Raw genomic sequence first — 72,089 nt, forward strand, 5'->3', positions numbered from 1 at the left:
GAGCTAGTCAACTAGAGGCTTACTAGGGACAGTGTTTTGTCTATGTATCCACACAAGTATTGTGTTTCCAATCAATACAATTATAGCATGGATAATAAACGATTATCATGAACTAAGAAATATAATAATAACTAATTTATTATTGCCTCTAGGGCACATTTCCAACAGTCTCCCACTTGCACTAGAGTAAATAATCTAGTTCACATCACCATGTGATTCCAATGAATCCAACACCCATATAGTTATGGGGTCTGATCACGTCTTGCTCGTGAGAGAGGTTTTAGTCAACGGTTCTGAAACTTTCAGATCCGTGCGTTCTTTACAAATCTTTATGTCATCTTATAGACGGTGCTACTACGTGCTATTCGGAAATGCTCCAAATATCTACTCTACTATACGAATCCGTTTCACTACTCATAGTTATTCGGATTAGTGTCAAAGCTTGCATCGACGTAACCCTTTACGACGAACTCTTTAACCACCTCCATAATCGAGAAAAATTCCTTAGTCTATTTAGTTACTAAGGATAAATTTCGACCACTGCTAGTGATTCAATCATGGATCACTCTCTGTACCTCTCAACATACTTTGAGTCAAGGCACACATCAGGTGCGGTACACAGCATGGCATACTTTAGTTTCTACGGCTAAGGCATAGAAGACGACCTTCGTCTATTCTCTTTATTCTGCCGGGGTCGGGTCTTGAGTCTTACTCAAATTTACACCTTACAACGCAACCAAGAACTCCTTCTTTACTGATCTCTTTTGAACTCCTTCAAAAACTTGTCAAGGCGTGCATCTTGTTGAAACTTCTATTAAGCGCTTTCGATCTATCTCCATAGATCTTTGATGCTCAACGTTCAAGTAGCGCAATCTAGGTATTCCTTTGAAAAACTCCTTTCAAACAACCTTGTATGCTTTACAAAAATTCTACATTACTCCTGATCCACAATATGTCAACCACATATACTTATCAGAAATTCTATAGTGCTCCCACTCACTTCTTTGGAAATACAAGTTTCTCATAAACCTTGTACAAACCCAAAATCTTTGATCATCTCATCAAAGTATATATATTCCAACTCCGAGATGCTTGCACCAGTCCATTGAAGGATCGCTGGAGCTTGCATACTTGCTAGTATCTTTAGGATCGACAAAACCTTCTGGTTGTATCACATACAATGTTTGCTCAAAGAAACCGTTGAGAAAACAATGTTTTGACATCCTATGTGCAATATTTCATAAATAATGCATCAACAACTAACATAATTCTAACAGACCTTTAGCATCGCTATGAGTGAGAAAGACTCATCATAGTCAACAGTTTGATCTTGTCGGAAACATCTTTGCGACAAGTCGAGCTTTTCTTAATAGTGATTTATCACCATCATCGTCTGTCTTTCTTTTAAAGATCCATTTGTTCTGAATGGCCTTGCGGCCCTCAGGCAGTACCTCCAAAGTCCACACTTTGTTCTCATACATGGATCCTATCTCGGACTTCATGGCTTCCAGCCATTTGTCGGAATCTGGGCCCACCATCGCTTTCTCCATAACTCGTAGGTTCACTGTTGCTCAACAACATGACCTCCAAGACATGGTTACCGTACCACTCTGTAGTAGTACGCGACCTTGTAAACCTACGAGGCTTGTAGTAACTTGATCCGATGCTTGATGATCACCATCATCATCTTCCACTTCAATTGGTGTAGGCGCCACAGGAACAACTTCCTGCGCCCTGCTACACACCGGTTGAAGTGATGGTTCAATAACCTCATCAAGTTCTACCACTCTCCCACTCAATTCTTTCGAGAGAAACCTTTCCTCGAGAAAGGATCCGTTTCTAGAAACAAACACTTTGCTTTCGGATCTGAGATAGGAGATGTACCCAACTGTTTTGGATATCCTATGAAGATGCATTTATCCGCTTTGGGTTCGAGCTTATCAGACTGAAACTTTTTCACATAAGTGTCGAAGCCCCAAACTTTCAAGAAACGACAGTTTAGATTTCTCTAAACCTCAGTCTATACTGTGTCATCTCAACGGAAATACGCGGTGCCCTATTTAAAGTGAGTGCGGTTGTCTCTAATGCATAACCCATAAACGATAGTGGTAATTCGATAAGAGACATCATAGTATGGAGCATACCAAATAGTGCGTGGCTATGACGTTCAGACACATCATCACACTATGATGTTCCAGGTGGCATGAACTGCGAAACAATTTCCACATTGTCTTAACTGCGTACCAAAACTCGTAACTCAGATATTCATTTCTATGATCATATCCTAGACAGTTTATCCTCTTGTTACGACGAACTTCACTCCGAAACAGAATTGAACTTTTCAATATTTCAGACTTGTGATTCATTAAGTAAATACTCTAGTATCTACTCAAATCGTCAGTGAAGTAAGAACATAATGATATCCACTGCGTGCCTCAGCACCCATTGGACTGCATACATCAAAATGTATCACTTCCAACAAGTTACTATCTTATTTCATCTCAATGAAAACAAGGCCTTGCTCATGTGGTATGATTTGCATGTCACTAGTGATTCGAAATCAGGTGAGTACAAAGATCCATCAGCATGGAGCCTCTTCATGCAATTTATACTAACATGACTCAAGCGGCAATGCCACAAGTAAGTGGTACTATCATCATCAACTCGTATCTTTTGGCACCAATATCATGAACATGTGTAACACTACGATCGAGATTCAATAAACCATTGAAGGTGATTATTCTAGAAAACAGAGTAACCATTATTCTCTTTAAATGAATAATCGTATTGCAATAAACACGATCCAATCATGTTCATGCTTAACGCAAGCACCAAATAACAATTATTTAGGTTTAATACCAATCCCGATGGTAGAGGGAGCGTGCGACGTTTGATCATATCAACCTTGGAAACACTTCCAACACGTATCGTCACCTCGCCTTTAGCTAGTCTCCGCTTATGCCGTAGCTTTCATTTCGTGTTACTAATCACTTAGCAACCGAACCGGTATCCAATACCCTCATGCTACTAGGAGTACTAGTAAAGTACACATCAACATCATGTATATCAAATACACTTCTTTCGACTTTTGCCAGCCTTCTTATCTACCAAGTATCTAGAGTTGCTCCGCCTCAGTGACTGTTCCCCTCATTACAGAAGCACTTAGTCTCGCGTTTGGGTTTAATCTTGGGTCTCTTCATTAGTGCAGCAACTGTTTTGCCGTTTCACGAAGTATCCCTTCTAGCCCTTGCCTTTCTTGAAACTTAGTGGTTTTACAAACCATCAACTATTGACGCTCCTTCTTGATTTCTACTTTCGCAGTGTCGAACATCGCGAATTGCTCAAGGATCATTGTATCTATCCTTGATATGTTATAGTTCATCACGAAGCTCTCACAGCTTGGTGGCAGTGACTTTGGAGAACCATCACTATCTCATCTGGAAGATTAACTCCCACTTGATTCAAGTGATTGTCGTACTCAGACAATCTGAGCACATGCTCAATGATTGAGCTTTTCTCCTTCACTTTGTGGACAAAGAATCTTGTTGGAGGTCTCGTACCTCTTAACAAGGGCACAAGCATGAAATCACAATTTCATCTCTTTAGAACATCACTTATGTTCCGTGACGTTTTAAAACGTCTTCGGCGCCTTGCTTCTAAGCCATTTAAGTATTTGCACTGAACTATCATGTAGTCATCAGAAACGTGTATGTCGGATGTTCACAGCATCCACAGACGACGCTCGAGGTGCAGCACACCGAGTGTTGCATTAAGGACATAAGCCTTCTGCGCAGCAACGAGGACAATCCTCGGTTTTACAGACTCAGTCTGCAAAGTTTGCTACTATCAACTTTCAACTAAATTTTCTCTAGGAACATATAAAAACAGTAGAGCTATAGCACAAGCTACATCGTAATTCGCTAAGACCATTAGACTATGTTCATGACAATTAGTTCAATTAATCATATTACTTAAGAACTCCCACTCAAAAAGTACATCTCTCTAGTCATTTGAGTGGTACATGATCCAAATCCACTATCTCAAGTCCGATCATCACGTGAGTCGAGAATAGTTTCAGTGGTAAGCATCTCTATGCTAATCATATCAACTATACGATTCATGCTCGACCTTTCGGTCTCATGTGTTCCGAGGCCATGTCTGCACATGCTAGGCTCGTCAAGCTTAACCTGAGTGTTCCACGTGCGCAACTGTTTTGCACCCGTTGTATGTGAACGTTGAGTCTATCACACCCGATCATCACGTGGTGTCTCAAAACGACGAACTGTAGCAACGGTGCACAGTCGGGGAGAACACAGTTTCGTCTTGAAATTTTAGTGAGAGATCACCTCATAATGCTACCGTCGTTCTAAGAAAAATAAGGTGCATAAAAGGATTAACATCACATGCAATTCATAAGTGACATGATATGGCCATCATCACGTGCTTCTTGATCTCCATCACCAAAGCACCGGCACGATCTTCTTGTCACCGGCACCACACCATGATCATCCATCAACGTGTTGCCATCGGGGTTGTCGTGCTACTCATGCTATTACTACTAAAGCTACATCCTAGCAAAATAGTAAACGCATCTGCAAGCACAAACGTTAGTATAAAGACAACCCTATGGCTCCTGCCGGTTGCCGTACCATCGACGTGCAAGTCGATATTTCTATTACAACATGATCATCTCATACATCCAATATATCACATCACATCGTTGGCCATATCACATCACAATCATACCCTGCAAAAACAAGTTAGACGTCCTCTAATTTTGTTGTTGCATGTTTTACGTGGTGACCATGGGTATCTAGTAGGATCGCATCTTACTTACGCAAACACCACAACGGAGATATATGAGTTGCTATTTAACCTCATCCAAGGACCTCCTCGGTCAAATCCGATTCAACTAAAGTTGGAGAAACCGACACTTGCCAGTCATCTTTGAGCAAAGGGGGTTACTCGTAACGATGAAACCAGTCTCTCGTAAGCGTACGAGTAATGTCGGTCCAAGCCGCTTCAATCCAACAATACCGCGGAATCAAGAAAAGACTAAGGAGGGCAGAAAAACGCACATCACCGCCCACAAAAACTTTTGTGTTCTACTCGAGAAGACATCTACGCATGAACCTAGCTCATGATGCCACTGTTGGGTAACGTCGCATGGGAAACAAAAAAATTCCTACGCGCACGAAGACCTATCATGGTGATGTCCATCTACGAGAGGGGATGAGTGATCTACGTACCCTTGTAGATCGTACAGCAGAAGCGTTAGAGAATGCGGTTGATGTAGTGGAACGTCCTCACGTCCCTCGATCCGCCCCGCGAACAATCCCGCGATCAGTCCCACGATCTAGTACCGAACGGACGGCACCTCCGCGTTCAGCACACGTACAGCTCGACGATGATCTCGGCCTTCTTGATCCAGCAAGAGAGACGGAGAGGTAGAAGAGTTCTCCGGCAGCGTGACGGCGCTCCGGAGGTTGGTGATGACCTTGTCTCAGCAGGGCTCTGCCCGAGCTCCGCAGAAACGCGATCTAGAGGAAAAACCGTGGAGGTATGTGGTCGGGCTGCCGTGGAAAAGTCGTCTCAAATCAGCCCTAAAACCTTCGTATATATAGGTGGGAGGGAGGGGACCTTGCCTTGGGGCTCAAGGAGCCCCAAGGGGGTCGGCCGAGTCCAAGGGGGAGGACTCCCCCCCCCAAACCGAGTTGGACTTGGTTTGGTGGGAGGGAGTCCCCCTTCCTTCCCACCTCCTCCTTTTTTTTCTCTCTTGATTTTCTTCTCCTTGGCGCATAGAGCCTTTTGGGCTGTCCCAGCAGCCCACTAAGGGCTGGTGTGTCACCCCCAAGGCCTATGGGCTTCCTCGGGGTGGGTTGCCCCCCCCCCCCCCGGTGAACTCCCGGAACCCATTCGTCATTCCCGGTACATTCCCGGTAACTCCGAAAACCTTCCGGTAATCAAATGAGGTCATCCTATATATCAATCTTCATTTCCGGACCATTTCGGAAACCCTCGTGACGTCCGTGATCTCATCCGGGACTCCGAACAACATTCGGTAACCAACCATATAACTCAAATACGCATAAAACAACATCGAACCTCAAGTGTGCAGACCCTGCGGGTTCGAGAACTATGTAGACATGACCCGAGAGACTCCTCGGTCAATATCCAATAGCGGGACCTCGATGCCCATATTGGATCCTACATATTCTACGAAGATCTTATCGTTTGAACCTCAGTGCCAAGGATTCGTATAATCCCGTATGTCATTCCCTTTGTCCTTCGGTATGTTACTTGCCCGAGATTTGATCGTCGGTATCCGCATACCTATTTCAATCTTGTTTACCGGCAAGTCTCTTTACTCGTTCCGTAATACAAGATCCCGCAACTTACACTAAGTTACATTGCTTGCAAGGCTTGTGTGTGATGTTGTATTACCGAGTGGGCCCCGAGATACCTCTTCGTCATACGGAGTGACAAATCCCAGTCTTGATCCATACTAACTCAACTAACACCTTCGGAGATACCTGTAGAGCATCTTTATAGTCACCCAGTTACGTTGCGACGTTTGATACACACAAAGCATTCCTCCGGTGTCCGTGAGTTATATGATCTCATGGTCATAGGAACAAATACTTGACACGCAGAAAACAGTAGCAACAAAATGACACGATCAACATGCTACGTCTATTAGTTTGGGTCTAGTCCATCACATGATTCTCCTAATGATGTGATCCCGTTATCAAGTGACAACACTTGCCTATGGCCAGGAAACCTTGACCATCTTTGATCAACGAGCTAGTCAACTAGAGGCTTACTAGGGACAGTGTTTTGTCTATGTATCCACACAAGTATTGTGTTTCCAATCAATACAATTATAGCATGGATAATAAACGATTATCATGAACTAAGAAATATAATAATAACTAATTTATTATTGCCTCTAGGGCACATTTCCAACAGTACTCGATATTGTTTCTTTGGAAAGTGCACCGTAATCTCATTACCGTTGACATGGAAAGTGACGTTGCCTTTGTTGCAATCTATAGCAGGATGCCTTTGTTGCAATCTATAGCAGCCCCTGCACTGTTTAAAAAGGGTCTTCCAAGGATGACCGCCATGACATCGTCCTCGGGAATATCCAGAATAACAAAGTCTGTTAAGATAGTGACATTAGCAACCACGACAGGCACATCCTCGCAAATGCCGATAGGGAAAGCAGTTGATTTGTCGGCCATTTGCAGAGTGATTTCAGTGGGTGTCAACTTATCCAGTTCAAGTCTATGATAAAGAGAGAGAGGCATAACACTAACACCGGCTCCAAGGTCGCATAACGCAGTTCTAATGTAGTTGCCTTTAATGGAGCAAGGTATAGTGGGCACACCGGGATCACCTAGTTTCTTAGGAGTTCCACCCTTGAAGGTATAATTAGCGAGCATGGTGGAAATTTCAACCTCAGGCATCCTCCTCTTATTAGTCACAATATCCTTCATGTACTTAGCATACGGAGACATTTTGAGCATATCTGTCAAACGCATTTGTAGAAAGACAGGTCTGATCATTTCAACGAATCGCTCAGAATCCTCATCATCCTTTTTCTTGGATGGTTTCGGAGGAAAGGGCATGGGTTTCTGAACCCATGGTTCCCTTTCTCTACCATGCTTCCTAACAGCGAAGTCATTCTTATCGTATCTTCTATTCTTGGGCTGTGGGTTATCAAGATCAACTGGTTCAATCTCCACATCCTTATCATTGCTAGGTTGAGCATCATCATGAACATCACTATTGTTATTATCATTAGGTTCATGTTCATCACCAGATTGTGTTTCAGCATCACAGACAGAGACATCGTTAGGATTCTCAGGTGTATCAGCAACAGGGTTGCTAGTGTGCAGGTTCCTATCATCTTTCTTCTTCTTTCTAGGATGACTAGGTGCATCAGTGCCAACTCCTTGAGAATCTTGTTCAATTCTCTTCGGATGACCCTTAGGATACAAAGGTTCCTGGGTCATTCTACCGCCTCTAGTGACGACACTGACAGAATTGTCATTCAACTCACTAAGCAAGTCATTCTGAGCTTTAAGTACTTGTTCTACTTGAGTAGTAACCATAGAGGCATGTTTACTCATAAGTTTAAGATCATTGACATTTCTGTCCACACAAGCACTTAAATGACTAAGCGTACGAGCATTCTGTTCCAATTGTCTGCTAACATAATCATTGAAACTCTGTTGTTTGGCAACAAAGTTATCAAATTCATCCAAGCATAGGCTAGCATGTTTATCAAAAGGAATATCACTCTCATAAAACCTACGCAGAGAATTTACTTCTACTACCTGTATCGGGTTATCAAGACCATGGATCTCTTCGATAGGTGGTAGATTTTTGACATCTTCAGATTTAATGCATTTCTCTCGCATAGATTTCTTAGCTTCTTGCATATCTTCAGGACTGAGGAATAGAATACCTATTTTCTTCGGAGTTGGCTTAGGAGGTGGTTCGGGAATAGTCCAAGCATTCTCATTGCACAATATGTTATTCAATAGAATCTGAGCTTGTTCTACGGTTCGTTCCCTAAAAACACAACCAACACAACTATCTAGGTGGTCTTTAGAAGCGTCGGTAAGTCCATTATAGAAGATATCAAGTATTTCGTTCTTCTCAAGAGGGTGATCAGGCAAAGCATTCAGTAGCTGGATAAGCCTCCCCAAGCTTGTGGGAGACTCTCTTCTTCGGCTTGAGCAAAGTTGTATATTTCCTACAAGGCAGCTTGCTCCTTATGGGCACGGAAATATTTTTCAGAGAAGTAGTAGACCATATCCTGGGGGCTACGCACACAACCAGGAGCAAGAGAAGTGAACCAAGTCTTAGCATCATCCTTTAGCGAGAAAGGAAACAGCTTGAGGATATAGTAGTGGCGGATCTTTTCCTCACTAGTGAATAGGGTGGCTATATCGTGCAGTTTGGTAAGACGGGCTACAACCGTTTCAGACTCATAACCGTGAAAAGGATCAGATTCGACCAGAGTGATTAACTCAGGGTCGACAAAGAATTCATAATCCTTATCGGTCACAAAGATAGGCGAAGTGGCAAACTTCGGGTCGTATTTCATCCTAGCGTTCAGAGATTTTTCTTTCCACTTGCGCAGTAATTTCTCAACATCATAGCTATCCTTACACGCAAGAAAATCCTTAGCTATCTCTCCCTCCATAACATAACGCTCAGGCATAAGAGGCAATTCAGTTCTAGGAGAGCTAGTTCTAGCAGGCAAAATAGCAGGTTCTACTTCAATATTATCAGCAGTTTCAGAAGTATCATCATATCTAGCAGCAACTCTAGCAATTTGTGCATCAAGGAATGCACCTAGTGGCAAAGCAGTATCAAGCATAGTATCATCAGGGAAAGCAGTATCAAGCATAGCATCATCATAAGCATCATGGGCAGCAGAAGTAGCATCATCAAGCACAAGCGACATATCAAGATTTCTAGCAGGAGGTGATGTCGCAAACTTACTCATAACTGAAGGTGAATCAAATGCAGAGCCAGATGGCACTTCCTTACCTGTCCTCGTAGTTGAGGGCAAGACTTTAGTTCTTGGATCTATCGGATTCCTCATAGCGACCAACAGACGTAAATCCCAAGTGACTCAGAGAATCTAGATGTGCATCCCCGGCAACGGCGCCAGAAAATAGTCTTGATAACCCACAAGTATAGGGGATCGCAACAGTTTTCGAGGGTAGAGTATTCAACCAAAATTTATTGATTCGACTCAAGGGGAAGCAAAAGAATATTCTCAAGTATTAGCAGCTGAGTTGTCAATTCAACCACACCTGAAAGATTTAGTATCTGCACCAAAGTATCAGTAGCAAAGTAGGTGATAGTAGCAGTAGCAACAGTAACCAGTAGCAACAAAGTGACAGCAGTAGAAACAGAGTAACAGTAGCAACAGTCACAGCAGTAGCAGCAAAGTAACGTAGCAAGGACCAGTAGTAAAAGACTTGTTGGCATTGGATCGGTGGTGGATGATTATGCCGGATATGATTCATCATGCAACAGTTATAACATGGAGAGATAAGTAACTAGCTCCGGTTCGTCAATCTAATGTAGGCATGTATTCCGTATATAGTCATACGTGCTTAGGGAAAAGAACTTGCATGACATCTATTGTCCATCCCTCCCGTTGCAGCAGGGTCCTAATGGAAACTACGGGATATTAAGGTTCTCCTTTTAATAAAGAATCGGACCAACGCATTAACACTTGGTGAATACATGAACTCCTCATACTATGGTCATCTCCGGGAGTGGTTTCGGCTATTGTCACTCCGGGGTTGCCGGGTCATAACACATAGTAGGTGACTACAACTTGCAAGATAGGATCTAAAACACACATATATTGGCGACAACATAATATGTTCAGATCTGAAATCAAGGCACTCGGGCCCTAGTGACAAGCATTAAGCATGGCAAAGTAGTAGCAACATCAATCTCAGAACATAGTGGATACTAGGGATCAATCCATGTCAAAACTAACTCGATTACATGATAGATCTTATCCAACTCATCACCGTCCAGCAAGCCTACGATGAGATTACTCACGAACGGTGAAGAACATCATGGAATTGGCGATGAAGGAAGGTTGATGATGACGATGGCGACGATCTCCTCTCTCCGGAGCCCAGAACGGACTCCAGATCTGCCCTCCAGATGAAGAACATGAGGTGGCAGCGCCTCCGTATCGTAAAACGTGATGAACTCTTCTCCTTGATTTTTTTCCGGGCGAGGCGGACTAAATAGAACTGAGATTGGAAGCGGTGGAGCTACGTGGGCTCCACAAGCCTGCCAGGCGCGGCCGGGGGGCGCCTGGTGGGCTTTTGGGCTCCACGCTCCACATCCTCTGCTAATTCTTGCCCCAGTATTTTTCATTAATTCCAGAAAAATTCTCCGTAAATTTTCAGGTCATTCCGAGAACTTTTATTTCTACGCAAAAACAACACCATGGCAATTCTGCTGAAAACAACGTTAGTTCGGGTTAGTTCCATTCAAATCATGCAAATTAGAGTCCAAAACAAGGGCAAAAGAGTTCGGAAAAGTAGATACGACGGAGATGTATCACTGCTTCATCGAGACACCCTCTTTAGCCGCCTCTAAGGCAGCAATGTATTCCGCTTCGCATGTAGAATCATCTACGACACTTTGCTTGGAACTACACCAGCTTACCGCACCCCCGTTAAGAAGAAATATGTATCCGGTTTGTGACTTAGAGTCATCCGGATCAGTGAGGAAGCTCGCATCGACGTAACCCTTTACGACGAGCTCTTCGTCACCTCCATAAACGAGAAACATTTCCTTAGTCCTTTTCAGGTACTTCAGAATATTCTTGACCACCACCTAGTGCTCCATTCCTGGATCACTTTGAAACTTGCCTGCCATACTTATGGCCAGGCTGACATCCGGTCTTGTGCACGACATTGCATACATGATAAACCCGATGGCTGAAGCATAGGGGACGACACTCATCTTTTCTCTATCTTCTGCAGGTACTGGGCATTGAGTCTTACTCAACTTTATACCTTGTAACACATGCATGATTTTAATTTTCACTTGTATTATATCAATCAAGTATCACATGATAGTTATTTTGTTGAGTTTGCTCCCACTATTATTAATGAGAAGAATTTCGCTTGTGTCAGTAGTAATAAAAATTATATTCTTGTGCATCTTGAAACGGATGTTGTATGTGATAGTTATATTGTTGAATTCCTTCATGATGCTACTGAAAATTATTATGAGGGGGGAACATATGCTTGTAGGAATTGCAATAATATCAAGTTTCCTCTCTATGTGTTCAAAGATTTGAAGTTATGCTTGTTTTGCCTTCCTATGCAAGATGATTCTTGCTACAGTAAATTGTTTGCTTGCAAAATCCCTATGCATAGGAAGTGGCTTAGACTTAAATGTGTGTTTCATGTGATTCATGATGCTCTCTTGCATGTTTCAGTTACTACCTTTTATGCGAGCATCATTGAAATCATCATGCCTAGCTAAAAGACATTAAAGAAAAGCATTTGTTGGGAGACAACCCAATATTTACCCTTTCTGTTTTGAGTGTTCACATGATTAAGCTATTGTATTAATCATGTTTCATAGCTTTTATTTCAATAAAGTGCCAACTAAAGCCTTTGTGATAGTGTGGATACTTGCTTGTTTAATTCTATGAAAAAATAGAAACTTCTACGTCTAGTGAAGAATTTCTATGATTTTACTGGAGCGTCAAAAATTCTAATTTTTTTACGCATTTTGGTATACAAATTATCTATGTTGTCCTATGTTTTCAGATTTTTAGAGTCAGTGAAGTATGGTTTTCATGCAGATCTTCACAGACTGTTCCGTTGTTTGTCAGATTCTGTTTTTTGTGCATAATTTGCTTGTTTTAGTGTTTCCATAACTTATACCTAGTGATATAAATTATGGGAATGATAGAATACAGTAGGTATTTTTTGAGACCAATATGAATCTTGTCTTGGTAGTACCTAAGTGAATGATCTGTGTTTTTCATACTAACCCATCTCACGAAGTTTCGTTAAGTTTTGTGTGATTGAAGTTTTCAAGTTTTGGGTGAGATACCAATATGAGGAGAATAAGGAGCAGAAAAAACCTAAGGTTGGGGATTCCCAAGGCAACGCAAGGTAATATCCAGGGAAGACTCAAGCGTCTAAGCTTGGGGATGCCCCGGAAGGCATCCCCTCTTACATCTCCAACATTATCAGTATATCTTACTTGGAGCTATATTTTTATTCATCACATGATATGTGCTTTTATTGGAGCATCATTTTATTTTGTTTTTATCTATTATATGTTATTTATAATCTTGTTTTTCAATAAAAAGTTCCAAGAATGGCCTTTAGAATGCTTGAATTGCATGTTTGATGTGTGTTGTACAAAAACAGAAACTTTCGTTGTAGTATTTGAATTATTTTATTTTACTGGAACTTGGAAAGTTTCGGAAATTTTTGCATAGTACTATCATACAAATTATTTATAACTTCCTATTTTTTCAGAATTTGTGGAGTTACAGAAGTATACTTTTTAAAAAGATTGCCACAGACTGTTCTGTTTGGACGGACTGCTCTCATAGTTTTGTTATCTACTTATCTTATAGTTTCCATGGGTTATCTGGGTAGATATAAATTATGGAAATGATAGTATACAGTACGTGATGTTTACCCATGCATAGTAGTTTATCGTCTTTTGGGAGGGAGACATCACTTGTGAACTTCATGGGACTCAGGTCCATATCACCACCATTGCTTACACCTCCACCATTTACTGTTTTTATTTACTTTTCCGTTGCAATCACTATCACTATTTCTGCTTGTGTTTTGATCCTTTGCAAACTACAAGGCCGGAGAGATTGACAACCTCTCTGTACTCGTTGGGAGCAAAGTTATTTGTTGTGTGTGCAGGTCCACGTCTTCTGCTAGCGCCAGAGCAGCGGACACCTACTTGTTGATCCTCGGAGTCCTCCTGGTTCGATAAACCTTACAATCCCCGTGTAAGGGAAATCTGCTGCTGACTACATCTCCACCTTCCACTTGGGGTAACCAATGAGGGGCGAGAAGTATATCCATCAACTCGTCATCAAGCAAATTTCTGGCACCGTTGCCGGGGACTCCAGTCTTCAAGATAGGGGAGTTGCAAACTATCTTTTACCTCTGCTTTTTAGTCTTGTTAGTTTGCTTTCTAGTTTTTGCTTTCGAGTCTTATACCAAAAACCAGAAAAAAATTAGTTGATTTGCTTTTAGTTGTCCTTTCTACTTAGTCCAGCATGTTAGGATTTGATGCTTTGAGGGAATCTGAGGTCCTAGATTTCCATCAAAGGAATGGAGAAAATATGAAGGAGGCTTGGTATAGTATTTCTCAAGCACATAAAAGAATTATGCCTTGGATACCTATCAAAATTGTGCTTAGAAATTTTTATCATGGTCTTTTTATTTGGTGTAAACACACTCTTTATATTATAGCTCGAGGAGATTTTTTAGAGTGTGAAGAGGCTAGAGCTCTTGATGTTATACATGGTCTATCTAAATACCTTGTTTATGGTCGTGGATATGACACTATTATAGTTGGACTTGCTACCATTGAAAGGAAAATAGATGCTCTAGACTTAAGAGAAAGAGAGAAACCCATGGTTGATAAGAAAACGATTTTGAAAATAGATGATGACTGGGAGCCTTTTGTTAAAATTAGCATCTCTAAGCAAGACTTCCTTGCTTATTGTGATATTGGATCCATGGTTTCTACAATGCCAAAAGTTGTTTATGATTGTCTAAGCCTTTTAAACATGGGCAATTCTTTATATTATCACGAACATGATAATGGGGATATTTCTAAAATCCAGGGAAAGGTAAAAGATGTCTAGGTTATATTCTCTAAAAAGAGTGCAACGGTTGATTTCTTCATCATGAAGCCAAACCAAGGAAACATAGTGCTTGGAAGGGACTTCCTCTGAGCCATGAAAGGCTTCATTGATATAGGTAAAGGACACATACACTTACGTGGGAAAGCGAAAGGTACGTATCCGTTCCCTAGGAAAAGTAAGGATGAACTTGTTGAGGATCCGTTTGAAGGTTTTGATGATTCCGATGACCTTGGTGAATTTTGATCCGTCTTTTTTGCATCATGCCTAGCTCAAAGGCATAAAAGAAAGCGCTTGTTGGGAGGCAACCCAATTTGTTTTTACTTTCATTTTTAGTGGTCTTGATGCCTCTTACTACTGTGGCAACATCATTGTATCTTTATTTTCAAGCTTTGTGCCAAGTTTTAGCCTCCTATTGCAAGAAAGCTCAAAAGTTGTGAAATGCTGCCCAGAAACAGATTCTGTCTGCTTGACGGAAAAATTCGCCAAAAATCACCAGATCAACTTTTTTATCTGAATTGTTTTGACAACATGCTCTATATAATTGTGTTTCTGGCATCGGTTCTGAGTTATTTTGATTTGTGTTGCAGAAGTGCCCCTAAAAAATTATTTACTACCTGTTGTTCTGTTTTTCACAGATTCTGCCACTTATTGCGTTTTCATCGTTTTGCAAATCTTAAGCTTGCCTTTTCTTTGCGAAAACCTTTTAGAAATCTTGAGAAACAGTAGCTTTTCATGAAAATCTTTATTTCTAGTAGGGAATAAATTATTTTATTATGGGTACTAACCACTCTAATCATCTTATGATGAGTTTCGTATGAAGGGAGTTTTCAAGTATGCGATGGAAGATGATGAAAGAAGATCCAGGAGTGTCAAGAGCTCAAGCTTGGGCATGCCCCCATGCACCCCAAGAAATATTCAAGGAGACTCAAGCTTCTAAGCTTGGGGATTCCCCCTTGCATTCCATTCTCTATCAACAATCATCAGTTCGTCCATCTCCATGCTATATTTTTATCACTTCATATGTTATGTGCTATGCTTGGAGCGTCCCACTCTTTACTTTTTAGTTTGTTTTAGTTTTTCTTTCTGTTCATAACAAGTCGGAACCTAGCCTTCTTTGTTTGGGAGATAAACACGCTCCACTCCACCCTAGAACACAACATAGGTTTTCATGCTTATCTTTTTTGTGTGTTCTTTATCTTTTCATAGCTGATGTCATGCTTAGCTCTTAGTTTTCAAGCTTTATCTTTTTAATAGTTTTATTTAGGTTGATTTTGGAACTCTCTTGAGTTGTCATGCTTATCTTGTTTAGAGAGTTGGCTTGTTGCACTGAGTTGTGTGTCTTGCATCAGTAGGTAATTGAGGTTGCTATTTTAGTATAGTAGTAACTTGCAATAGTTTTGAGGTATTGATTTGAGTAATGTTTGGACTACTGGTGCCAAGAGCTTGAGCCTACTAGTGATAGGTGTCATATTTTGGGAAATCCGTGTGTTTTTCAAAACTGAAAAGTTAGTTGAGAACTCTAGCTACTAGATTGATCGCTAACCTCTGGAGGGGTTGGAATATATAGAGTACCCTCATGTTATCATGGGTCGAGGATGCGCAAGGATAACCAAACCCCCAAACACTCCTCCTCGGGGTGCTTGTCTATTTGTGAATTTCCTAACTAGATAAAGAGTTATCGATAATAAGTGCATGAGTTCTTCGGACTAAGGTGAGTATTCGATTGTTGGCACTTCCACCATCCATATTTTGCTAGCCTCTTCGGTACCGTGCATTGCCCTTTCTCTTCTTGAGAGTTGGTCCAAACTTCGCCGGTGCATCCAAACCCTTGGCATGATACGCTCTTTAATCATAAGCCTCATTATGTCTTTCCTCAAAACAGCCACCATACCTACCTATTAAGGCATTTCCATAACCTTTCCGAGATACATTGCCATGCAACATCCACCATCTCATGACTTGATCTTCATATCATACATGCTTTTTCTTGATCGAGGAGCCGCATGTTAGTTGGGCCTTGCCCTTATTATTGCTACATGACGCGCTAGTTTCATTACATATCCTGCTACACTGGCAGAGGCATACATTTGCATACATCGTGATAGTTTTCATTTGTCTTTATGTGAGTACTTCTTATAAAGTGTGATGATCTTCTTTCTATTCTTGTAAAACATAGAGTGTTGCCCTTAAGTGAGGAAAATATCCCAAAGAGGACAAATTAAAAGATCCCAAAGAGGACAAATGAAAAGATCCCAAAGAGGACAAATGAGAGATAAATAGAAAGAGCCAAAGAGGGCACAAAAATAAAATAAAAAGAAAAATAAAAAAGAGAGAAGGGGCAAGACTACAATTCCTTCTGAAAGATCCACACTCGTACTCCATTGTTATATTTGTACTCCATAGAGATTATCATTCATGCGTAACTATGTGGGGACCCTTACACTATAGAACTTGGCTTGTATATTCCAATGACGAGCCTCCTCAAATGAGCTCTAGATCTTCATGAGAAAGCAAGTTGTATGCACCCCCACTAGTTCCATTGGAGAGCTTACCTTAGCTCATATGTGCATCCGTTGCATGGCAATCCCTACTCCTCACATCATATCTATCATTTGGTTTTCTCTCGCCTATGGTTGTCCTCATTGATGTGAGCCTTTCACACCTTTTTGTCTTCCTTCCCCATCATTTTTCTCTTTGCCATCCTAAGTGCCAACATATCTTTCTTGCGCTCATCCATTGCATGAGTGCTCAAAGTCAAAAGGGAGAGGATCATTTTGACTTGTGCCTGGCTAGTGGTCCGGGGATGAGTCAAAATAAGATTCCGAAGGAGACCAAGTGTGAAGTTTTAGTAGATTGAGTTCTCAATAAAAAAAGTATTTTTATGCTCTAAACCCATCTCCCACTTCTTGCATGCAAACACCATTTGGAGACATTCGAGTCACGGACAGCGAGAGCTGTTGCACCTTTATGTTCTTACTTTGCTAATTTCAATACTAAATATAGACTCTTGCTTGTTATTGTCTTGACTTGAATTGCATATCTTACTTGCTTTACTTTGAAGTTCTTATATGTGTGTTAGCATGTCACCACAGAAATCATTTGTGTTATCATTTACCTACTCGAGGACGAGCAGGAATTAAGCTTGGGGATGTTGATACGTCCCAAACGTATCTATAATTTTTGCTTGTTCCATGATCTTTTGGGTGACATTGTTATATGTTTTGCTACACTTTTATATATTTTTACACATATTTGGACTAATCTACTAACTCAGTGCACCCAGTGCCAGTTTCTGTCTCCTGATGTCTTTTTTGCAGGGACTTTTACCCCAATTTACAGAGTCCCAAAAATCCCAAGAAAAATATATATAAATCAGTGTGACGGAAGCTTCCGGAGCACCAAAGGTGGTCCAGAAGGGAGCCAGGTCCTGCCCAGGTGGCCTCCCTGCGCGTCCTGGCCCCAGGCCATGCCCACATGTCGCCTGGGTGGGTCCCACCTCATCTGACGCCCTCCTTCGGCCTATATTTACCTCTCCGATCGAAAACCCTTCCATCATATCCAGAATCGCGAATTTCTCCATCGTTCCGCCGCCGCAACGCTCTCGGGATCGGGAGCGTCATAAGACCTCTTCCCTGCACCCTGCCGGAGGGAGGATTGACCTCCGGGAGCTTCTCCACCGTCATGGATGCTTCCTGGACGTGCCGTGAGTAGTCCTCCTTGGACCATGAGTCCTTGACCAGTAGCTATGTGATGTCTTCTCTCCAATCTTGTGCTTCAATGTTTAGCCCTTGTGAGTTGCCCTACATGATCAAGGCATCTATGTAATTTTCCTGCTATTGCTATGCTCGGTTTATTGGGATCCGATGGATTATGAGATTATGTTCATATTGTGATGAGTTATATATTTGATTATCTTTTTATATTATGTTCTTTAGTGATTCATGGATGTTCTTCGTTGCTCTTTATTTCTTTGGCCGAGTAGTAGATTGTAACTCCAAGATTGAGCGTTATGCATGATTGTGGGTTCATGCCCCCTGATGTCTAGCTTGAGTGACAGAAACATGAGACTAGGGGATGTGTTGTTGCCACCAGGGAGAAAACAACGGTGCTTGTGACCGCGGTTGCAAGGATTTTTTACCTTACGCAAAGTTCGTTAATGCAGTTGTTCGTTTCTTTGAGTTTACACTTTGGGTGGGGCTCGCAACTTAATACCAGCGAGATGTTCTGGATAGATATCTCAAGGTGGATGATTAGTAAGTAGATGCTGATGAATAAACGGTCTACTTGTCTTGGCGTATTGCCCATTCCTATTGAGCCTCTAACTTTCAAGTAGTATAATTAGCATTGCGGTGCATTTATAATTCTGTCAATTGCCGAGCTGTAATTTGTTTACCCATGCATAGTTGTTTATCGTCTTTTGGGAGAGAGACATCACTAGTGAACATCATGGGACTCAGGTCCATATCACCACCATTGCTTGCACCTCCACCATTTACTGTTTTTTTACTTTTCTGTTGCAATCACTATCACTATTCACGCTTGTGTTTTGATCATTTGCAATCTACAAGGCCGGAGAGATTGACAACCTCTCTGTACTCATTGGGAGCAAAGTTATTTGTTGTGTGTGCAGGTCCACGTCTTCTGCTAGCGGCAGAGCAACGGACACCTACTTGTTGATCCTCGGAGTCCTCCTGGTTCGATATACCTTACAGTCCCCGTGTAAGGGAAATTTGCTGCTGACTACATCTCCACCTTCCACTGGGGTAACCAACAAGGGGCGAGAAGTATATCCATCAACTCGTCATCACCAAAGCACCCCAAGTAAATATTTCAAGAAGTCTCAAGCATCTAAGCTTGGGGATGCTACACATCCCAACTTTCTTCATCAAAAACTATCAGTTAGCCTATGTTGAGCCTAAATTTTTATTTGTCCACATGATATGTGCTATTATTGGAGTATCTTTCGTTTTATTTGACATTTGAAATAAATTATCAGATCTAAAAATCTTTATTTATAGAGAGAGCCCTCACATAACTACTTAATTTTTGGACTACTCATTGATCTTCACTTATATCTTTTGAGAGTAGTTTGATTGAATTTCTCTAGTACTTCACTTATATCTTTTTGAGCACAGTGGTGCTACTATTTTGAAGAAATATGCTCTCATGCTTCATGTAGACTATTTTGAGAGTTAGTAGAAACTTTGAAAAACTCCTCTCTTGCTTCGCTTATATTATTTTGAGAGTTGAAAATTTTAAAGAAACTTGTGCTCTCGTTCTTCACTTATATTTGTTTGAGAGCTTGTTATTAGCAATGGCAATTTTCTTTAAATGAAATTAGTCCCAAAGTAATAGATATCCAGGAAGGATATAATAGAAACTTTCATGAAGATCATTGGATGTTAAACTTGATTCTTTGTAGTAGTTTTGCGATATGAAGAAAGTGATATGTGAGTTATGTTGATGAGTAATTATGCTTTAGTAAAAATATTGGTGTTAAGGTTTGTGATTCCCTATGCATGCACATGAAGTCAATAATTATGCTATGAAATTACATCCTACTTGTGTTGCACTATTCGGTGTTAGTTATGTTTAATGTTCACTTATGATGGTTTTCGTTCCTTGGTTGGGCACTTCTCAATTTATTTGCTAGCATTCACTTGTACTAAGCGGGAATCCTGCTTGTGCATCCAAATCCTAAACCCAAAGTTGTACCAAAAGAGTCCATCATACCTACCTATACGTGGTATTTCAGTGTCGTTCCAAGTAAATTTGTATGTGCCAACTTTAATGCTCAAAATAAACTTCTGTTTCGTGTGCCTGTACCGCTCATGAAGTGGCGAGGGGTGGCCGGTATCTTCCATATTAAATAGGTGTTTATTCAGTTTTTATTGCACGAGAGTATGATGGTAACAGGGATGCCCAGTCCCAAAACGCAAAGAAAATTTATTTTATATTGTCAAATAACACATTCCTTGTAAAGTGTTGGTATGGACGGTACCCGTGGATGCGGCTAGCCGTGGAGTGTGAAAGAATGGTGGACAAAGGAATAAACTTTATTTTCAGTTTGGGAACTACCTATGATTTGTTTAGCATGGGAGATATTGGAAACTCTTAGCCGTTTTCGTTGACAGAAAAATCATCCCACCCAAAATAATTTTATCTCTCAATTTAAGCTTTGAGCTCCGGCACCTCTACAAATCTCTTCTTCCCTCTGCAAAGAGCCTATCTATTTACTTTATGCAATTTTTAATTTTATTTGAGTCTCCACCTTCTCTTATAAAGCACCAACTATGGAACACTGTTATCATACATGAGCATTGGATGTAGCTAATATTTGGGTATGTTGCATGAATGGATCAATGATTGAGCATGATGGGCTAGGGACAACGTTCTTTAGTGTTAATATTTTGAAAGACTTGGTTGCTTGTTGATATGCTTGAATATTAAAGTTTTCATGCCCAATTATAGACTATTGCTTTGATTCATCTACAAGTCCGTAAGTCCATTCTATAAAGAGAAGAATATGATGAATATGATTGGTAGCATTCCACATCAAAAAATTTGTTTTCAATTGCTACTTTATCATGATGAGTTTTATAAGAGAGAGTTGTTGTTATGATGCTAGGAAAAGTGATTGAAATTATCATTAATCAAACGTGTGCACTATGCTAGCATTCACACTTCATAAATTGTTTTTTTATCATTTACCTACTCGAGGACGAGTAAGAACTAAGCTTGGGGATGCTGATACGTCTCCAACGTATCAATAATCTTATGAAGTATTCATGCCATGTTTGCCTATGTTTGCAATACTTTTCTATGGTTTTGCTGCACTTTATATGATTTATTTAGAACTAACCCGGACTGACGCTGTTTTCAGCACAACTACCGTGGTGGTGTTTTTTTGTGCAGAAATAAAATTTCTCATAATTGGACAAAACGCTTTGATGATTTTTTGGAGGAAAAGAGAAATATTGGAGCAAACAACCACCAGTGGGGGCCCCTGGTGCCCACTAGACACCTGGGTGCACCAGCCCCCTCGCGTGGGGTGGTGTTTAGTGGGCCACTCGTGGCCCATCTTGGCATGATTCCAACGCCCAAAAATCCTATAAATATAGAAACCTCCAGAAATAACTCTAGACGAGAAGTTCCGCCGTCGTAGGCCTCTATATCCACGAAAAACCAATCTGAAGACGTTCATGTACCCTGTCGGAGAGGGGAAATCATCTCCAGTGGTCATCTTCATCATCCCGGCGGAGGCCATGACGAGGAGGGAGTAGTCCACCCTCGGGGGCTGAGGGTTTGTACTAGTAGCTATGTGTTTAATCTCTCTCTCTCTCTCTCTCTCTCTCTCTCTCTCTCTCTCGTTCTTGAGATGTCATCATCTTGATATATCACGAGCCTTGTTAATATAGTTGGATCGTAGGGTGTTTGTCCCATGCTTTTATTGTGATGAATTGAATCTTTCACTTTAAGATCTCGTTATGTTGGATTGGACATTCAGTTTTGAGAGCACATAATATATGTCTTGCATGCGTATACCCGTAGTGACATTGGGGGTATTCAAGTGATTCACTTGATATATGTTGTGGCATCAACTCGCGGATTCCCGGGGTGATAATGGGGTAATCTAGGCATAGGGTTTGATTGCATGTTTTCATACTATGTTCTGTGGTAGAAATTTTGGTGTGCTCCTTGAAGTTTTTTTTGTGTTGGATTGAGTATTATGAATCTGAATTTGTTATGATGTTATTTTAGTATGAACTCTTGATAGGTCGATCGAAAAGGACAACTTGTTATCTTAGTACGAACTCTTGGAAAGATTGATCGGAAAGAAAAACTTTGAGGTTGTTTCGTACCTTGCTACCTTGCTGTTTTTATATTTTGAGATTACAAAAATCAATATCTACTATCATTACTATACTTGTATCACCATCTATTCACCGAACTAATGCACCTATACAAATTACCATTGTATTTGGTGTGCTGGGGACACATGAGCCTTTTTATTATTTGGTTGGAGGGTTGTTTGAGAGAGACCATCTTCATCCTACACCTTCCACTGATTGATAAATCTTAGGTCATCCACTTGAGAAAAAATTGCTACCGTCCTACAAAAATCTGCGTTTGAAAGCCCAACATACTCTACAAGAATAAAGTTGTATAGTAGACATCAATGATCTACCACAGCCGCGCGCCGCCTAACACCGCCCATGCGCCACCTACACCGCCTCGTACAAGATCTGAGCCCAGATATGATCTAGGGCTCGATTCGCCATCAAGGACCACAACCTGCTCTGATTACCAATTGACAGGGCCTCGCTAGGAGTGTCGACAACTTTAGGAAAAATAGAAAATCTGGCAACTCCAGGAAAGGATTTTCGAGGATTTCATTGCAGTTTTGGGGAAGAACAACTAGGGTTCGCGAGTCAGAACATGGCAGCTTAAGGGACAAGCACACATACAATGATAAATGCCTCTCCACATGCGGATCGCCGGCTTAAGTATTGTCCAAAAGCATAAAGTAGAGACAACGACATGTTCAGAGCTACAGTAAAAACAATAACTTTTAGAAGTGTCCGTTGCATCACTCGAGACCGTCCATCTGGAGATCGGCAGTTGACGACGCTCCGATTAAGCGCGAAGCGGTACGTTGCTCCGACATTGTAAGATCGAAGATCGACGGATGAGATGCAAATAGATGATTGAAAGTTGCTGCAGCATTCCTTGTACTGATACAGTGATGACATGACGGTTGGGCCGGCCGAAAGCGCTCGCCCCTCTGTGTCTGTGCGTAGCGTCCGCTGTTTGAAGCCCGGAAATGAGACGTAACCGGCCCCCCGAGTCCCAGTCCAGGAGACGGCGGCCGCAACCCCCGTCGGCGTGCGTGGTACGACTGTGACGTCAAGGGCCGTCCCATAGACGGCGCAGTGTGCTGCTGTGGCGGTGCAGGATGGCAGGGACGTGCAGTCTCCGGCTTGGGTGCGTCACACGGAGCAGCTACCCATGCCAGCCAACTGTTCGACAGAGTGCCAGAGCCAAGGAATACGCCAGGTTTCTATCATAAACCTGCTTCATGTTCCTCCGTGCCTCTGCTTTGTGATTTTAAATCAAGTACTCCCTTTGATCCATATTAATTGTCGCTGATTTACCACTATCTGAGTTAAATAAAACTAGTGGAAACGAATTCTCGGTTGCAGTGGTTAGCCAGGAGCAGTATAGGATAGGTTACACAGGTCGACAGTCCGAGACTGAGAAGCCAGGAACACAGGTTTTGATCGCTAGTCATTTATGATTTATCTGAAGCGCAAGTTAAAGAAATTGAAAATTGCAATGGTTATGATGAAAGTACAGTTTCGTACAGAGCTTTTACCATTTATGTATGTTCCTTTCATTTTAGGTAACTCGTCTTGATTATTGTGACAACTTTGAAAGCAATATAACAAACACTTTAAGTTGACTAACTGGAATGATTGGTTAAAGTAAATACAGGGAAACATCAAACACGTGAATCGTCAGCCATGGTGCAAATCATCCTTAAAACATCTTCCCGAACTTCATACAAGAAATTCGGATATGATAATAAGAAGAAGCAGGTAACATTTGCATGAGCTATTACAAGATCTCCTTCACTTCATATGGCATACAAACGCTTTACTGTTGCTGCCCTGTTCCGAAATATAAGGCACGTTTGACTTTTACAGTCTCCAATACATGACTTTGACTATAAATTTCACTTATGAAATGCTTACAAAATTAGTAAACAAACATATGGCACACAAGTATTTTACAAGACAGGCAATACCATTCTTACATGCTAAATTTATATACTTTCACAAACATTAGTGGCCAAAGTTTTGAAATCTTGACTTCACGCAAATTTATGTGCTTTCTACTCCCTCCGTTCTTAAATATAAGACCTTTTAGAGATTGCACTATAAACTACATACGGATGTACTTAGACATATTTTAGAGTGTAGATTCATTCATTTTGCTTTGTATGTAGTCTCCTAGTGAAATCTCTAAAAGGTCTTATATTTTGAAACGGAGGGAGTATTATGGAACGCAGGGAGCACTAAATTGCACGTTAGACTCCCATGAAGCATCTCATATTCATATGCAATCATCAGTCATATCTTACAGCTATTCACTGTGACAAAAATTATTCAAGAGGGTAGAAATTGAGTACAGGTATTCCCACGTTGGTCACTGTTATTGAACTTCACTCTGTTGCTTCAATGGTAGCACAAAAGTTAGCAAGCCATAGCACTAGTTCATGGGCTGTGAGTACAAGTATTTCGACGAAGGTCACTGTTATTGAACTTCACTTTGTTGCTTCACTGCTAGCACAAACGTTGTCAAGCCATAGCACTAGTTCATGGGTTAATGGTCTCAGTTTTGGTGACTTGCTAATGCACAAACATGCAATATCAATCATCTTCATCATTTGCATCTCAAATTTCTTGTCATACATTGCACGGTCCAATACGTCGGCTTCACGGTGTTCTCCTTTCATGTGTATAACCCATGAGACCAACTCCCTAGCCCCCTTCCGCTTGCACATATCAACAGGCCTCTTTCCTGTTAATAACTCCAGTAGAACAATGCCAAAACTATACACATCACCTTTGAAAGTGGCTACTGAAGACTGGCCATACTCAGGGGGGATGTAACCTAGTGTGCCAACTAGGTCAGTTGTCACATGTGTATCATAGGGACAAATCAGCCGAGCAAGCCCAAAATCAGCCAGTTGAGCTTCAAAATTCTCATCCAGGAGTATGTTGCTTGACTTGATGTCACGGTGTAGTATGTGGGGTTCGCATGACAAGTGCAGATATGCCAAACCCCGTGCTGCTCCTTTGGCTATCTGAAGCCTTCTTTGCCAGTTTAATCTGGATGGACCATCAGGCTTTTCATGAAGCCAGTGGTCTAGGCTGCCATTTGCCATGTAAGAGTAGATCAGGAGCCTGTCACTGCCATTCCTGCAGTAACCTTGTAGAAGCACAAGATTAGGATGCTTAGCTTTTGATAAAGTTTCCACTTCTGCTTTGAACTCCCTCTCCATCTGGCCAAAATCACCCGATAGTCTTTTGATGGCGATCTTTGCTCCATCTGGTAGTGTTCCCTTGTACACTAGACCAAACCCACCACAACCAATGATGTTAGCCTGATCAAAGTTGTTTGTAGATTTCAAGATGTCACTGATAGTCAATGCCTTGTCATCATCTTCGTTCTGAAACAGAAGTACCAGTGATGCTGGTGCCAACTCGAATGCTACATTTGTATCTACAACAGCCTTGACTATATGATCCTGCCTTCTGAAGCTTCTCTTCAATGCAAGTACAACAGCAACAGACAAAACCATCACTGCTCCAATTGCAAGGCCAATAACTATTCCTAATATGAGACCTTTATTCTTCCGATTTCCTGTTGCAGACATGATGGGAGCATGATTCGAATGACATAGGGGTAAGCCAAAGCGGGTGCCACAGAGGTTGGGGTTCCCCTCATAATCAGAACCTGTGAATGTTGAGAATTGCCCTCTTAACGGAACTACGCCCATTAGATTATTGTATGCCACACTGAAGCTTGATAGAAAATTCAGCTTTGTCAATGAATAGGGAATGCTTCCGGTAAGATTGTTATGTGACAAATCCAAAGATTCCAAGCTAGACATGCCTGATAGCTCATCAGGAATGATACCAGAAATGTTGTTGTTACTGAGGTCCAAGGTATACAGGTTCTTGAGACTTCCAAAGCCCGGCAATATGACACCTATGAGCTTGTTATGGCTGAGAACTAGAGACGGTGGGAAGCTGCTAACCTGATTGTACTGCAACCCTTTGCCTGTTTTATTCCTTTTAATGAAGAATGGAAAATAATCAGTCTCTGTGGATTGCTGTGAGCTGTTGCATGTAAGAAGGCCCTTCATACTCGAGAAACTGTTTGGTATTACCCCTGTAAGTGAATTGTTAGAAAGATCCACATAGAATAGAAACTTGAGATCACCAATCCATGCAGGAATATCCCCAGACAGTTGATTCCATGACAAATCTAGGACCTTCAATTCTCTGAAATTAGCTAGCCATGGTGGTATTGCTCCAGAAAGATGGCTATTAGCAATCACAAACACTTGGATCTTATGAAAGCCATATATTCCAGTCATCGGCAAGGCCTTCCCATCATGGAAGTTTTTTGTCAACACAAGGCTTGTTAGGCTTGGACAGTCCTGAAGGACAGATAATGCCGAGGAAATATTTGTGAAGCTGTTGTTCGAAAGTGAGATGTAGGACAAAAACTGAAGCTTTCTGAAATCGGCTGGTATTTCGCCACTGAGGTTGTTTGTGCCAAGATTTAGGCTTCTGAGGTGATGGCAATCTGACAAGCTATCAATTGTGCCAATGAACCTATTTGTCCCAAGGTCAAGTGAGCACAGTTGTCTCATCTCCAAGCAATTGAGGTTGATCCTTCCATTCAGTGAATTGTTTCGCAAGTACATCATCTTCAGTGATGGCAACTGGGACAATGAAGCAGGCAATGGGCCTCTGAAGAGGTTGGACTGTGCAGAGAAGTACTCTAACTTGCCAAGCCTACCAAAAACATCTGGAAGTTGTCCAGAGAAGGAATTAAAAGAAATGTCCAGCTGAGCAAGGCTGGACAGATTGCCAAACCTCGGGCTCATCCTACCAGTGAGCTGATTCTCCTGCAGAGACAAATTCTTCAGAAATTGCAACTTGAATAGGTTGTCTGGCAAGCTCCCGGAGATGCTGTTGAGCTCGGCATATAGCTCCTCGAGCTTTGTGCAGTTTCCGAAGCCTGCCGGCAGTTCCCCGGCAAAGAGATTCGAAGTGAATCTTATCACACGGATCACTCGAGATGACTCACAGATGCTTGAATCAATTCTCCCGGTGAACATATTGTACCCTGCGTCGAACACCGTAAGCTGAGCTGAACCATGGAGTGTGGGATGGGTGCCGCTGAATGAGTTGAAGGATATGTTGAACACATCAATCACTGGGAGTGACACGTTGGCCGGGAATGTGCCGGAAAGCTCGTTGTTGCTTACGTCGAGCCGCTGCAGCCTATGGAGCTGAACGAGGGGTGCCGGGATGGCACCACGGAGGTTGTTATTGGAGAGGTTGAGCCACTGGAGATGGTCCAGCTGTGCAAGCGAAAGTGCCAGCTCGCCCTTGAGGTTCCTGCCATGGAGGTCCAGCCTGATGACCCGGCCGCGAGCGTCGCATGTGACACCCGCCCATGCACAGCAGTTAGCCACTTCGGATGTCGTGTTTGAGAGCATCCAGCTGCTGATGCCTCCGGTGAGACCTCTCAGGAAGCCTTCCAGTGCACCATAATCATCTGGGTTGCAGGAGCTTTGGTTGAGGGAGTAGACCGGGGACAGGAAGAGAAGCTGCGTGGACAAGCACCATAGGATGAAACAGGTTGGCCATGTGGTAGTGCGTTTCATCAAGAAATGCCCCATTGATGCAAGAAGAGCTATGCTGATGCTCTTGAATGGGGAAGAGAGGTTCTTGTTTGCTGTGTTCAGGAGCTATGTGATATCTAAGCCATTTGGGGCGTAAAGCTGGTTTCCCAAGCAACAATGGTGGCGGCAGGCGGCAGTGAAGGATGAGGGAGGGAGGCGAGGTGTGAGACGGTAGGACATCAGAGTAGGGTGGTGCGTGCTCCGGTTTTGACCTTTGATTGTGCAGGCACTCGGCAGTGGGAGTCCCGAATTTTCTTGAGGAAATTGATTGTCTCTGTCAACTTGCTAGAGAAATCCATGGTCGGAAATCTTTTGACTTGCGTTCAAAGTTGGCCTAACCGTCCTTTTCATTCTCGCTTTCCTTTTCCTTTTGGCTGTTTTCGGGATATGAATCTAATAACTAGCGTGAAAGCGGACTGGTGAAGGATACGGCCTGCATACAAAATGGATATTGCTAGATATTCGAAGAACTAGATTGATTATGCTTCTCTATGTGTGGCTATTTCGCACGGGTGTAACCGATTGCTGTTGAAGGCACTTCTACGAGCTCAAGGGAGCAGTCTCTTAGAGAATATACAGGCAATCAATCTTGCAGATATTAGCACTGTCGATTTTTTTATAACAAATACAGTAATATTTTTTACATATAATGGGCCCTGTCATGGACGTAATACCAAAATCATGATTAATTAGGAATGCTTTCCATAAGATATTTATATGTTCGAAGATAGCTAGTTGCTATACTTGTCAGGCTTGTACTCCCTTCGTTTCTAAATATATGTCTTTTTAGATGTTTCACTAGGAACTACATACCGATGTATATGAACATGTTTTAGAGTGTAGATTCATTTATTTTGCTCCGTATGCAGATCTTTAATGAAATATCGAAAAATAATTATATTTAGGAGGGAGTATATCCAAAAACTGAAGGATGGCTGGTTGTGGCAGGTTGGCAGGAGAGTCAACGGCCAGCGGCAAGCTGTGCATGTGCAGCCGCCCCTTTCGGCCGGGCCGGCCATGGCCCTGCCGTGCCCTCCCGTGAACATATGGCACGGCTCCAAAAGCTAGGCGCTTATTATACGGTACAAAGGGCTGGGGAGAATTCTACTCGTACTCTGCATTTTGGTCTATTATAAATTAGGCTCGAGTTGATGGCTGATAAAATCTGTGGATGAAGCACTGCGCTCTGTTGTTGGTGAGAGCTGGGTCTGGGTCATCGGTTTAATGTTATCTGGCTCGGTGTCTACCCTAAGAAAATACAGACGTACGAGACCATATGCAGTTTAATTTTGGAACTCGGCGAGTCGTTTGGAGGATTTAATGGAGCCTATCATCATTCCTTTAAGCGTTATGGAACTTTAAGACGTACGTGTTGTCGTCTCGTATTTCACCGGCCTGCCATCATATATTAGTATTATGCATATGATACTATATCTGTATGTTAGTATTATGGAATTATTTATTTGTTGTCATGCATAACGCACGGTAGCATATCATTTAAGATGATATGATATCATGATATGATACTCAACCTTTTCTTTTTTCATTTAGTTCTATGTCATTTTATTAAAATTACCTAATTGATATGCATCATACTACCTGTTCCTCAGTGACATGGTAATTGACTTCATATCATATAGGAACATACATCTAATCGTGGTAAAATAACAGACTGAGCTAGGTATGGTGCAAGTTGCCACCGGTGCGCATTTCGTCTATGGCCACTCGGACAGGGGCGGCCAATTACCTGGCGGGAATGCTACGCCACTTGCACGCCCACTACCCGTAACTTTTGTCTTTTCCTTTGCCTTCTTTTCCACGAATTGCCGGACCTGTGCGGTTGAGTAGAGTCTTGGAAAGGTTTAAATTTGGAGTTGATTTCCCTGAGAGAGATGATGGCGTGCGTGTGCAAGAACACTAATGAGTAATGACCGACCGCTCTAGGACTAGGAGGGCAGAAAGCCCTTTTCATCTTTGGTTTAGTGTCATCGTTAAATCACATGTACTCCACTACAAGTCACAGACTGCCCGTGCCACTAGTGCACAAGACTAGATAGAATGCGCAGCATCTCAATCGTCTTCATGTGCACAAGACTAGATAGAATGCGCAGCATTTCAATCGTCTTCATGTGCACAAGACAAGATCGTATCCGGCCGTCGTGAACCGATAATTTGGGTAATATTATTTTTTGCTTTAGTGCGTATCTCTCCTTTCTAGTAGTATTTCGCAGAGACTTTAACGAAGAACATATCCGCGCGATTAATCAACAATCATGGCACGGTTAGCCCCAGACTTATAAGTAATCCAAGTCGCGGAACCGGATTCTGGTGGCTAATGGTGCGCCTTATCTCCCTACACAACCCACTAGCTAGCTAACAACAAAACAACCAGTGGTGGAGCGATGGATTCCTTTGGGATGGAGATATTGCTATTTTTCCCGGCGGTCAGTGGGCACTAGGATGAAGATGCCCGTCGCCCCTTTCCTCCAGTCCAATGAGCTCGCGGTCCGGCACCTGACATGGGTCACCGGAGCAGAGAGCACGCAGCCACTAGCGGGTGATCGATGAGCAGAGAACACTGGTCGTGCACCGAGTAGACTCACCGGGAGGCGGCAGCGTGACATCGGCATGTACCACTACCGCTATCATCATACCACCACCAACGACCGCGCGATCGACCGACACCGTGCCAGTGCGACGAGACACCACCACTTCTCCGACGATTTTGTGGGCGGTGGGCCGGCGAGGTGGCGTCGTCGGTCGACCGCTTTATTTCACTGTCATGACCTAACCAAACCATCCATCCGAGCGGCCCATCCAAGGGAGCTAGCGTAGAAAGGGTTGCGTCTTCGGCTGACACGGCCGGTCGATGGGATCAGGCTACGACCGCCGATGTCTTGCTTGCCGCTTGCCGGCCTCCCGAGCCGTGCCCACTCTTGATTTCACCGTTGCGTAAGGCCAATTCCAACACGCGCTCCAAAGAGACGTCCATTTTAAGTGGATTTTATCCAATTATAAGTTAGGCAAACGAACGCCGTCCGGTCTTGTTTACGAATGAGAAAAAGTTTATTTTAAACCTTAAACTTGTATAGCTTAGCTAAATCAAATCTTTAACTTCGAATCCCCATCGTTGGCACCTTGAACTTATAAATTCCAGTATAAATCGAACCTTGAAGCTGTTTGATGCACCGGGAAAGCGACCATCATGGGATTACATCTTCGAGGTCGCTCCTTTGATGGGTTAGTCAAGGTTTATTTTTTATGAATATGAAAAAATGTGCATGTTATTAAAAAATGTTTGCAAATGAGATATAAATTTTCAAAAATTAACAAATATTCTTAATGCTGGAAATACTTCAGGAGTTTGAAAAAAATGTTTGTGAATTCAAAAATGTTCACAAATCTGGAAACAAATTCGGAAATAAAAAATGTTCTCAAATGTTAAAAAGATTCAACAGTTTGGAAAAATGTCTGCAAATTGGAAAAGGTTTCTTGAATTTGAAAAACTTTCATGAATTCCAAAAATGTTTTGAATTTAAAAATTGTTCCTGGATTTAAAAAATAGATCACGAACTCAAATGAAAAAAATGTTTATGAACTCGAAAAGTGCGTTCACAAATTTATAAAGTGTTCATGAATTGGAAAAAAATGGTCATGAGTTTGAAAATATTTTGTGAAGTTGAACACATACCCACAAACTCGTAACACGTTCATGAAGTCAAATTTTTTTGTGAATTTGAATTATTTTTCATGATTTTTTTTGAAACATTCACAAGTTTGAAAGTTGTTCATGAATTCTAAAAAATACGAAGTTGAAAAATGTACAACATATATTTAAGATAATTGACCTTGTATTGTAAAATGTTCAATGTATATTGTAAGTGTACATCAAAGTTGATACATAATGTTTAAAAATAAATCTGATAATAAAATAGGGAAAATGAAAAATAAAAAAGAAAGAAGGAAAAAATATGTAAACACAAAAATGTCTATGGAAATTGTATATTAAAGAAAACAAAAAGGATATAAAATGGTAAAAGAAATTACGGATACAAAAAATTAAAAGAGAAGAAAAAGAGTTGTTGGGCACGAGTATGAAAAAAAAAGAATTACCGAAACTAACAGTTCCTGTGCAAGTCGGCATGAATACAAAAAAATAGTTACCGGGCGGCCCGCGCAAGACTAGAAGTAGAAATTATCCCATTTTGAGATATTTGATTTTTTATGTAAAAGACAGCTGCGGGGTTCAATTTGGACCTTGATTGATAAGTTCAGGCTGTCAACGACCGGAATTTTGAGTTGGATGTTTGATTTACCAAGCTCTACAAGTTTAAGGTTTAAATTAAACTTTTTTCTTATGAATGTGTGTAGGCAATGCCCAACACGAACGACAGTATTTGGTCCGCCCCACCGGCCGGCAACCAAATGCAGACTTTTTTTAACTAAAAAGAAACGTTGCGTATAATTTACAACCAAATAAGTCATATAATATCATAATAACAAATAGTTTCACAACCAAATAAAAAAAAATTACAATCAAATATAAATGGTCATGAATACATGGAAAGAAAATGAACCGATACATGTATTGGTTATCAATGTAATTTTGTGTGTATTAAGCCAAATCATTTTGGAGTTGCATATGAGTATGACAAATGACAATCATGCCTTTCATGATGAAATTAGGTGAATTATTGAAATGTTGTCGGTTCTTGTTGCTCAGGCACAATATTTTCACCATGATATTCAAACCCTTGGTTGTAGGTGTTGTTATCTCGCTCACCCTTCACGATTATGTTGTGCATGATCATACAAACAGTCATCACCTCTCGAAACTTTTCGATGCTCCATATCAATGCAGGATGTCGAACGATAGTCCATCGAGATTGAAACACACCAAAAGCACGCTCCACATCCTTCCTGACACTCTCTTGTGCTTGGGCAAATATATGTTTCTTCTCTCCTTCCAAATCAAATATTATCTTCACAAGAGTTAACAACTGGGGATAAATACCATCAGCTAGGTAATAACCCTTGTTGTAATGGTGGCCGTTGATTCCAAAGTTGACTTCTAGACAATGACCTTCTGCAAGCCTTGCGAATACTTGAGAACGTCGAAGCACGTCGACGTCAGTGTGAGAACTAGCCATGTCAAAAGATGAGTGTCATATCCAAATATCTTGTGAAGCCACTGCTTCTATTATGATAATACAACCTTTCACATGCCCCTTGTACTCTCGATGCCAAGCAAATGGACAGTTCTTCCACTTCAAGTGCATACAATCTATGCTGCCAGGCATTCCTGGAAAACCTCTACCCGCATTGATCACCAAAAACCGGGTTGTCTTTGCAAGACGCTGTCAGGTACTCAGGGCCAAACACTGCCACCATGACCTTGCAGAACTTGTACATTGATGCAAGACATGTGGACTCACTCATGCAGATGTACTCATCCACAAGATCATCAGGAATTTCGTATGCAATCATAGAAATTATTGCAGTGCATTTCTGATAAGAGGAGAAGTCAACCTTGCCACATGCATCCTCCTTGCACTCAAATTAACTATCATATGCTGCCACTCCCTCCCGAATACGATCGAACACATGCCTCGTCATCTGAAAAAAGCGTTGCCGAAAAAGATGGGGTTTGAAGAGTGGGGAATTCTCAAAGTAATCGACGTACACTACCGCGGGAAGGTCCTAAGATGACACATGTATCTCAGACCCTTTGACCAAACTGTCTGCGACCATCAATCGCAAAATGTATGGTTCTAGCTCCGTCACCAATAACACAAACTGTGTGCAATGGTTGGTTCATTAGGAATGATTCATATGAACCTGCATGTGCAGTGCATGGCATATAGTGGTCCTCATGAACTGTTTGCGATTAGCAAAGATAACACAAACGATTGACAAAATACATATGTGTGCGAAGTACGCCATATAGTTCACTCGGATAACCTGTTTGCATTGATCCAGCACAACATAAACGATTTAGTGTAAGAAGGTGTGTGTGATAACTAACAAATAGTTCAGTAATCATAATTCGGTGTGAAGACCAATAATAACATAGGAGGATCATCCCGACACGTTGTGTGTGTTGTGGGTAGACGATTGTCGGTAAAAAATTGTCAACGATTGATAAAATCATTACCGACGCTACGTAGGAAATTGCCGTTTACTATGAATAATATTGTAGGTATTCTATTATTACTACTCGTCTGCTTGTGCGTCATCCCCTTCTCCTCTTGCACGTCTTGTCACCGCACTGCAACCGGAGGAATCGAGTGCACGCTTGAGCACCGCACAAGAGCGGTTGCAAACCGTCGGTGTCTTGGGGAAACCGAAGACGTCATAATAAAATGCAAATGTTTTTTTTCTCTTATTAATCGTTTGTGTACTTATTATTTCTTCCTCCTCTTTCCCGTCCTGTCACCGCTTTGCCGCCCAAAGATTCCAGTGCACACTTCGACACCGCACATGCATTTTTGGCCACATGCACAACCGTGCAGGTTCCCGCGCACATCAGTGCTAGCTTCCCGCATGACTCGGTGAAATCCCCCAAAACCCCAATGCTTGCCGACCTTCTATATAAACCCCCATGGACGGTGACTGCACATCGCCTTCATCCCCTCCCTCCACGTAGCTTATCAAGTTTGCTTCTCCCCTATAACCAATGGCACCGGTCGGTCGTCGTCGCTCAACCACTCCTCCAGAGGACAACTCCAACTGGGAGGCTTCACCGCGTCGGTGCGACAGTCCTTTGAAGTGTGTAGTGCACGTGGTGTCCCTAGTGGGTGTCTGCACGCCACCCACTACACGCTCCGCCACCGCTTCCAGATGGCAGCTGCTGCCGATGGTCGCCGTGGCCGCCACCCCACCGACAACCGCCACCATACCGGCGGCCGCCTATGCCGCCACCACATCGTCATCCGCCTTGGCAGCGACCCCGCCGTCAGGCGGTGGGGTCATCACCCGCTCCACCACCGTGGCCCGAATATGGGAGGTGGAGGCCACCAAAGGTCCGCCGCTCGTCTTCTACGTCACAAATGTTGTGTGCTACATCTACTTCCTAGAGAAGGAGGTGGAACATCAGGTCGCGCACGCGAAGCAGCTCATCGACACCGTGATCGCAGGAGAAGCCGCAATGGCGGCACGGAATGCAAAAATCTATGACGAGTCCTACCGCTTCGAGGAGGCATGTCTGGAGCGGTGTAGGGCAACATTGACAGGCAACATACTCCACTCCACCAGCTCGTCGACAAGCTCCTCCTCCTGTGGCTCTTACCGAGCGTGCTCGATTCTGCTCGAAGTAGTACAAAGCCCCCTAGTAGTGTTTAGGTGATATTTTGTTCATCTAATTATAGTTGTGGTTGAACTGTACCGTGTACTTTAAATTAGCTAGTATATATAGTTGAACTAGCTATTTCAGTATGTGGTTGGCAACAACTAAGAAAAAGTTTGTTCGGTTAAACTATCGAGTTGAACTATTTTGTACATAGACCACTACTTAATTTATGAATGAAATCTATATTTAGTGAATTTTAGTTGCAAAATTTCACAGTAAAAGTCATTTTGTTCCTGCAAAATTTGACAAATGTTAGTGTTACAATGTTAAAAAATGTCAATGTTACTAGAGAGACAAATGCCAATGTATTCAATTTGACAATGACAATTTACCCAATATGATAGATGCAAATCTTGTCGGATTACCTATTATAAGCACGCATGTCATCATAGAGAAACATTTGCGATGACGCGATGCAGCAATCCTTCGCGCCAATTTTTCACTTGGCTTACTAGCAAAGGAAACATAGACGACGATCTGCAAATGGGTATTCATTCTGAACCGTTTGTGATGAGTGTTTATTCAGAGAAAAACATTGATATTTTCTTATTTACTTTGATTACCTTGTGAATTCAGAGATAAATACTTAGTTGATCAAACCATAGATTTCATTCAGTCAAACTTTGAGTTTACATTCATGTTGGAAATATGCCCTAGAGGCAATAGTAAGGTGGTTATTATCATATTTCCTTGTTCATGATAAGCGTTTATTATCCATGCTAGAATTGTATTGACCAAAAACTTAAATACATGTGTGGATATATAAACAATAGAGTGTCCCTAGTGTGCCTCTAATAGTCTAGCTCGTTAATCAAAGATGGTTTGAGGCTTCCTAACCATAGACAGGAGGTGTCATTTGATGACGGGTTCACATCATTAGGAGAATGATGTGATGGACAAGACCCAACCATAATCATAGCGTTTGATCGTGTCACTTAGTTTGTTGCTACTGATTTCTTCAATGTCAAGTATCTGTTCCTAAGACCATGAGATCATACAACTCCCTGACGTTGGAGGAATAACTACTGTGGGAAGGTCCAAAGACGACACATCAATCAGAGACCCTTCGCCTAAACTGTGTGTGCCTGAGCCATCACGAACGGTGTAGTAACAGCTCCATCGCCAATAAAGAAAATTGTGTGCAATGACTGGTCCATCACGCACGTTTGAGATTAGACTAGCGTGTGTGATGCAGGGCATACAATTGTTTCTTATGAACTATTTGCAATTATACAAGATAACACAAATGATTCACAAAATACATATATGTGAGAATTACGACACATAGTTTGCTGGGACAAATTGTTTGCGTTGATACAACTAGAACACAAACGAGTTACCATAACAAGGTGCGTATGATATCCAACAAACTGTTCATTCATCTAAATTGTGTGGGAAGACCAATATTAACCCAAACGATTTATACTGACAAGCTGTGTGTGTTGTGGGTAGACGATTGCTGCTAAACAATTGTATGAGATGTGATTGGCTCTGTTTGCACAACATCTATGCTCTGACTACAGAACACCCCAACATTATTGTTGCAGAACCAACTTTAACATCCATTTACATAAGTAACTGCACAACACATCTACATTCCTCAATATAAATTTACAAGAAGTAAACGATCACCAAATCATATTGTTCTTCTAACGACGATTGCCGCCACTGCTACAATTGTGGCTATCACTCGTTGTGTGTAGGAAGGAGGCACTTCCTCATGTCAACAATCCTCATGTAGATCTTGTAGCTTGTGTACACATCCTTGGTCGCGTAATTGATGTGTTCTTCATCCACTTCGTTCACCCACGCGTGGTGCCAGACAAACATCTCCTTTTCGCACTCAGCCTTCATGTCTCTGTAGTAGGGGTTGATGATGGCCGCGACAAAGTCAACCAGGGATTCCTTCTGCTTCTTCTTGCCGCCCCAGACCATGTACTGACCTTGGATGTTGACAAGCTTCTGGCAAGACAAGCCCGGAGTATTAAGCACCTTGAGATCGTTGGTGGTGTCCACCGTTGCGAACGTGTAGTCGGGGCTATTGACAAACCTGGCGAAACGCTCACAAGGCCTTGTGTCTAGTAAGTAGTGTTAGACGAGCACATGATGGTGCACGCACAACTGGGCGATGACAACCATATGATCATGCCCGACATGACCGTCGGTGTACTCGAGGTCGAAGCCGACCACTTTGTACTTGTGTTCCTCAGCAAGCAGCTGCTCCACCCTGTTTATGGTGTTCTACGGAATGACCGGGTCGTTGGTGTACACCATCGAGAGGTTCGTCTTCCTGATGTAGGTGTCCACTTTGACAATACAGGCGAACTATCGCTCGTCGATGGCAGCCATCACTGGATCCGCGCGGGAAGGTTGAAGCGATGAAGAGATGTTCATCCTCTTTCTATTATTTGTCATCGTGGGTGTGCTTCTTGTGTTGGGTGGCGCGATCAAAAGGTGGAAGAGATGAAGGTAAATGGCCGCGAGAATCAATGGATGGGCGCCAGATGGCCTGGAATTTGGGGACGTCCGCATGGCAGTTTTGCAGCGCTTAACTACATGGTGGCGTCGGATGTAGCGCAATCGCATGCATATGGTGTTGGAATTATGCCCTAGAGGCAATAATAAATGTATAGTTATTATTATAATTCCTATATCAAGATAATAGTTTATTACCCATGCTATAATTGTATTAAATGAAGACTCATTTACATGTGTGGATACATAGACAAAACACCGTCCCTAGCATGCCTCTAGTTGGCTAGCCAGTTGATCGATGATAGTCAGTGTCTTCAGATTATGAACAAGGTGTTGTTGCTTGATAACTGGATCACGTCATTAGGAGAATCACGTGATGGACTAGACCCAAACTAATAGACGTAGCATGTTGATCGTGTCATTTTGTTGCTACTGTTTTCTGCGTGTCAAGTATTTGTTCCTATGACCATGAGATCATATAACTCACTGACACCGGAGGAATGCTTTGTGTGTATCAAACGTCGCAACGTAACTGGGTGACTATAAAGATGCTCTACAGGTATCTCCGAAGGTGTTAGTTGAGTTAGTATGGATCAAGACTGGGATTTGTCACTCCGTATGACGGAGAGGTATCTCGGGGCCCACTCGGTAATACAACATCACACACAAGCCTTGCAAGCAATGTAACTTAGTGTAAGTTGCAGGATCTTGTATTACGGAACAAGTAAAGAGACTTGCCGGTAAACGAGATTGAAATAGGTATGCGGATACCGACGATCGAATCTCGGGCAAGTAACATACCGAAGGACAAAGGGAATGACATACGGGATTATACGAATCCTTGGCACTGAGGTTCAAACGATAAGATCTTCGTAGAATATGTAGGATCCAATATGGGCATCCAGGTCCTGCTATTGGATATTGACCGAGGAGTCTCTCGGGTCATGTCTACATAGTTCTCGAACCCGCAGGGTCTGCACACTTAAGGTTCGACGTTGTTTTATGCGTATTTGAGTTATATGGTTGGTTACCGAATGTTGTTCGGAGTCCCGGATGAGATCACGGACGTCACGAGGGTTTCCGGAATGGTCCGGAAACGAAGATTGATATATAGGATGACCTCATTTGATTACCGGAAGGTTTTCAGAGTTACCGGGAATGTACCGGGAATGACGAATGGGTTCCGGGAGTTCACCGGGGGGGGGGGGGGCAACCCACCCCGGGGAAGCCCATAGGCTTTGGGGAGACACACGAACCCTTAGTGGGCTGGTGGGACAGCCCCAAAGGGGCCTATGCGCCAAGAAAAGAAAATCAAAGGAAAAGAAAAAAAAAGAGGGAAGAAGTGGGAAGGGAGGGGGACTCCTCCCACCAAACCAAGTCCAACTCGGTTTGGGGGGGGGGGGAGTCCTCCCCCCCTTGGCTCGGCCGACCCCTTGGGAGTCCCTTGGACCCCAAGGCAAGGTCCCCCTCCCTCCTCCTATATATATGGGGCTTTTAGGGCAGATTTGAGACGACTTTCTCACGGCTGCCCGACCACATACCTCCATAGTTTTTCCTCTAGATCGTGTTTCTGCGGAGCTCGGGCGGAGCCCTGCTGAGACGAGATCATCACCAACCTCCGGAGCGCCGTCACGCTGCCGGAGAACTCTTCTACCTCTCCGTCTCTCTTGCTGGATCAAGAAGGCCGAGATCATCGTCGAGCCGTACGTGTGCTGAACGCGGAGGTGCCGTCTGTTCGGTACTAGATCGTGGGACTGATCGCGGGATTGTTCGCGGGGCGGATCGAGGGACGTGAGGACGTTCCACTACATCAACCGCGTTCTCTAACGCTTCTGCTGTACGATCTACAAGGGTACGTAGATCACTCATCCCCTCTCGTAGATGGACATCACCATGATAGGTCTTCGTGCGCATAGGAAATTTTTTGTTTCCCATGCGACGTTCCCCAACAGTGGCATCATGAGCTAGGTACATGCGTAGATGTCTTCTCGAGTAGAACACAAAAGGTTTTGTGGGCGGTGATGTGCGTTTTGCTGCCCTCCTTAGTCTTTTCTTGATTCCGCGGTATTGTTGGATTGAAGCGGCTTGGACCGACATTACTCGTACGCTTACGAGAGACTGGTTTCATCGTTACGAGTAACCCCCTTTTGCTCAAAGATGACTGGCAAGTGTCGGTTTCTCCAACTTTAGTTGAATCGGATTTGACCGAGGAGGTCCTTGGATGAGGTTAAATAGCAACTCATATATCTCCGTTGTGGTGTTTGCGTAAGTAAGATGCGATCCTACTAGATACCCTTGGTCACCACGTAAAACATGCAACAACAAAATTAGAGGACGTCTAACTTGTTTTTGCAGGGTATGATTGTGATGTGATATGGCCAACGATGTGATGTGATATATTGGATGTATGAGATGATCATGTTGTAATAGAAATATCGACTTGCACGTCGATGGTACGGCAACCGGCAGGAGCCATAGGGTTGTCTTTATACTAACATATGTGCTTGCAGATGCGTTTACTATTTTGCTAGGATGTAGCTTTAGTAGTAATAGCATAAGTAGCACGACAACCACGATGGCAACACGTTGATGGATGATCATGGTGTGGCGCCGGTGACAAGAAGATCGTGCCGGTGCTTTGGTGATGGAGATCAAGAAGCACGTGATGATGGCCATATCATGTCACTTATGAATTGCATGTGATGTTAATCCTTTTATGCACCTTATTTTGCTTAGAACGACGGTAGCATTATGAGGTGATCTCTCACTAAAATTTCAAGACGAAATTGTGTTCTCCCCGACTGTGCACCGTTGCTACAGTTCGTCGTTTCGAGACACCACGTGATGATCGGGTGTGATAGACTCAACGTTCACATACAACGGGTGCAAAACAGTTGCGCACGCGGAACACTCGGGTTAAGCTTGACGAGCCTAGCATGTGCAGACATGGCCTCGGAACACATGAGACCGAAAGGTCGATCATGAATCATATAGTTGATATGATTAGCATAGGGATGCTTACCACTGAAACTATACTCAACTCACGTGATGATCGGACTTGGGATAGTGTAAGTGGATCATGAACCACTCAAATGACTAGAGAGATGTACTTTTTGAGTGGGAGTTTAGCATATAATTTGATTAAGTTGAACTCTAATTATCTTGAACATAGTCTAAGTCCACTTTGAATATATTTGTGTTGTAGATCATGGCTCACGCAAGTGTCATCCTGAATTTTAATACGTTCCTAGAGAAAGCTAAGTTGAAAGATGATGGAAGCAACTTTGTAGACTGGGCTCGTAATCTTAAGCTAATCTTACAAGCTGGAAAGAAGGATTATGTCCTTAATGCTGCGCTAGGAGATGAACCACCCGCTACGGCTGATCAGGATGTTAAGAACGCTTGGTTAGCACATAAAGAGGACTACTCAATAGTTCAATGTGCAGTCTTGTATGGCTTGGAACCGGGACTTCAACGTCACTTTGAGCGTCATGGAGCATTTGAGATGTTCCAGGAGTTGAAGTTTATCTTTCAGAAGAACGCCCGGATCGAGAGGTATGAGACCTCCGATAAATTCTATGCTTGCAAGATGGAGGAAAACTCGTCTGTCAGTGAACATGTGCTCAAAATGTCTGGGTACTCAAACCGTCTAGCTGAACTGGGGATTGAACTCCCGTAGGAAGCTATCACTGACAGAATCCTTCAATCACTGCCGCCAAGCTATAAAGGCTTTGTGTTGAACTACAACATGCAAGGGATGAACAAGTCTCCCGGCGAGTTGTTTGCGATGCTGAAAGTCGCAGAGTCTGAACTCCGTAAAGAGCATCAAGTGTTGATGGTGAGCAAGACCACTAGTTTCAAGAGAAACGGCAAAGGAAAGAAGGGCAATTCGAAGAAGAGCGGCAAGCCTGTTGCCAATCCGCCGAAGAAGCCCAAAGCTGGACCTAAGCCTGAAACAGAGTGCTTCTATTGCAAGGGTATGGGTCACTGGAAGCGCAATTGCCCCAAGTATCTGGCAGATAAGAAGGCGGGCAAAGAAAAATCAGGTATATTTGATATACATGTTATTGATGTGTACTTAACCGGCTCTCGTAGTAGTGCCTGGGTATTTGATACCGGTTCTGTTGCTCACATTTGCAACTCGAAGCAGGAACTGCGGAATAGACGAAGGCTGGCGAAAGACGAAGTGACGATGCGCGTAGGAAACGGTTCCAAGGTTGATGCAATCGCCGTCGGCATAGTGTCACTTCAGCTACCATCGGGATTAGTGATGAACTTAAATCATTGTTATTTAGTGCCTGCGTTGAGCATGAACATTATATCTGGATCTTGTTTATTGCGAGACGGTTACTCTTTTAAGTCTGAGAATAATGGTTGTTCCATTTCTATGAGTAACATCTTTTATGGTCATGCACCGAATGTGAGAGGATTGTTCATATTGAATCTTGATAGCGATACGCATATACATAACATTGAGACCAAAAGAGTTAGAGTAGACAATGATAGCGCCATATTTTTGTGGCACTGCCGCTTGGGTCATATTGGTGTAAAGCGCATGAAGAAACTCCATGCTGATGGACTTTTGGAGTCACTTGACTTCGATTCACTTGACACGTGCGAACCATGCCTTATGGGCAAGATGACTAAAACTCCGTTCTCCGGAACAATGGAGCGTGCAAGTGACTTGTTGGAAATCATACATACCGATGTGTGTGGTCCAATGAGCGTGGAGGCACGCGACGGATATCGTTATTTTCTCACCTTCACTGACGATTTAAGTAGATATGGTTATGTCTACTTGATGAAGCACAAGTCTGAAACATTTGAAAAGTTCAAGAAATTTCAGAGTGAAGTGGAAAATCATCATAACAAGAAGATCAAGTTCCTACGGTCTGATCGTGGGGGTGAGTATCTGAGTTTCGAGTTTGGTACTCACTTAAGACAATGTGGAATTGTTTCGCAGTTAACACCGCCTGGAACACCACAGCGTAATGGTGTGTCCGAACGTCGTAATCGTACTTTGTTAGAGATGGTGCGATCTATGATGTCTCTTACTGATTTGCCGTTATCATTTCGGGGTTATGCATTGGAAACAGCTGCATTCACTTTAAATAGGGCACCATCGAAATCCGTTGAGACGACACCATACGAACTGTGGTATGGCAAAAGACCAAAGTTGTCGTTTCTTAAAGTTTGGGGATGTGATGCTTATGTCAAAAAGCTTCAGCGTGAAAAGCTGGAACCCAAAGCGGAAAAATGCGTCTTCATAGGTTACCCAAAAGAAACAGTTGGGTACACCTTCTATCTCAAATCCGAGGGCAAAGTGTTTGTTGCTAAGAACAGAACTTTTCTCGAGAAGGAGTTTCTCTCGAGAGAATTGAGTGGGAGGAAGATAGAACTTGACGAGGTTGTCGAACCTCTCATCCCTCTGGATGGTGGCGCAGGGCAAGGGGAAACCTCTGTCATTGTGACGCCGGTTGAGGAGGAAGTTAATGATGATGATCATGAAACTCCAGTTCAAGTTTCTGTTGAACCACGCAGGTCGACGAGATCACGCGCTGCTCCAGAGTGGTACGGTAATCCCGTCTTATCAATCATGTTGTTAGACAACAATGAACCTGCAAATTATGAAGAAGCAATGGTGGGCCCAGATTCCGACAAATGGCTAGAAGCCATGAAATCCGAGATAGGATCCATGTATGAGAACAAAGTGTGGACTTTGGAGATACTACCTGAGGGCCGCAAGGCTATTCAGAACAAATGGATCTTTAAGAAGAAGACGGACGCTGACGGTAATGTGACCGTTTATAAAGCTCGACTTGTGGCAAAGGGTTTTTCACAAGTTCCAGGAGTTGACTACGATGAGACCTTCTCACCCGTAGCGATGCTTAAGTCCGTCAGAATCATGTTAGCAATAGCTGCATTTTTTGATTATGAAATCTGGCAGATGGATGTCAAAACGGCGTTCCTTAACGGTTTCCTTAAGGAAGAGTTGTATATGATGCAACCCGAAGGTTTTGACGACCCTAAAAATGCTGACAAGGTATGCAAGCTACAGCGATCCATTTATGGACTGGTGCAAGCATCTCGGAGTTGGAACAAACGCTTTGATGAGGTGATCAAAGCATTTGGGTTTATACAAGTGGTTGGAGAATCTTGTATTTACAAGAAAGTGAGTGGGAGCTCTGTGGCGTTTCTAATATTATATGTGGATGACATATTACTGATTGGAAACAACGTAGAGCTTTTGGAGAGCATAAAAGGTTACTTGAATAAAAGTTTCTCTATGAAGGACCTAGGAGAAGCTGCTTACATTCTAGGCATTAAGATCTATAGGGATAGATCAAAACGCCTGATAGGACTTTCACAAAGCACATACCTTGATAAAGTTTTGAAGAGGTTCAAAATGGAACAGTCCAAGAAAGGGTTCTTGCCAGTGTTACAAGGTACGAGATTGAGTAAGACTCAGTGCCCAGCAACTGATGAAGATAGAGAGCATATGCGCTTCGTCCCCTATGCTTCAGCCATAGGCTCTATCATGTATGCAATGCTGTGCACTAGACCGGATGTTAGCCTGGCCATAAGTATGGCAGGTAGGTTCCAGAGTAATCCAGGAGTGGATCACTGGACGGCGGTCAAGAATATCCTGAAGTACCTGAAAAGGACTAAGGAGATGTTTCTCGTGTATGGAGGTGACGAAGAGCTCGCCGTAAAAGGTTACGTCGATGCAAGCTTTGACACAGATCCGGACGACTCTAAGTCGCAAACCGGATACGTATTTATTCTTAATGGGGTGCAGTAAGCTGGTGCAGTTCCAAGCAAAGCGTCGTAGCAGATTCTACATGTGAAGCAGAGTACATGGCTGCCTCGGAGGCGGCTAAGGAGGGTGTCTGGATGAAGCAGTTCATGACGGATCTTGGAGTGGTGCCAAGTGCACTGGATCCAATAACCTTGTTCTGTGACAACACTGGTGCCATTGCCTTAGCAAAGGAACCAAGGTTTCACAAGAAGACCAGACACATCAAACGACGCTTCAACCTCATCCGCGACTACGTCGAGGAGGAGGACGTAAATATATGCAAAGTGCACACGGATCTGAATGTAGCAGACCCGCTGACTAAACCTCTTCCACGGCCAAAACATGATCGACACCAGAACTGTATGGGTGTTAGATTTATTACAATGTAATTCACATAGTGATGTGAGGGATAGATTATTGACTCTAGTGCAAGTGGGAGACTGTTGGAATTTTGCCCTAGAGGCAATAATAAATGTATAGTTATTATTATAATTCCTGTATCAAGATAATAGTTTATTATCCATGCTATAATTGTATTGAATGAAGACTCATTTACATGTGTGGATACATAGACAAAACACCGTCCCTAGCATGCCTCTAGTTGGCTAGCCAGTTGATCGATGATAGTCAGTGTCTTCTGATTATGAACAAGGTGTTGTTGCTTGATAACTGGATCACGTCATTAGGAGAATCACGTGATGGACTAGACCCAAACTAATAGACGTAGCATGTTGATCGTGTCATTTTGTTGCTACTGTTTTCTGCGTGTCAAGTATTTGTTCCTATGACCATGAGATCATATAACTCACTGACACCGGAGGAATGCTTTGTGTGTATCAAACGTCGCAACGTAACTGGGTGACTATAAAGATGCTCTACAGGTATCTCCGAAGGTGTTAGTTGAGTTAGTATGGATCAAGACTGGGATTTGTCACTCCGTATGACGGAGAGGTATCTCGGGGCCCACTCGGTAATACAACATCACACACAAGCCTTGCAAGCAATGTAACTTAGTGTAAGTTGCAGGATCTTGTATTACGGAACAAGTAAAGAGACTTGCCGGTAAACGAGATTGAAATAGGTATGCGGATACCGACGATCGAATCTCGGGCAAGTAACATACCGAAGGACAAAGGGAATGACATACGGGATTATACGAATCCTTGGCACTGAGGTTCAAACGATAAGATCTTCGTAGAATATGTAGGATCCAATATGGGCATCCAGGTCCCGCTATTGGATATTGACCGAGGAGTCTCTCGGGTCATGTCTACATAGTTCTCGAACCCGCAGGGTCTGCACACTTAAGGTTCGACGTTGTTTTATGCGTATTTGAGTTATATGGTTGGTTACCGAATGTTGTTCGGAGTCCCGGATGAGATCACGGACGTCACGAGGGTTTCCGGAATGGTCCGGAAACGAAGATTGATATATAGGATGACCTCATTTGATTACCGGAAGGTTTTCGGAGTTACCGGGAATGTACCGGGAATGACGAATGGGTTCCGGGAGTTCACCGGGGGGGGGGGGGGACCCACCCCGGGGAAGCCCATAGGCTTTGGGGAGACACACCAGCGCTTAGTGGGCTGGTGGGACAGCCCCAAAGGGGCCTATGCGCCAAGAAAATAAAATCAAAGGAAAAGAAAAAAAAAGAGGGAAGAAGTGGGAAGGGAGGGGGACTCCTCCCACCAAACCAAGTCCAACTCGGTTTGGGGGGGGAGTCCTCCCCCCTTGGCTCGGCCGACCCCTTGGGAGTCCCTTGGACCCCAAGGCAAGGTCCCCCTCCCTCCTCCTATATATATGGGGCTTTTAGGGCAGATTTGAGACGACTTTCTCACGGCTGCCCGACCACATACCTCCATAGTTTTTCCTCTAGATCGTGTTTCTGCGGAGCTCGGGCGGAGCCCTGCTGAGACGAGATCATCACCAACCTCCGGAGCACCGTCACGCTGCCGGAGAACTCTTCTACCTCTCCGTCTCTCTTGCTGGATCAAGAAGGCCGAGATCATCGTCGAGCCGTACGTGTGCTGAACGCGGAGGTGCCGTCCGTTCGGTACTAGATCGTGGGACTGATCGCGGGATTGTTCGCGGGGCGGATCGAGGGACGTGAGGACGTTCCACTACATCAACCGCGTTCTCTAACGCTTCTGCTGTATGATCTACAAGGGTACGTAGATCACTCATCCCCTCTCGTAGATGGACATCACCATGATAGGTCTTCGTGCGCGTAGGAAAATTTTTGTTTCCCATGCGACGTTCCCCAACATATGGCGCCCCTAACGTGGAGGGACACTGACACAGCACGCGCGCACGGACGTGAGCAGAGCGTGCCACGGCCACCTCATGCGTAGGAAAATTCGCGACGACGCATTCAAAACGACTGTTTGCTATGTAATAAAACGCAAATGATTTTTTTATTAACCATTTGTGTACTTGTCATTTATCCCTCCTTCATCCCATCTTGTCACCGCATTGCTGCCCAAGGATTCCAATGCATGCTTCGGGAGCGTGCATGCGTTTCTTTTGGCCTTCCCGTTCCTGTGCAACCGCGCACGTTCCCACGCAAGCTTCCCGCCTGACTCGTCGAAATCCCACAAACCCCTAATGCTTGGCCGCCTTTTATAAACCCTCATGACCGGCGTCTGCACACCGCATTCATACCCTCTCTCCCTGTAGCATCTCTAATTTCCTTCTCTGCCAATTGCCAATGGCACCCATCCATCATCGTCGGTCTGCCACTCCGCCATAAGACAACTCCAGCTAGGAGGATGCACCTCGTCGGCGGCCGACTCCCCGGAAGTGTGTAGTGCACGTGATGCCCTTGTTGGGTGTGCACATGCCACCCATCACATGATCCACCATCGTTGCCCTAAGGCAGTTGCCGGCGGCGACCAACGTGGCCGCCACCCCCATCACCGACCGATGTTGTCTCCACCACACCTTCGTCCGCCTTGGCCGCCACCCCACCGTCAGCCGCCAGGGCCATAACCCGCTCCGCCACCGCGACCCGAAGGCGGGAGGAGGAGGCTGCCGCCAGTGCCCAGGCGCTCGGCTTTTGCATCAGTGGTCTTGCGTGCTACATCAACTTCCTACACGAGGAGGAGGAGGAGTGCCAGGTCGAGCACGCTATGAGGATCACTGCCGCCATGGCCTCAGGAGGCGCCATAGTATGTCGCGGAATGAGGATATCTATGATGAGTCCTATCACTTCGATGAGGCTCGTCAGGAGTGGCAGAGGGCAGTAGCGGTAGGAGACAGATTCGACTCCTCTAGCTCGTCAGTAGGATCCTCCTCCTCTGCCTCTTAGTGAACATGCTCGATAGAGGGGAGGCTGCTGGAAGCAGTACAAAGCCCCTCCAAGTATTAGGGGCTATTTTTTCAGTTCATCTTACTATAGATATGGTTGAACTATACCATACTTTAAATTAGCTACTATATATATAGTTGAACTAGTTATCTCACTATGTGGTTGGAAACAATTGGGGAAACGTTTGTTCGGTTCAGCTGTCGAGTTGAACTCTTTTGTACAAAGACCACTACTTCATGTATGAATGAAACCAATGCTTAGTGAATTTGAGTTGCAAAATTACATACTAATTATGATTTTGTTCCTGCAAAATTTTACAAATGTCACTGCTACAATGTTGACAAATGCCAAGTTGACTATATCGACAAATGCCAATGTTTCCAATTTGACAAATGGAAATTTACCCAATACGACAGATGAAAATCTAAACTTATTGTATGCACTAAGCACACAGGTCATCATACATAAACATTTGCGATAATGCAATGAAAAAATCCTTTGCACCAAATTTTGGGTTGCCTTAGTAGCGAAGGAACTATTGCTCTCGGTCTACATACGCTACCTCCTAGCCAATACAGTGTGCGACGCGTGGCATCACATAAATAGTGAGTAGAACGTCCATAGTTTTATAAATAATACGACCGTTTGCGATGGTAAGGTGCCAAATTTTTGTTCCAAAATGTATTTGTTGGCTATTAATAATGTTTGTGTCTTCTCTCAAAGTGGACATGAAAAATACCACAACATATTTGTGCTATATGACGAGGCCCTGCCCAACATAAACCTTGTGACTATAGTTCAAATTTGAATTATTTACATAAATGCACATAAAACTTAATTAGTGTAAAAAAGCCAAACGAACCCTTAATAATTTCATATTTTTGCAGTGCACACCTATTGGTCTATGTTGTTTCTAGAAAAAAATCATGGAGAGAAGAGGCATCGGATGTCATTTCACCCGATGTGGCATCCATGTTCCCTATCGGAACCACATATCTTATTGTGAGAAAAGGTCCCGTTTGTAATAGGCTTGTGCCAAAACATGTCGAGGTTGGTATTTTTTACCACGACATATGTGTGCCTTGTCATGACGCCATGTCAAGTTCCTTGAATTTCTGACGAGTTTTGGACTTACGGGAATTTAAAAACCAAGTTTCTCAATGTTTATGGTCGAGCCAAGATTCTGAGATGTTTGAAATTCATTTCAAATTCTTGCATGGGACCTAACACATGCATCCAATGACACATATATGTTTTTTGAACCCATTTTGGTGCACTAGACCTTGTGGTTGTAGATCAACTTTGAATTATACACATTAACTGCACAAAAAACTCAATTAACGTATTAAAAAGCGAGATGATCCTTAATTTATTCTTATTTTTTCACTTCACACCTATTTTTATATGTTGTTTCTATAAAAAACCAAGGATAGAAGAGGCATCGGATGACGTTTCACCCGTAGATGTGACATGCATGATGTTCCCTATCAAAATCACAAAGCTTCTTGTGAGAAGCTCTGGTTTGTAGAGGCTTTCTTCGAGAACATGTCCAAGTTGGACAATTTTTAACAAGTCATATGTGTGCCCTTGACATGACACCATGCCAAGTTTCATGAATTTCTGACGAGTTTTGGATTTACATGAACTCGAAAACCAAGTTTCTCAATGTTTGCGGCCGAACCAAGTCACCGAGATATTCGAAATTCATCCCCATTTCTTGAATGGGACCTACACATGCATTCAGGGACTCATATATGACTTTTAACCAATTTTCGTGCACTAGACCTCATAATTATAGTCAATTTTGAATTATGCACATTAAATGTCTAGAAAACTCAATTAATGTATTAAATAGGCCAAACGAACCCTGTAACATTCCCGTGTTTAGCGCGATAGTCATGTTGCTCTATGGTGACTCTAGAAATAAATTCAAGGCGAGAAGAGACAGTAGATGTTGTTTCACACATAAAAGGTGAATGTTCCCTATCGGAACCACATGGCTTTCTTGTGAGAATCTCCGGTTTGTAAGAGGCTTGTGCCAAAACTTGTCCAAAATTGGGCAATTGTTTTACCACAACACACAACAGGGCAAGGTCATGACACCATGCCCAAGTTTCATGAATTTTTAATGGGCTTTGGATTTGCACGAATTTAAAAACAAAGTTTCCCGATGTTTGTGGCTGTTCCAAGACATTGAGATGTTTGAAATTCATTCTCCCATTTCTTACATGGGACCTAAACATGCATCCACGGAAACATATAGGATTTTTCAACCTATTTTCATGCCTTAGATCTTGTGGTTGTAGTTTAAATTTGAATTATGCATATTAAATTTCTAGAGAACTCAATTAATATAATAAAAAGGCCAAACGAACCGTGGGACATTCCATTGTTTAGCACGACAGTCATGTTGCCCGATGGTGATTCTAGAAATAAATTCAAGGCGAGAAGAGGTAGCAGATGATGTTTCTCACATAAAAGGTGAACGCTCCCTATCGGAAGCACACTGCTTTCTTGTGAGAATATTCGGTTTGTAGAGGCTTGTGCCAAAACTTGTCCCAAATTGGATTTTTTTACCAAAACATACAACAGGGCAAGGTCATGACACCATGCACAAGTTTCTTGCATTTCTGACGAGGTTTGGATTTGCACGAATTGAAAAACCAAGTTTCCCAATGTTTGCGGTCGTTCCAAGATGTTGAGATGTTTGAAATTCATTCCCATTTCTTGTGTGGGGCCTAAACATGCATCCAGGGAAACACATATGATTTTTCAACCTATTTTCTTGCGCTGGACCTTGTGATTGTAGTTTAAATTTGAATAATGCACATTAAATGCCTAGAAAACTCAATTAATGTATTAAAAAGGCCAAACGAACCCTGGAAAATTTCTTAGTTTAGCACAATAGTCATGTTGCTCAATGGTGACTCTCGAAATTAATACAAGGCGAAAAGAGACAACGGATGTTGTTTCACACATACAATGTGAACGTTCCCTATCGGAACCACATGGCTTCTTGTGAGAATCTTCAGTTTGTAAGAGGTTTGTGCCAAAGCTTGTCCCGAATTGGGATTTTTTTACCACCACACACACATGAGCCTTGACATGACACCATGCAAAGTTTCATGAATTTATGACGATATTTTGGATTTACTGGAATTTGGAACACATGGATTTTCAATGTCTACGGCCGAGCCTAAATACCAAGAGGTTTGACATTCATTTCCATCTCTTGCATGGGATCAAAACATGTATCCAGTGACACATATATGATTTGCAATCCATCCAGGTACCTCTAGTTAACATGTTCTTAACTACAATTCAAATATGAACTATGCACATAAATATCTAAAAAACTCTTTAAATGTTTAAAAAGGCCTAAACAACCCTAAATAATTCTATATTTAACATACACTTCTATAGTTGCACATTCACTTCAGATAAATGTTATTGCAATTCAAACACCTTTAATTGCCAATGTAACCTCATTTTTTGTTTCAAAACAATATGAAAATCAAGTACATCACAAACAGTTCTTGATCATGAAACATGCGTGATGTGGTATAAAATATCTTGGGACAATCCTGATATATATGGCTTACACCGGCAACTACATCGGCTACAGTCCACCGGCGACGTGTCAACCACACAGTCACACTTGCTCCCTAAGACCACTGTACTATTTAAACATCACTGGTAAAAGATGGGGACGTGGATCCGCATCATGAAGGAAACTTTGGCGACCCCGAGCACGACCGCCTCAACCATGAGTGCGCTCACAACATCCCTGAGCGCGGCCGTAATCTCCGACACGACGGCTGGAGCCGTTGAAAGGGCAGCTGCTGCATCTGAGATGGTGGCAGCAACATCTGCGACCGGGATAGCAAATGGAGATAATAGCACATTAGTTGTTCGTTCATCGGCGGTCGCCATAGCCGTGATGGCGGTTGCCCACACCGATGCCGAGGCCACCCACGCCTAGCTGGTGACGGTCACCGCACAAATAGCAACGACCTTCTCTGACACCGGTCGGCATCCTACGTCCAAAAAGTTGGCAATCGCGAGAGCGCTCGGGTAGCCGTCAATTCGTCAGTAGCCTCCCTAGCCAAGATGGAGGTCATCAATGCCCGTACCGTGGCCGCCCACACCCGACCAAAGATATGGCAGACACAGACTCTGATATGCTTATGAAGTATGTGGTGATGGATGCCATGGAACCCCTTCCCCTAGAGGTCGTCGAGCGCGAGCTGGCCATGGAGGATGCGGCGGAGATCCATGAGTGTCAGGTGGAAATTTTGCTTTTGTTTAGAGCGATGTTATTTTGTTAGAGTAATGTTAAGGTCAACCAACTCTGTTTAATTGCTCGATTAAGTAAGCTCGGGTTGTGGTGTAGGCTCTTTTGTGCAATACCGAAATTAGCAATTGATATTTAATTATGCGACAACGTGGATGACCATTGTAACCATCAAAATTCGAACCAAAATTTGCGCCATATCCACACACAGTTCTGAATAATAGACTGTGCGTGATGATACTTTTCGCGCCAGTTTTTGGTTCATCGAACGAAAATTTTGGGTTACCGCAAAAATATCTACCTCCCTAAACCCCCCGTTAACAATAAAAAAATTGCACATTCAAGCTTATCACACACAGGGTATAGCGCAGGCTTCGTTTGTGATGTGTAGATATCGCAAACTATTTTGAATAGTTTGCACCTTCAAGCTCATCAGACATGGGGTACTGTGCGGACTTCATTTGTGATGTATAGATATTGCGAAATTTTTAAATAATTTGCACATTCAAGCTCATCACACAAGGGGCTGCACCAAACAAAAAATTATGGCTACCGCAGAAATATCTACCTGCTTCACCCCCGGTACCAATCAAAAATTTGCATGTTCAAGCTTATCACACATGGGGTATAATGTAGGCTTCGTTTGTGATGTGTAGATATCGCAAACTATTCTGAATAATTTGCACCTTCAAGCTCATCACACACGGGGTACTGCGCGGGATTCGTTTGTTATGTATAGATATCACAAACTATTCTAAATAATTTGCACGTTCAAGCTCATCACACACAGGGCTGCACCGAACGAAAATTTTGGGCTACCGCAGAAATATCTACATCCTTCACCCCTGGTAACAACCAAAAGCCACATTTTCCCCTATTCCTCGTTCCTCTCCTATACTTCTAACCTTGACTGCTTGCTAGTAGTGTCGCTTCCTCTCCAGTGGCGGTCCTTCCTGTTGCTTGCCCTCCTCCATCTAGTCAGGTAATGAACACCTCCCCAATACCCCCCTTTCCCACCCTTTTCCTCCATCCTACATGGCCCGATCGCCCGCGCGACACCTTCCACCCAAATCAACGCCGCATCCTCGAAATAATCGATGTCGAAAGCCATGGTGCATGTAGTATAGCCAGGATCCCAAGGAGCATTTGGCAGTGGGGAAGCAAATCACGGCTGCACGCGCGGATGAGGCAGCGATGGCTGCCATGTGTGCTAACCCCCAGATTTTGAAAGAGCACCTAGCTGTCGAGGCCAGCGTCCATGCCTCGCGCGCGGTCACCTCCAAGCGGTTGGCTGCTATAAACCACAACTCGTGGTCCTTTCTCAAGGGCATCGTTGGTGCGTTCGATGAAGACTATAATGTGTTTTCTCAGCATGCTCGTGCTTACCCCAGCTCGAGAGCCGACATGTTGGTGCCGGGACAGGATAAGGCCACTCACCACTACGAGTCGTGCACCCACAGTGTGGAAGCCCTGCCCTCTTCCAAGTTGAAGGAGCCCATCATCATTGTTGTCTCCGACGATGAGGAATAGCTTGTTTTGCTTAGCTTTATTAGTAAGGACCTATGTTCAGCTAGCTACGCCTATTAAGCATGTTTACTTTACCTGTTGCAGGTGCTGTTTCTATCTTTCATTTAGAAATTGAAGTGAAATGCCCAATGTAATGCTACTTGCAATATGACCTTCTAGTATATGTTCTATTGTGCAATGTGGTACTTAGTTAACTGTTTTGTTCAGTTGTTGTGGTGATCATTTAACTATTAACTTCAATTCTGCAATTTGATGTTCGATTGTTGTTGGTATAATTTTGTACTGTTATGCATATGAGAAATAAATCAAATTTATATGTACTAAATACAAGTGAAACATATACAGTTGCTATATTTCCTAGTTCTTAGCACACTTGGTTTAGATAACTAGCTTTTCCATGTGGCTCGAACTAATCTGTTGGATCCGCACTGTGTTTATTTTTCATTAACATATTCCACTCACAGTATGCCAAATATGAATTAAAAACTGATCAATATCTATCTTAAATATGTTGCGGGGGGAACAATGGGAGACACTGAAGTTTATCATCGAGGTTTGCACATCCATGGTCCTTTGGCTAATAGCACATTATTGTGCAGTTGCAGGAACTATTCTAATATTAAGTTTTTTCATAATTTGTTCTTGCACATGTAGGTCCTGCTTAAGAGGTTTAGACCCACTGTTCGACCCTTTTTGCATGTGGGGGAAATGAGATGTCCTTGAATATCATCCAAATCAACAAACTCAGAAAAATTGTTAAGACAAAAGAAACTAGCTACAAAGAACAACAAGATGTTTGTCTGCACAATGAAAAAGACATCAGTCAACTATAGGATGGCACCTTCTCTTTCACCTCGTCCTTTTTCCTTTGCGCAATTTCAAATTTTAGAAAAGATAGTTATGCATATGTTTGTTTTCAGTCCTTCTCAACGCAGTTTATCGATGATTATGTCTCAAACCACCCGTACGGTCAAGAGGCGAGGAATTAATTCATACATCACCCATGGTATAATCTTGAAGTCTTCGTCAAGGGGACAAAGGATGGGCGGGCAATCACCCATAGGCACTAGCCTAAAGTTGCGAGGACCTTCAACACCACTAAAGGCTCAATTTACGCATTCTGCTTCAACAGTTTTCTAGAAGAGACTCATCTGTGTGTATACCGTCTATGACGATACTTGATTTCCAAAGGTTTTAGATGTAGCATTTGAAACTTTGTCCTATTGTGCAATTGGGTATCTAGGTAGTATATGCCTATATGATGTTGTACCCTGATGTAATTCAACTATGAAATCCTGGTTGCCGTAATATGAATAAAAAATATAGTGTGTGCTTGATATGAAATGTTAATTTGATTACTAAATGGATTATGAATAATAGAGCAATTAGGCCGATATTTGTGGTTTCTATTGCAGATGGTTTCTAAGATATCACCATCGGCGATGACCTCAACAAACTCACACAATTTCTAGAAAGTTAGTGTGTTGGATCAGTTAACAATCACACACGACTTTTGGTCAACAAGTGTGTGCGTTAGGCCCCCTATCACAAACGTTTTCACAAAACAAGTGTGTGTGATGGACAAGCCAATGCCAAACTGTTTCTTCTAGGAACCGTGAGTGATGTATGGAATAACACAATCGACAGAATTATGACTATCGTGTGTGATGACAAGCCCTATCACAAACGTTGTGATGTAGAAAATTGTGTGCGATGTGCAATACGAATAGAGAAGTATCTTTAGGATTATCTGTGTGGGATGCGAAGCACATCTCACAGGACTTCTTCAATATGTTTGTTTGTGATGGTCCTCCCAATTGCACACTCCCTATTTTTGCCTAGCGTGTGTGACTGGATGGAGGCATCACCGATGATTTATCCGTGTCATGTGTGATAGCCCCCCTATCGCCCACACATGCAAGGTGGCAGTTTAGAACTACATCGCGGAAAGGGGTTGAAAACCGTTTGTATAGACACGGCTGCACTAGTGAATGCGCGCCTTGTGTGTATCAAATGTCACTTCGTAACTGGGTGATCATAAAGGTACCCTACATGTATCTCCGAGGGTGTCTGTTGGGTTGGCATTGATCGAGACTGGGATTTGTCACTCGATATGATAGAGGTTCAGAGAGGCATCTCTCGGCCCTCTCAATAATACAAGATCACAAGAAGCTTGCAAGAAATAAGGAGTTAGTCCCAGGATCTTGTATTATGGAATGAGTACATAGACTTGCGGGTAACGAGATTGAACTAGGTATGGAGATACCAACGATCGAATCTCGGGCAAGTAACATACCGTTGGACAGAGGGAATTGCATACAAGATTGACTAAATCCTTGACATCGTGGTTCGACCGATAAAGATCTTCATGGAATATGTAGGAACTAATATGGGCATCTAGGTCTCTCTATTGATTATTGACCGGAGAGGAGTCTCGGTCATGTCAACATGATTCTCGAACCAGTAGGGTCCGCACGCTTAACGTTGAATGATGATGTAATAGTATTGGGTTATGTATGTTGGTGAACATATGTTGTTCTGAGTCCCAAATGAGATCCCAAACATGGTGAGGAGCTCCAGAATGGTCCGGAGGTAAAGATTTATATATGGAAAGTTGTTTTCAGGGTTCCAGAAAAAGTTTCAGTTTTTTCAGTATTGTACCGGGAAGATTCCAGAAGGTTTCAAAAACTTACGGAGGAGTCCAGAAGTCCACCAAGGGTTCCACCACGTCCCATGGGCCAACATGGGCTGGGGGAGGCGCCCTCATCTTATTAAGCGAGGCGCACAAGTCGCTCAAGCCCCATGTGGCTTGTGAGAGGTGGAAAGTACACCTCTGTATGGAAAAAGAGGGAATTGGACTAGGAGTCCAACTTCTCCCCCTTGGTGCGCCCCTAGGGCTTGGAGGGGCTGTCCACCACGCCCCTCCACCTATATATAGAGGGGAGGGGGCTCCCCAAGAGTACATATCAAGCCATTGGCGCCCCTCTTGCTCTCGTTACTCCGTAGCTCCTCCGTCGTCGTTCTAGTAGTGTTTGGTGAATCCCTACTGAACTAGCTCCACCACCACCTTTACCATGCTGTCGTGTTACTCTCACTCGCTAGATCGAGGAGGTGGAGATGTCATTGAGCTGCATGTGTGCTAAACGAGGAGGTGCCGTCTGTTCGGCGCTTGATCGAGATGAATCGCAATTGGATCGTGGAGATGTACGAATACATCAACCACGTTCTTAACGCTTCTTCTTAACGGTCTACAAGGGTACGTAGACACACTCTCCCTCTCGTAGCTATGCATCTCCATGGATAGATCTTGCGTGTGCTTAGGATGTTTTTCGTTTCCCATGCAACGTTCCCAAAAGTGGCATCATGAGCTAGGTCTATGCATAAATGATATGCACGAGTAGAACACAAAGAAGTTGTGGGCGTTCATGTTCAGATTTCTTACCTCCTTTGTCTTATCTTGATTCAGCGGTATTGTGGGATGAAGCGGCTCGGACCAGCCTTACTTGTCCTTGCACAAGAGACCGGTTCCACTGACTGACATGCAACTTGTTTGCATAAAGGTGGCTCGCGGGTGTCTGTCTCTCCAACTTTAGTTGAATCGGATACGACAAAGGTGGTGCTTGTAGAAGGTTAAAGGGTAACTTGATTATCACCATTGTGGTTTTGTGTAGGTAAGAACAGTTCTTGCTAGTTGCCCATAGAAGTCACGTAAAACTTGCAACAACAAAGTAGAGGATGTCTAACTTGTTTTTGCACGGTATGTTGTAATGTGATATTGCCAAGACGTGATTGGATATATGTGATGTATGAGATGATCATGTTTTGTAGTAGTTATCATGACTTGCATGTCGATGAGTACACAACTCGCAGGATCCATAGGGTTGCCTTTCATTTATTTTTGACATTTTCTTTATTTGCTATGAGTTAGCAATAGTTGGAGAGACAACCACATGAAGACACGATGATGGCGATCATGGTCATGAAGATCATGGTGTCGTGCCGGTGAGGATGGGGATTATGATGGTGCCTTGGAGATGGAGATCAAAAGCACAAGATGATGATGGCCATATCATGTCACTTAATTGATTGCATGTGATGTTTATATTTTATGCATCTTATTTTGCTTAGGACGACGGTAGCATTATAAGATGACCCCTCACCAAATTTCAAGAAAAATGTGTTCTCCCTACGTATGCACCATTGCAAAAGTTTGTTGTTTCAAAACACCACATGATGATAGGGTGTGATAGACTCTTCGACCGCATACAATAGGTGTAAGCCAGATTTACACATGCAAAATACTTGGGTTAAACTTGATGAGCCGAGCATGTCGAGACATAGCCTCGGAACAGAGGAGACCAAAAGGTCGAACATGAGTCATATAGTATATATGATCAACATGGAGATGTTCAGCATTGAAACCACCTCATTTCACGTGATGATCAGACTTGGGTTGGTGGATTTGGATCATGTAACACTTCGACAACCGAAGGGATGGTGATTTGAGTGGGAGTTCATTAGTAGTTTGCTTAACTAAACTTATTATGATGAACATAGTCAAAATGTCTTTGCAAATTCTGTTGTAGATCAATAGCTCGCGTTGTAGCTCCCTTGTATTTAATACGTTCCTAGAGAAATACTAAGTTGAAAGATAGTATAAGAAATTATGTGGACTGGGTCTGTAATATGAGAATTGTCCTCACTGCTGCATGGAAGGCATATGTCCTTGATGCGCCGCTCGGTGTGCCAACCCCTCTAGCATCGCCTATGGATGTTATGAACGTCTCACACACACATTCTAATGACTACTCGATAGTTTAGTGTTCCATGCTTTATGGGTTAGAATTGGGGCTCCAAAGACATTTTGAACGCCATGGAGCAGATGAGATGTTCCAAGAGCTGAAATTGGTATTTCAGGCTCATGCTTGTGTTGATAGGTATGAGACCTCCAATAGTTCTTTGCCTGCAAGATGGAGGAGAATAGCTCAGTCAGTGAGCATGTGCTTAGAATGTGTTGGTGCTACAATCACTTGAATCAAGTGAAAGTTAATCTTCGAGATAAGATAGTGATTGACATCGTTCTCCAATCACTGTCACCAAGCTACTAGAGCTTTGTGATGAACTATAACATGCAAGTGATGAAGAAGCGTATCCTTGAGCTATTTGAGATGCTTGAGGTCGCATAGGTAGAAATCAAGAAGGAGCATCAAGTGTTGATGGTTGATAAGACCAGTAGTTTAAAGAAGGGCAAGAGAAAGAAGAGAAACTTCAAGAATGGCAAGTCCGTTGTTGCTCCAGTGAAGAAACCCAAGGTTGGACACAAACCCGAGTCTCAATGGTTCTATCGTGAGGGGAACGGACACTGGAAGCGGAATTGCCCCAAATACTTGGCAGATAAGAAGGTCGGCAATGTCAACAAAAGTATATTTGATATACATGTTATTGATGTGTACCTTAGTAGTGCTCATAGTAGCCCCTCGATAATTGATACCGAATCAGTTGCTAATATTAGTACCTCAAAACAAGAGTTGTAGAATAAACAAGACTAGCTAAGAACAAGGTGATGATGTGCGTTGGAAGTGTATCCAAGTTTGATGTGATCGCCATCGGCACGCTCGCTCTACCTTCGGGATTGGTTTTAAACCTAAGTAAATGTCATTTGGTGCCTGTGTTGAGCATGACCATTATATTGATTTTTATTGTGAGATGATTATTCATTTATGTCAAAGAATAATGGTTATTCTGTTTACATGAATAATACACTTTATGATCATGCACCCAATATGAATGGTTTAATTGAATCTCGTTTGTAATGACTCACATGTTCATAATATTGATGCAAAAAGATGCAAAGTTAATGATGATAGTACCACATACTTGTGGCACTACTGCTTAGGTCATATAGGTGTAAAGCGCATGAAGAAACTCCATGCAGATGGAACTTTGGAATCACTCGATTTTTAATCGCTTGAGACATGAGAACCACGCCTCACGGGCAAGATGACTAAGACCCCGTTTTTCGGTACGATGGAGTGGGAAAGTGACTTATTGGAAATAATACATATTGATGTGTGGAGTCCGATGAGTGTTGAAGTACACGGTGGATATCATTATTTTCTCCCCTTCATATATTATTTGAATAGATACGGGTATATTTACTTGATGAAACACAAGTCTGAAAATTTTGAAAGGTTTAAGCAATTTCATAGTGAAGTGAAGACCATCGTGACAAGAAGATAAAATGTCTACCATATGATCATGGTGGTGAAGATTTGAGTTACAAGTTTGGTATGCAAGACAATGTGGAAATTGTTTCATAACTCACACCACCCGGAACACCATAGTGTAATGGTGTGTCTGAACATCGTAATCGCACTCTATTGGATATGGTGTGTTCTATGATGTCTCCTATCAATTTTCTACCATCATTTTAGGGGTTACGCATTAGATATAACTACATTAACTTTAAATAGGGAACCATATAAATCCGTTGATATGACGCCACATGAATTATGGTTTGGCGAGAAACCTAAGGTGACATTTTTTAAAGTTTGGGGATGCGACACTTATGTCTGATAAGCTCAATCCCAAAGCGAAAAAATGGATCTTCACAAGATACACTAAAGCAACAATTGGTATACCTTCTATAAAATATCCAAAGGCAAGGTTTTTATTGCCAAGAATGGATCATTTCTAGAGAAGGAGGTTCTCTCGAAAGAAGTGAGTGGGAGGAAGGTAGAACTTGATGAGGCTATCTAACCTTCACCTTGAGTTCGAAAGTAGCGCAACATAGAAAGGTGTTCTTGTGATCCGTACACCAATTAAAGAGGAAGCTAATGATGCTGATCATGAAACTTCGAATCAAGTTACTACTGAACCTTGTAGGCCGACAAGGACACGCACTACCCCGACTGGTAGAGTGATCCTGTCTTGGAAGTCATGTTGTTAGACAACGATGGGCCTACGAACTATGAGGAAGCGATGGTGGGCCCGTATTCTAAAAAATGGCTAGAGGCCATAAAATCCGAGATAGGACCCATGTATGAAAATGAAGTGTGGACTTTGGTAGACTTGCCCGATGACCGACATGCATTAGGTACAAATGGATCTTTAAGAAGAAGATAGATGCTGATGGTAATGTCACCATTTACAAAGATCGACTTGTCGCAAAGAGGTTTTCGACAAGTTCAAGGAGTTGACTACGATGAGACTTTCTCACTCGTAGCAATGCTAAAGTATGTTGGGATTATGTTAGCAGTTGCTGCACTTTTGGATTATGAAATGTGGCAGATGGATTGCAAAACAACGTTTCCTTAACGGTTTACTTAAGGAAAGGTTGTATGTGATACAACAGGAAGGTTTTTTTGATCCTAAGGATGTTAAAAGGTATGCAAGCTCCAATGATCCTTCTATGGACCGGTGCATACATCTCAAAGTTGGAGCATACGCTCTGATGAGGTGATCAAAGCTTTTGGGTTTATACAAGGTTTATGGAGAAACTTGTATTTACAAGAAAGTGAGTGGGAGCACTATAGCATTTCTGATAAGTTTATGTGGATGACATATTGTTGATTGGAAATGATGTAGAATTTATGGAAAGCATAAAGGGTAGTTTGAAAGGATTTTTTCGAAGGAAGACCTCGGTAAAGCTACTAACATATCGAGCATTAAGATCTATATAGATAGATGAAGACACCTGATACTTGTTATCTGCATTGGGTTTTCCGTGAAGAGGAACGGGTTATCGCAGCTCAATGCGGGTAAGTATTTCCCTTAGTTATGAAACCAATGTTTATTGAACCAATAGGAATATCAACCAGAACCATGTTCAGTGACTGCACACAAAAGAACAAACAGCTTGCACCCAACGCAAGCAAGAGGGTTGCCAATCCCCTTTGTCACGTTATTTGCAAGCGAATGAGGTGTCTAGCAAAATAAAATAAAAGCAAATAAATGACAACAAGGTATTGGAGGTTTTAGAAATATGTTGTGAATAGACCCAGGGCCATAGTTTTCCCTAATGGAATCTCTCATGAAAATAAAACATGGTGGGTAAACAAGTTACTATTGGGGAATTGATAGAAGAGTGGATAGTTATGTGATTTTCACGACAATGATCATGTAAATATAGGCATCACGTCCATAAAAAAATAAGCCGACTCCTGCGTGCACCTATATTACTATTACTTCACTTCAGGAGCGCTTATATGCTTGCCTCTCTACGTATTAACTTCATGACAAACGAAATAATGCTTGTTGTAAGATGACATGGTGTAGACAAAATAAACTCAACCAATATGAATAAACCCCATTGTTTTACCGTTAGTAGAAGCAACACAAATTCGCGACTTCTCCCCTTCTATCATTGGGATATAGAAACTCAACAGGTTGAACCTACTACAACACACCTCTCTCACCGAAGAAATATCAATCTAGTTGGCCAAACTATTTCAATAGATCGGAGAGAATTATGAAGCCATCATAATCATGCGCATAAGAATCATATGATATATCAGAGGAGACTCAAATATTATCAGGAATAATCTGAACATAAACACACAATTCAACAGATCCAAACAAACTCACCGTACAAAAGAGTTATATCATGTGGATCAAAGCGAAGATGCGATGATCATTGTATTGAAGACCAAAGAGAGAGAGATTGCCATCTAGGTACTCGTATGGACCTATAGGTCTGTGGTGAACTACTCACACATCATCATGAGGGTAGCAAGGTTGATGAAGAAGCCCTGCATGATCGATCCCCCTCCGGCAGAGTGTCAGAATGGAGCTCTCGATGGCCTCCCGTCGGAACAGGGACTTGCAGCGGCGTAAAAAGTGTTTCGGGACCTCCCTCGATGTCTTAAGGGTAAATGAGAATTTATAGGCCAGAAAACGGAGTTGGGAGAGCCACGAGGGGGCCACAAGCCATCTGGGCGCCCCCCCGGGGCATGCCCTATTGGCTTGTGGGGCCCTCGTGCACCCTCCTCCCTCCTTACGATGTTGCACGGTCTTGTTTTGGTCCAGAAAAATTTCACAATTTTTTAGGTCAATTGGACTTGTTTGGTAGTGAAAACCTGAAAAGTGAAAAAACACGCACAAAACATCAACTGGCACTGGGCATTGGGTCAATAGGTTAGTGCTCAAAAATATTATAAATTGGTAGATAAGTACATAAAAAGTGTTCTAAAATTCTAACATAATAGCATGGACCAATCAAAAATTATAAATATGTTGGAGACGTATCAAGCAACCCCAAGCTTAATTCTTACTCGTCCTCGAGTAGGTAAATGATAAAATAAAATTTCTGATGTGACATGCTATCCATGATGTAATCTTATGCATGTATGCTCATTCATAAATGATGAATTAACAAAGATTAACACAAAAATATTTATAAGTATAAGTAGCAAAACAATTAATTTTTGAAAGTGTACGATCCTCAAAGATTGTTTCACCCCTATCCATCTTTATTATATTAGCAAGGCATGGCTCCATCTTCACCACATAACTACAAATGTCAAGCATGATGGTGCCCAAGTAAGGCAATTGGATCATACCTTTTCAATATGCATCAAATTTTTATTCTTCATGTAATACATGAGCGTGAACCATTGGACATATCATGAAGGTGGAATTGAATATGGTGGTAGGTTTCAAAGGGGTTGATAAGTGGAGAAGATAGTCTAGTATCAACCAGGAGTACCAAAGGGCTATGTAGATGCCCATCGATAGATATTGACACAAGGAGTAGGGATTGCCATGCAAATGATGCACTAGAGCTATAAGTGTATGAAAGCTCCACTGAAGCTAGGTGGGGTGTGCATCCAACTTGCTTGCTCATGAAGACCTCGGGCATTTGAGTAAGCCCCTCATCGAAATATACAAGCCAAGTTTATATATATTTTTATTCCCACTAGCATATGAATGATATAGCATGAGACTCTCTATATGATGAACATGGTGCCACTTTGAGGCACAAGTGTGGTAAAGGATAGTAGCAAACTCCCTTCTCTCTTTTTATCTCATTTTTTATATAGTGGGCTCATTTGGTCTTCCCCCATCTTTATTTCCTCACTTGGGCAATGCTCTAATAATGATGATCATCAAGCTTTTATTTACTTACACCTCATGGATGACTCGATATGATGAACTATGAAGAAACATGACTCAAATATAAATGCCTCTGGCAGTGTACCGAGATGTGCAATGATCCAGCGTGACATGTATTCAACATATGATAATTGATGGCTCTGCCACAAATGCTATTATGAATGGTGGCTTTGCCACAAATACTATGTCAACTCTATATGATCATGCAAAGCAATATGATGATGAACGAACTAGTCATGCGAAGTGACGATGGAATTTGCATGTCAATATATCTTGGAATGGCTATGAAAATGCCATAATAGGTTGTTATGGTGGCTGTTTTGAGGAGGATATAATAAGGCTTATATGCAGCAGAGCATATCATGTCACGGGGTTTGGATGGACCCGCGGAAGGTGCAGCAATCCTCGAGGTGAGAATGGGCTATGCACGGTACCGAAGAGGCTAGCAAAGATGAGGAGGTTAAATTGCGTTCGTCCATGGTGTCACATTAGTCATCAATAACTCATATACTTATTGCAAAGTTTTATTAGTTTTTATCACAAATCAAAGTACTACTCGCATGCCCCGAGGGAGAGCGTTGGTAGGAATTAACCATTGCGCGACCCCGACTTGAAACAACACTACGTTTTCAACGAGGAATATAAATGCTCACACATCATCACCATGCCTTTTTATTTTTTCAGACGTTCAAGAAGTTTTGACATATCTTAATATCAACACCCCTCTGAATTAATGATTATGCACTCACACCCTTTCATATCACCACATCAATATCATTAACCACAATTTCTCTATATGTGCTACATGATAGTTTTAATTATCACTCGTTCAACACTCATTATTTTTGTTCTAGTCTTATGACCCATGAAAATTGCCATCACCATTTCATTAACTCTCAAACAAGTATAAGTGAGGAATAAGAGCATATTATTTCTAAAAATCTACATGCCACTGTGCTCAAAAACACATAAGTGAAGTACTAGAGCAACTCCTAAGCTCAAAAGATATAAGTGAAGTACATAGAGTATTCTAACAAATCATCATGATCGTGTATCTCTCTCAAATAGGTGTGTCATGGTACTTCTATGACAGATGCTAGGGGGTGGCTTAACTCATGGATTGGGGCCGATGGGCATCGGTGGCGTTTGGGAGCGGGTTTAGGTGTAACACACATGACGCTGGTGTACCCAGGTTCGGGGCCATCCAGTGAGGTAATACCCCTAGTCCTGCCTGTGTGACTATATGAGAATCACATTACAATGGTGATCCTGGAGCTGTATGGGAGGAGGGAGATGGAGAACTGGCTGCCTATCTCGCTACCTCAATGGTGTTCTGCATGTGTGGTATGGATGTGTGTCTCAACCGAAGAGAACCTGCCTCTCTAAGTGGGCAGGTGAGTGGCTTTATGTCGGATTTCGGGCTCCGCAAAACCCTAAAGGTTCAAACTCAAGGGCGTGTACGAAGATCTATCACAGCCTCGCTTCACCTAGCTCGGTACTCGCTGGGAATGGCAAAAAACTCACACGATGGTGAGGAAGACGATGAACACGACAGTTTACCCAGGTTCGGGCCGCTGAGAAGAGTAGTACCCTACTCCTGCTTTGGTGGATTGCCTCTTGTGGAGGTTGGTGGATGAACTACTACAGTGTTTAGGAGCCTCCGGAGGCGCTCTGATGCGTTCTGGGCTCTCTGTGGCTTGGTCGTCTATGAGTGGTGTAGCTGAGCGAATGAATGGATCGGAGAAGCCCCCCTCTACGAAGTGACCTATCCTCTATATATAGCGGCGGCCCTGGTCCTCTTCCCTTTTAATTTTGGCGGGAAGGGATCCCACAATTGCCAATTTTAAAGGGGGACAGGGGAACATGCTCTCCGTGTCCAAAAGTAGTCTTCGCGTGCAAAGTGGCCACCGGCGTTGCAGGGACGGGTCCAGCGATGACGTCCGTCCTCCTGGTGGGCGGTTGCAGCCTTGTTGCACCAGAATGGAAACATTTGGAAGATGCCTTGGGAACCCGCGTACGTCCTTGCTCCCTTTGCACAAAAGGGGAAACTACACCATCCTGCAATCCGCTGCCCACGTGTCCTTCCTCCACGTCATCCTTCACTTCTGAGGTCGGGCCTTGCCTCGGAATATCTGCTGCTCCAGAGGGGTCGTGAAGAGGCCCCTTGCGGGTCTTGGTGTTGTTCCTCCTCGCGAGGATTGGACCCACGCGAGGGCCTTGTACTGAGTGATGCCATGCCTGTTGTTGTTTGGTTGATGAGATGGGTCAGCCCTGGGAAACAGGTAGGTAGTTCTGGGTACCCCCATTCCCAGAACACCGACAGTAGCCCCTGGACCCACGACACACTCGGGTTGGCTTCTATGCAAAGCCTTGAGGGAGTCGCGGGCCCTAATTGCATGTGGGCTAGGCGGCACACGTGTCAAACCACCATGCGACAACACTCTCGTTCCCCGAGGCATCCGGGACGCTCCAAACCACGATGGTACGATCCCCGAGAGCTGCGCCAACCATCATGGCTTCTCATTGAATGGCGCCGATGTCGCCGGCCCACACCCAACGGCCCTTGCGGGTGTGACTACTCGGCTATCACGTGAGGCGACGTGGGTGGCAATGTGTTAGCCGACCCACATCGCGACCTCTGAGGGGCGTGCGACGCCTGCCCTCCCACGACACTTGGTGGCCGTGGTTCACCTGTAAATCTGCCACTCCCCTCCAGGGGGAGGCACCACGATCTTGAACTTCCTCTTTCCTCCCTCTACTCCGCCGAGAGAAATCCCTCTCTCTCCCTCAACTCTTCGTCTTCCATGGCATCCCTGGGAGGTGATGCCGGCATGGGAAAACGCGTGGCTCCATCTACACCTTCGTCCGCCCGTGGGGGCAGCGGCGAAGGGCCCTCGGGGTTGCCGCGTGTCCGCCGTTGCCGGGCTCTAGTCGATGAGTAAGTCCCTCGTCGGCACCTCCTTTCTTTGTTGCCCCATTCGCCGCTTGGTGCATTATCTTCCCTTTTCTGAAGAGCGCCCGCGGCCAAGAAGCTCAAGCTCGGCGAGCTTCAGGAGGAGGCGGAGGGGCTGCGGGCCCAGCTCAAGAGTGACGAGGCCGATCTCCAAGCCGCCCTCCAGGGCGAAGCGGAGGCCAAGGTGGAGTTGGCATCCCTTCAGACACAGGTCCAGGGGGCAGCATACGTTGTTCAGGCCGCCCAAGATGAGGCGGCGTACGCCCGGATGATGGAGTCCCATCGTGTCAAGTAGTTCCAGAGCATCGCCGGCTGGGCGGCAGACGTGACCCATCGATTTGCGTGCCGAGCCCATCGGCCACGTGGTTGCCCGTGGCGAGCGGCGGGCCCGCCACTACCCGCGCGATGGGACAGTGCCCCAAGCCCAGCCTAGCACGCCTCGGCCCTTGTGTGGATTTATTGTGGCCACTTCGGACGGTTTGGCTCCCCACACACGTTATGGTGTGGAGATCGTGGGGGGAGTGGAGCGGATTGCGGGCGCTACTGATCCCACTCGCCCCCTGGCCTTCCGTGGGTTTTAAAAGGCGAGAGGGAGAGGCCGAAGCCAACGTTGCCTCGACTGTCTCTCCCCTTCCTCTTTCACTTCACCTCCGTCCTCCTCGTGCTCGCAGTGCCTCTCCGCCTCCGGCCTCCCTCGTCGTGCCCGCTGTGCACCTCTCCCCTCTGCTCCTCCAACCCGTTGTCGGCGATGTTGGAGATGCCGAGGGTGCCATCTGGTTCGTGGGAGGGCTCCATCATCACGTAGAGTCACATCGACTACCTCCACCGGACGACGAAGCTCCCTTCCGCGGAGCTGGTCGAGGCCCGCACGCCCGGGGACAAGCTCGCGCCACAGCCGCACGACGGCGAGCGCGTGGTGTTCGGGTCTCACTTCCTCATCGGATTTGGGCTGCCGGTGAACACTTTCCTCTGGCTCTTCCTTGAATCCTACGGCCTCCAGATGCATCATCTAGGGGTGAATTCGGTGATGTACATCGCGTGCTTCGCCACGTTGCGCGAAGCATATCTAGGCTTCTGCCCCTTCTCCACATTCTTCCGGCACTTCTTCTACTTCCGCACCCACAAGCACGCTTGGTGCCCTACTCCTGCGGCGCCGCGGTGATCTATCTGTGAAGCGGCCCACCGTTCCCCTTGGTGACCTTCAAGGACTCCTTAAAGAAGTGGTAGCGGATGTTCTTTTACGTCCGTGGCCTCGACGAGACGCGCGACTGGGTCGGCCTCGCTCCCTTCGTCGAGTGGCCATCGATCGAGATGAACTGGAAGAACGAGCCGGCCTTTGAGGAGGTGAAGGCGATGGTCACCCGGCTGAAGCAGTTTGAATCTGTTGGGCTGAAGGGTGCAGATGTTGTGGCCGCCTTCATCATGCACTGGGTGCAGCCGCTGATGGCGCGGTCACACCATATCTGCGATATGAGTGGCACCAAGGACCCGTGCCGCGTGTCAACGGTGGAGCTGCCGTTGCACAAGGTGGCCGCCCGGGTGAATTGCATCACCAACTTCCAGCTGGACGAAGCCGTCTAGCAGTTCGGCCTGGAGCCGTACCACCGCAACAAACCAGCACCGCAGGTAAGTCTTTCAGCCGGTTGCTATCTTTTTTCCTTGATCTGAGGCACCTAATGCGTAGCCGTGGCTCTTCTCAGATGTTCGCCCAGCAGAACACCCCGAATGGTGCGAACCCGCAGTTGCTCCTTCCGGATCGGACGGACTCCGACTCCGCCAACTACGAGTCGGATGGTGGAGTACGTGTCGCCCGTGAGTACTCGGAAGCACCGAAGGCCGCGGGGGATGAAGAGGGCGAGGACGAAGAGGGCAAGGACGATAGCACGTATGAGCTGACCAGCGACTCCACCGCTGAGGCGGAGTCGGCACGCCGTCACCCAGACGGGCTCAAGGGCTGACCAGACGACGACGACGACGTGCAGCTGCTGGACGGGCCACCTCCCTCGATGGTGCCGCCTCCGGACAGTAGTCGCGGAGGGAGCGTGGACGCGCTGGCGGGAGGCCGACTGCCGGTTACCCAGCCCGCTGATACATCTCCATCGTATCTACTTTTCCAAACTCTTTTGCCCTTGTTTTGGACTCTAATTTGCATGATTTGAATGGAACTAACCCGGACTGACGTTGTTTTCAGCAGAATTGCCATGGTGTTGTTTTTGTGCAGAAATGAAAGTTCTCGGAACGTCCTGAAAATTTACGGAGAATATTTCTGGAAAATATGAAAAATACCTGCACAAAGATCCACCGGAGGGGGTGAGCTAGTGGGCCACAAGCCCTGTGGCCGCGGCCACCCCCCAGGTCGCGGCGTCATGGCTTGTGGGGCCCACGTGGCTCTGCCGCCCCCAAACTCAGTGCTATTTATTCCCTTTCATCCCGGAAAAAATCAGGAGAGAAGATTTCATCGCGTTTGCGACACGGAGGTGCCGCCACATCCTGTTCTTCATCTGGAAGGCAGATTTGGAGTCCGTTTTGGGCTCCGGATCAAGGAGATCGTCGCCATCGTCATTATCAACCTTCTTCCCTCTCCAATTCCATGGAGCTCTTCATCGTCCGTGAGTAATCTATTCGTAGGCTCGCCGTTCGGTGATTAGGAGGATGAGGTCTATCATGTAATCTAGTTAGTTTTGACGGGGATTGATCCCTAGTATCCACTGTGTTCTGAGATTGATGTTGCTACTACTTTGCCATGCTTAATGCTTGTCACTATAGCCCGATTGCCATGATTTCAGATCTGAAATTATTATGTTGTCACCAATATATGTGTGTTTTAGATCCGATCTTGCAAGTTGTAGTTACCTACTATGTGTTATGATCCGGCAACCCCGGAGTGACAATAACCGGAACCACTCCTGGTGATGACCATAGTTTGAGGAGTTCATGTGTTCACCAAGTGCTAATGCGTTGGTCCGGTTCTTTATTAAAAGGAGAACCTTAATATCCCGTAGTATCCATTTGGACCCCGCTGCCACGGGAGGGATGGACAATAGATGTCATGCAAGTTCTTTTCCCTAAGCACGTATGCCTACACACGGAATGCATGCCTACATCACATTGACGAACGGGAGCTAGCCACATATATCTCCGTGTTATAACTGTTGCATGATGAAAGTCATCCAACAAATCACCGATCCATTGCCTACGAGTATGTCCCACTGTTGCTGTTACTACTGTTGCTGCTACTGTTACTTGCTGCCACTGTTACTACTGTTGCTGCTACTGTTACTTGCTGCCACTGTTACTTGCTTTGCTCTGCTGCTGTTACTACTGTTGCTGCTACTGTTACTTGCTTTGCTCTGCTGCTGTTACTCGCTACTGTTGCTACTTGCTACTGCTGTCACTACTGCTGTTCCTTGCAACTGCTGTTACTCGTTACACTGCTGCTACCTGCTACAATACTTTTTCTGGCACCGTTGTCGGGAAAGAATATTTCCCGTCCGCGGGAAACTTACTAGCGCCATTGATAGAACAGTTAGGAATAGTCTGCCATCCATAGATCGTTTCTAGCATCGTTGTTATCATACTACTTTGCTTCTTACACTTTGCTTGCAGACACCAATCTTTCAGGTGTGGTTGAATCTGACGCATTCAGTTGCTAATACTTGAGAATATTCTTTCACTTCCCGTCGTGCGAACCAACAAATTTGGGTTGAATACTCTACCCTCGAAAACTGTCGCGATCCCACGCGCTGGTGGGATATTGCAAGACAATTTCTAATTGTTGAGCAAGTGGAAGCAACTCTTTTCTGGCTCCGTTGCCGTGGAGGCATCAAGTTAGGAATAGTTGCACGTCAACAACATTTTTCTGGCGCCGTTGCCGGGGAAGGGATAGCTATATTCTTTGAGTCACTTGGGATTTATATCTGCTGATCACTATGAAGAATCTGAAAGATCCAAAAACCAAAGTCTTGCCCTCAACTACGAGGGGAGGTAAGGAACTGCCATCTAGCTCTGCACTTGATTCACCTTCAGTTATGAGTAAGTTTGCGACACCACCTCCTGCTAGAAATCTTGATATGTCGCCTATGCTTGATGATGCTTATGATGCTACTACTGCTAGAGATGCTATGCTTGATACTACTTTGCCTGATACTGCTAGAGATGTTGTGCCTGATACTGCTAGAGATGCTAAGCTTGATACCGCTTTGCCTGATGATGCTAGAGATGCTATTTTGCCTGATGATGCTATGCTTGATACTGCTTTGCCTGATGATGCTAGAGATGCTATTTTGCCTGATGATGCTATGCTTGACACTTCTAGAGATGCTACTTTGCCTGATATGCCACTAGGGGTATTCCTTGATGCTCATATTGCTAGAGTTACTGCCAATGCTCGTGATGCTTCTGAAACTACCGATACTATTGAGATAGAACCTGCTTTTGCTCCTGCTAGATCTAGCTCTCCTAGATATGAATTGCCTGATATACCTGAGGGTTATGTTATGGAGGGAGAGATAGCTGAGGATTTTCTTGCGTGCAAGGATGCCTATGACGCTGAGAAATTACTTCTCAAGTGGAAGGAAAAATCTCTGAAAGCTAGGATGAAATACGACCCGAAGTTTGCCACTTCACCTATCTTTATCACCGATGAGGATTATGAATTCTCTGTCGACCCTGACATAATCTCTCTAGTCGAATCTGATCCTTTCCATGGTTATGAGTCTGAGACGGTCATAGCCCATCTTACCAAACTACACGATATAGCCACCCTTTTCACTAGTGAGGAGAAGATCCGCTACTACTATATCCTTAAGCTATTTCCTTTCTCTCTAAAGGATGACGCTAAAGCCTGGTTCACTTATCTTGCTCCTGGATGTGTGAGTAGTCCCCAGGATATGGTCTATTACTTCTGTGAGAAATATTTTCCTGCCCATAAGAAGCAACCTGCCTTGCAGGAAATATACAACTTTGCTCAACTCAAAGAAGAGAGTCTCCCACAAGCTTGGGGGAGGCTCATCCAGCTACAGAATGCTTTGCCTGATCACCCTTTTAAGAAGAACGAGATACTTGATATCTTCTATAACAGACTTACCGATGCTTCTAGAGACCACCTAGATAGTTGTGCCGGTTGTGTTTTTAGGGAACGAACTATAGAACAAGCTGAGATTCTACTGAATAATATCTTGATCAACGATAATGCTTGGACTATTCCTGAACCACCTCCTAAGCCAACTCCTAAGAAAAGAGGTATTCTATTCCTCAGTCCCGAAGATATGCAAGAAGCCAAGAAATCTATGCAAGAGAAAGGCATTAGATCTGAAGATGTCAAAAATCTACCACCTACCGAAGAGATCCATGGTCTCGA

At 43.6% G+C, this 72,089-nt stretch overlaps 1 protein-coding gene and 1 long non-coding RNA gene across 2 annotated transcripts; one reads left to right on the top strand and one right to left on the bottom strand.

Moving 5' to 3' along the window:
- Positions 1 to 23,198: 23,198 nt before the first annotated feature.
- Positions 23,199 to 29,372, top strand: LOC123404064. The gene is made up of 2 exons (XR_006611619.1): positions 23,199 to 23,482; positions 28,863 to 29,372. It is a non-coding gene; the product is annotated as an uncharacterized LOC123404064 (long non-coding RNA).
- LOC123404063 (phytosulfokine receptor 1-like) lies at positions 24,509 to 28,663 on the bottom strand. The gene has a single exon (XM_045097988.1). It carries the CDS (start codon positions 27,909 to 27,911, stop codon positions 24,753 to 24,755), a length of 3,159 nt encoding a protein of 1,052 aa, XP_044953923.1. The 5' UTR covers positions 27,912 to 28,663; the 3' UTR covers positions 24,509 to 24,752.
- Positions 29,373 to 72,089: the final 42,717 nt, after the last annotated feature.

Source organism: Hordeum vulgare, chromosome 6H (genome assembly GCF_904849725.1).
Source record: "Hordeum vulgare subsp. vulgare chromosome 6H, MorexV3_pseudomolecules_assembly, whole genome shotgun sequence".
Taxonomy (NCBI): domain Eukaryota; kingdom Viridiplantae; phylum Streptophyta; class Magnoliopsida; order Poales; family Poaceae; genus Hordeum; species Hordeum vulgare.

Coding starts and splice junctions, on each gene's coding strand:
- LOC123404063 (XM_045097988.1), bottom strand. CDS start 27,911: ATGGGGCATTTCTTGATGAAACGCACTACCACATGGCCAACCTGTTTC.